Source organism: Lytechinus pictus, chromosome 11 (assembly GCF_037042905.1).
Source record: "Lytechinus pictus isolate F3 Inbred chromosome 11, Lp3.0, whole genome shotgun sequence".
NCBI lineage: Eukaryota > Metazoa > Echinodermata > Echinoidea > Temnopleuroida > Toxopneustidae > Lytechinus > Lytechinus pictus.
In genome coordinates, this window is record NC_087255.1 from 9,983,299 (window position 1) to 10,055,387 (window position 72,089).

Below are 72,089 nucleotides of genomic sequence, written 5' to 3' on the forward strand. Positions count from 1 at the left end.
AAAATGTGCATATCGACTTGAAAATGTTAACTTTTAAACCCTATGTTTTCCTCTTCCTCTTGATCAAACTATTACATGTATCTCACTTAACTGACACTGCAAGCACGGAGCGCAAGCAAAAGTTTCATCTTTAAATGATGACCTAAATATGTTCTACTTGCAATTATTCCCTTCTTCTTATTTCATTCACGTTTCTTCCTCCTCTTATCCTTCTTCTTCTTTCTGTTTTACTCCATTCCTTCCTTCGGGTACATGGGTAGATGTCTGGGGGTATATGTCCGGGGGTGGATGTCCGGGGGTAGATGACCGGGGGTAGATGTCCGGGGGTGGATGTCTGGGGGTGGATGTCCGTGGGGAAGATGTCTGGGGTAGATGTCTGGGGGTAGATGTCCGGGGGTAGATGTCCGGGGGTAGATATGCTAGGGGGTACTTGTCCTATGAGGTACTTATCCTAGGGGGTACTTGTCCTAAGGGGCGTGGATGTCCGGGGGTAGATGTCCAGGGGGGTAGATGTCCTAGAATCTTTATAATACATGGGACTTTGGCCTCCACAAACATTAAGGTCATGTGACACATTATTTTCAGGGTGCACCCTTTAAAAAGAGTCGTTTTGTATAGATAGGCTATTTCAACATACATGACATACATAAACTATTGACTGGTTTATTGTAAAGTAAATCTTTGAGGAAACACTCAATGCACACATCTATACATGTGTGCATATGACAATAACGTTAAATTTAAATGTACTCTGTGTGTATTGTGAATGGAATGAGATTTGAGTCACAGTTGGCAGCCCATTAAAGTTAAGCTTTACAGTGATATTTCATTTGCTAATCACGTATGTGTCTTTCATATTTATTTCGATTACAATCGATGTTTGTGTTTAACTCAATTTGTGGAAATAAACGTGAACTGAATTTAATGGCCTGAACATCCAAGAGGGGAACGACTGATTTTTCTTTCCTATCCACTTTCAATTTATATATACATATAATTTTTCCCCTCAGCTCTTTTGAATAGTTACATTATAGTTTCTTACTCTACTTTCCTCCCATATCTCATACAAGCTCAGCTCCAATTTTTCCTTCCTTATTCAGGCGATATAATAATTATTATATATATATATATATATATTTGCTTTTTCTCCACTCACCTCTTTTAGATTTACCACATTTGCTTATTTACATGTATACTATGGTTTTTTCATAATACACCCCCTCTCTTCTATATTTGCTTTTACCTTTTTAGGCTATTTGCTTCCTCTTTTTCACATATACAGTTTTTTTTTTTTTTTTTTTTTTTTTTTTTTTTTTTCCTATTATAAAGTCTTATGTTTTTTTCCCGTCACACCTAGCGGATTACAATATCAGTTACACCATATGTGTATATATTTTTTCATATACATTTCTTTTTTGGATATATTTATATACATATCACTTATAGATACATATTTACACTTACCATCTTCTCTTAGTTTGTTTAATGCTTTATCATATATACTTATATGTCTTTTGCACATTATCAGTTGTTCCCCATTCTTTTTCTTTTTTTCCCCCACTCTTATGCACCAGTTTATTAAGCCTTTCTTTGTAACCTGTTTGACCCACCTCTCACTAATTCTCTTGTTTTTCTTCCCATTATCACTGTTTTGTTCCAGATCCTGTTTGATGTTGCCTGCCTCATTATTTTAATCCCTCTTGGCTTGAGGTCTTTTACTGGCCTTACTTACACTAACTTCCCTTTGTGTCTGCCTACTCCTTTTTCTTTCATCCCCTTCACTAACCTGATTGGTCTTCTCTACTCACTAATGCCCCTTTTGTCTCCTTGTTTCTAGTGTTGCTGTAGCTTGTTTGTGGTCTATATTATGGTTGTTCCACTTTATATGTTTGTCATTTTGCCTCCGACGAAGATTCTGCTAGGATCGAAAGCTTAGGCCCCTTTTTGACTTTCTAATTTACACCATTGGCTCTCTTTTATTAGATAAGCAGTTTTCAGCAGCTTCTTTTTGCCATTGATCCCCTATTCTGCTGTTGTATCACTCCCATGTGATCCTCCTTATCTAATTTGTCTTGTTTTATCCATATATGTTTGATTTTCTGTATTTGTATTTTAGTGTTTTCTTCTTTACTTTCCTTCCATAGTTAAACTTGCATAACTTTGTTTTTTGTGTTTTTCTGGTATCTTTGTCTGGTCGATTTTACTTTTCAGCTTGATTTAACTAACTTTGTGTATTCTTATCATCATTCTGTTTTAGGTCCAGTTCAAATCTACTCGACTTTTCTCATTCTTTATATTTGATTTGTTTTGAATTTCCATTTTCTTTGTTTTACACCTTTTTAATTTTTTTATTCTAGGTCTCTTTTAGCTTGATTTAATTAACTTTGTGTATTCTTATTATCATTCTGTTTTAGGTCCAGTTCAAATCTACTCGACTTTTCTCCTTCTTTATATTTTGATTTGTTATGAATATCCATTTTCTTCGTTTTACACTTTTTTTTTATTCTAGGTCTCTTTTCTACCATGACTAACCATCTATCTTTATTTCACCAGCTCAGGAAGATCAAGCTGAAGGCCCTCAAGACCTCTTTTCACCAGGACAATTACAGATTTTATTCCCTCAATCGCATTATACCCACAGGCCTCCAACTTCATTGCACTCCCGGTCTCGGTACGCTCACACCTGAACTTCGCAAACGATGGAACCAGACCTTACATGGAGCTTCGGTTCGATTAATTAACATCCTCTCTGAACAGTGTATTGCTTCTCTTGATTCTTTTTCAGCTGACATCAGTAGCCTGGAAGACGAACTACGTTCTTGCTGCACCCAAACCCAATGGCTTCAGTATAATGATGAAATTGAATCTGATCTCTCCAAACACAGGTCTCTCCTCACTGAACGCAGGAACAAGAAAATAGGCAACCTCACAAAGAAGCGACAACGGTCAAACAGATTTAGACGACATACCAACAACAATGATGTATCCCCCCATTTGGTTGTTAATCTCTCATCCTCCCCTCTCTCCCAAGCAGAAACCTCTCTTCTCTCTAAAGGTCTCAAGTTTTGCCCCACGCCACCAGAAGTTGAACAGATAGCTCTCAGCCAAGACCTCTCTACATTCTATCGCAGGATACGTCTCAAAGAGTTCTTTTTAGATGCACCCCCTTCTGATCCCGAGCCCTTCTACAAGAAAAGCACATGGATTCCACCTAAGAATAGAGTTCCTTCCCTTGAAACTTACATCCAAGCTGTCTCATCCCAAGATCGCTCCACAGATACCCTCGACACCAGAGCACATGACAACCTTCCTCGAGAAGAACGCCAGGCTCTCTCATCACTCAAAAACAGGTCCGACATCATCATCAAGCCTGCAGACAAAGGATCAGCCGTCGTTGTTATGGACCGCCAGCAGTACATCGATGAAGCCATGAAACATCTCAATAAACGATCTCACTATGCACTCCTCGATTCTGACCCTACTTGTAATTTCTCCCTACAGATCCAATCGACACTGAATGACATGAAAGAACACGAGCATCTCTCTGAGAAGGCCCACACATTTCTCTCCCCTACTAATGCTAAACCTGCCCGCTTCTATCTCCTCCCGAAGATCCACAAACCTGGCAGCCCCGGTCGACCCATCCTCTCAGGAAATGGTTCCTCAACAGAGAACATCTCCCTTTTTGTTGATTACCACATTAAGCCCCTTGTCTCACGTGCACCCTCTTACATCCACGACACTCCAGACTTTCTCAGGAAACTAAATGACATCAAGGACCAGATACCCGAGACTGCGATCATCGGCACTTTCGATGTTTCTTCACTGTACACCAGCATTCCCCACGACGAAGGTATCCAAGCATCATGTGAAGCCTTGGCCGCCAGTGGCCATTCCAGTCCCCCCATATCCGATATCAAATCTCTGATGTCTCATGTACTAACAAAAAACAACTTCACATTCATGGGCAAGCACTACCTACAGATATTCGGTACAGCAATGGGCACCCGAATGGCTCCTTCATTCGCCTGTCTCTTCATGACGAAGCTGGAACAGCAGATGTTAGATTCAGCCCCCTGTCGCCCATGGATTTGGTGGCGTTACATAGACGACATTTTCTTCATCTGGACCAGGGATGAAGACAGCCTCCATACATTCATTGACCACATCAATTCCTTCCACAGGACCATCAAATTCACTTCTGATTTCTCCCAACAGGAAACCCACTTCCTTGATGTTACAGTCCAGAAAAAGTCTAATGGTATCACCACTACCCTATACTCTAAACCCACAGATACCCACCAGTACCTCCACTCATCCAGCTGCCACCCCCGTCACTGCAAAACCGGCATCGCTTACAGTCAAGCCCTCAGACTTCGCCGTATCTGCTCCGAGGACCCTGATTTTTCTTTCCATGCCAGGAATTTGCAGAAACATCTATGTGCCAGGGGCCACGGGGCCAGGGCAGTCCAACTGGCAATTAACAAAGTTCGTTCTCTCCCCAGATCTGAAGTTCTCAAACCCAAAAGTGACAAGGAGACCACCGACAGAATACCGCTTGTGACCACCTTCCATCCCAATCTACCCCCTCTCCGCAAAATCCTGTTTGATAACCACCACATTTTACACACTTCTGATCGTCTCCAACAGGCCGTTCCCGATACTCCCCTTCTAGCATACCGACGCCCACCGAATCTCAGGGACCTCATTGTTCGTGCTGAAGTGCCCTCCCTCACTAACCATTCTTCTCCCATACAGCATGGCACCTTCAAATGCACCAGCAACAGGTGCATCATATGTGAAATACACCTTCACGAGGGCGATACTTTCACCAGCAACTCTACCAGCCTGTCTCACCAAATCAAGGGCAACATCACATGCACTACCACTAATGTTGTATATCTCATCACTTGCAGAGTTTGTAGGGTACAATACATAGGGGAAACCAAGACCACACTCAAGAAACGATTTTACGGGCACAGATCCACCGTCAACACAGCAAAGCTGGACACTCCAGTTGGCCGCCATTTTAACCTCCCCAACCACTCCATTACTGACATGATGCGACAGGGCATCGAATCTTTAGGTACCCGCCCTGACTCAGTCCGTACTAGCAGGGAGAAGCTCTGGATGAGACGACTTCGCACCACCCAACCTCATGGCCTGAACACCCAAGAGGGGAACGACTGATTTTTCTTTCCTATCCACTTTCAATTTATATATACATATAATTTTTCCCCTCAGCTCTTTTGAATAGTTACATTATAGTTTCTTACTCTACTTTCCTCCCATATCTCATACAAGCTCAGCTCCAATTTTTCCTTCCTTATTCAGGCGATATAATAATTATTATATATATATATATATATATATATATTTGTTTTTTCTCCACTCACCTCTTTTAGATTTACCACATTTGCTTATTTACATGTATACTATGGTTTTTTCATAATACACCCCCTCTCTTCTATATTTGCTTTTACCTTTTTAGGCTATTTGCTTCCTCTTTTTCACATATACAGGTTTTTTTTTTTTTTTTTTTTTTTTTTTTTTTTTTTTCCTATTATAAAGTCTTATGTTTTTTTCCCGTCACACCTAGCGGATTACAATATCAGTTACACCATATGTGTATATATTTTTTCATATACATTTCTTTTTTGGATATATTTATATACATATCACTTATAGATACATATTTACACTTACCTTCTTCTCTTAGTTTGTTTAATGCTTTATCATATATACTTATATGTCTTTTGCACATTATCAGTTGTTCCCCATTCTTTTTCTTTTTTTCCCCCACTCTTATGCACCAGTTTATTAAGCCTTTCTTTGTAACCTGTTTGACCCACCTCTCACTAATTCTCTTGTTTTTCTTCCCATTATCACTGTTTTGTTCCAGATCCTGTTTGATGTTGCCTGCCTCATTATTTTAATCCCTCTTGGCTTGAGGTCTTTTACTGGCCTTACTTACACTAACTTCCCTTTGTATCTGCCTACTCCTTTTTCTTTCATCCCCCTCACTAACCTGATTGGTCTTCTCTACTCACTAATGCCCCTTTTGTCTCCTTGTTTCTAGTGTTGCTGTAGCTTGTTTGTGGTCTATATTATGGTTGTTCCACTTTATATGTTTGTCATTTTGCCTCCGACGAAGATTCTGCTAGGATCGAAAGCTTAGGCCCCTTTTTGACTTTCTAATTTACACCATTGGCTCTCTTTTATTAGATAAGCAGTTTTCAGCAGCTTCTTTTTGCAATTTAATATTTACTCAGTTTACCATTACTTTTGATTCAGGAAATACCCCCCCCCCCCGAACATTTTCGAATACACATTTCCGTACACTCTAACCGTAGCAAACAAACAAATATGTAATAAATAAAATCCCGGTTTCCCGTTTTCTGAGACGTGCTCTATATCTAATACATAACATCAGATAGACGGAAGCACTAGTGAGGTTAAACTTCAAGTGTTTATTTAAAGGTCAAGTCCACCCCAGGAAAATGCTGACTTGAATAAATAAAAAAGAATCAAACTAGCATAGTGCTGACAATTTCGTCAAATCGGATGTAAAATAATAAAGTTATGACATTTTAAAGTTTCACTTATTTTTCACAAAACAGTAGGTGAGTCAGTTGATGATGTCCATCACTCACTATTTCTTAGGTTTTTTTTTTATTGTTTGAATTATACAATATTTCATTTTGTATAGATTTGACAATAAGGACCAGCTTGACTGAAATATATAGTATTAAACAATGCTAATTCCACATATTCAGGGAAATATTAATCGTTGTATCACTTGAAAATGAGGTGAAAATTACATTATTTCATATTTCATATGATAAAATACAAAAGAAATAGTGAGTGGGTGACATCATAGTCTCCTCATCTGCATACCAACCAGGATGTGCATATGACGGTTTTGTGAAATTAAGCGACGCTTCAAAATAATAACTTTCTTATACATGTTATATTCTTTACATCCGATTTTCATGAGATTTTCAGTGTTATGCTTGTTGGATTTTTCTCTTTTTATTCAAATCAACTTTTTGTCGGGGTGGACCTGTCCTTTAAGAGACTTTGATATTTGAATTTCTTCATTCAATGAGTGAGGTTTCGCCAATACACATTGAATATTTTGTGAGCTTTGAAGAAAAGGAAGTTGATGCATTTTTAGTGCGGAGTTTCATCTGTCCTTTAGTTCAACGATTTAGAAAAATGGCAGCCCTTGATACTCTAAAGGTGTTCATATCTTGCGTGTCATTTTTGTTTTGTTTCCCGATATCAATAAAAGGTACGTTGCTTGAGTTTTCATTGACGTAAACGGTCATTAATGTATATTTTATGTATAATGATAATTTTTGTTTCGCCTGAACGAATCACTTTTCCTGTTGGTCTGTTGGTTTGGTAAGCCCTTTCACAATTGGCGGTGCGACTGCTTACAACCGTTGCGATTGTGTGCAACATGTATTGTGACCAAGTGATCGCAAACGATCGCAAGAGCAATTGTGAAAGCCCCTTTGGTCTGTTTGGTATGTTACAAAATGTTCAAGTTTTTGTTCAACTAGCTCTCATTTCTTTATTGCTGCCTCAACTTTGTTCATACTTGGTATATATATGATCTTTGGGTAATAAATACCACATGTGAGCCTATGAGAATGATGGGATCAAAGGTAATCTTTGGGTCAATTGATATGAGGTCATGTTCATTATTTTTTTAAAGATTTTGTTCAGCTTCATTTCTCATTTCTTCATTTCTTTATGCATCATATTGAAAATACGTTTGGTTAAAATGATCATTTGGGCAATGCCACATGTGTGTTGTTGCAAGGATGATGGTTCAAACGAAAGGCCATCTCATCTAAGGGTCAAGAGGTCAAGATTTTCTTTCAATTGCTTCATGGCATTTTTTTCTGCATGAGTTTCGTTCACACTTTGTACAAATGATCCTTGGTAATACAACATGTGTATTCATGAGGATAATGGGCTGATAGATCAATTAGGGGTCAGAAGATCATATTGCAATTTTATTACTCGCGAAATAAGGCAAAACTCGTGGTTCGTAAACCACGTTGTTATTTATGTACATAAGTATTAATTTCAAATTTGGAAAGGTTTATATAAAAATGTCTTTAGTTCTTTGGGATATTTGATGCGTTTATGCCCGCTTCTTGAAGCCAGAATACGCTTTTGAAACTCACATGTCAGGTTTTTTTTTTTTTTTTTTTTTAAAGATATGAGCAGAGTGTAATCAAGGAAAATATTTGTTGTAATCCGCTTTTGTGGTAAATTGACCTGTTTTTTTTCCACTTCTCCCTACCTTTTTTATGTATCTACCTTTCTTCCCTCTTTTGACCTATCTTCTATTTTTTTCTTTTCCCCTTCTCCCCCCTTTTGGCGCCGGCAATGGTAACTACTTCAGATTTATTATGCTTCATAGCTGGACTTCCAACTTTCCCTCTGTAGTATGTCGTGTCATTATAGTGTTCCCTTTCTGATTAAAGGTTCCAATTTTACGACTCGGACCACAGTCAGACTGCAGGTCCCAAGAAAGTGGCTTCTTTCATCCAAGTGATATTCATGACTTGAGATGTTTTGCATATTTAATGAGCTTGATGCGGACCAAAACACCTCTTTTCATTCGGTCATTGCTGCTCTAATTATGCATCGAATTTCATGAATTTGGTACCATTGTAAAGAAGAAGAATCATTCTTTCAGGTCATGTGTTTGGATTTATTCAAAGATTTTGTAATATAGGTTAAAATTTTGATCTAAAATATGCTACAAAATAAATATTTTCACCTGAAAAAAGCTGCTATTTTCACACTTTATTTTTGTTTGAGCCCAAATGATTTGTATATCATGATAAAGCTGAATATGTATGCTTTGAAATGATATAGGTTTCAAAATAAGAATTGGTTTAATCGGGTCAAGATCACACTTTTCATTTGCCAAGTACATAAAGCAGCTTGAAAACAAGTATACTGCACTCTGATTGGTCAAAAAGACCACACAATGTCAAATTCCAACGGTTCCAGTGCCTGGGTTCGTGGGAAGGTCACACTTCCCATGTGGTAATCTCCTCAAATACCCCGCGCCTGTTGTTCTGTGAACCTTATCCAGCCAATCAGAACTCTGGATTTCATGCAAGTAAAAAATTTCAGAAATCTCGTCTTGTACCTTGGTGGGAAAAGTGTGATCTTGACCCGATTAAAAGGTGCCGCATATCAAGAGTGGCATTGTGAGAAAGTACAGAAGTTCAGCTTTATGGTGATATAGATATCATTGAGGCTCAAAATAAAAAGTTTTGCACAATTTGCAAAAGAAAACAGAGGAAGAAAATTCAGCTTTGAGGCACAATTTCAGGCCAGAAATTTACTTATTTAACAAAATATTGTATACAAAATAAATGACCAATAGGAAAGAGTAACTTTTACTCTATCTGATGGTGCAATAATATTTCATTTAACTTGAGGTTAAAACAGGTAAATTCTTAGAGAAAGAAAATCTCACGAATCACGATATTTTGCAAGGAGGAGGATTCAGCCACGAGATGATTTGGATGAATCTGGCCTTTTTGCTCATTAGCACAGGGACCTGCGGTCTGACTGGACCACGACGCATACTACATTTCATGATACATTAAGTAGAAATCTTTTCAAAAAAGGTAGTATTGTATTTTTATCGATGGTAATTTCTAATCCTATCCACAGCGATTTAAGTTTCCTGGCATACCCCCCTGCATTTACCCTATTCTTTTTTCAATTTTGACATTTTAAACTTTTTTTATACAAAACAGTTATATGCACAATTCAGTGACATGCAAATGAGAGAGTCGATGATGTTCCTCATTATTTGTTTATTGTTTGAATTATACATTATTTCAGTTTTTACAGATTTGAAAATAAGGACCGACTTGAGTAAGCCGTAAAATGTTAAACCAATGGTAATTCTACATGATAAGGGATGAAAAAACATGTTTCACAGGACACATATTTCATTTCATAAAATACAAAAGAAATCCTGAATGGGTGACGTCATTAGTCCCTCCCTTCGCATACCAATCAGGATGTGCAGACGTTTTGTAAAATTAAGCGAAACTTAAAAAATGTCATAACTTTCATTTTATACATCCGATTTTTTTTCTATTGTTATACTTGATAGATTTATTCTATTTTATTCAAATCAACTCGTAATGTTGTTTGGTTGGGCTTGTACTTTAAGCTACATTCGATTATTATTTGTCATATTGCAGGTGAGGTGGTTCATATCACAGTTTTGACCGTAGGATATACAGCTATCGAAACATCCAGTAATGTAGAGTACCAATGTTACCGCAGTGAACCAGATGAGGATGCCACATTGTCATTTGGACGATCTGCACCCATAACAACAGATACACCACCACCCTCAGCAACGATTCACCCTAGTGATGGAGATGTATTGTTGGTCAAATTCTCTGATCATGGGGATACTTGGCATACAGCTGGTTTTGGTCCCTTCTACTGTGAGGCTGCTAAGGATGCTCGAGATGTAACAAGGGTCACTACATTTTTTCAGAGAAGTGATGGTAAGAAGATATGGTAAGGGATTTGCAGGCCGAAATAGCAGCTAATTAACGAAACAAGCACTCAAATTCAGGTACCTTGTTCGTGTTCGTTATGTGGAATGATCATGTTAACTCTGTTTGCAAAAAAAGTATTTGCGGGTCTGGCAATGATGAAAAGAATACGTCCTTTAATAGACAATGACACTATAAAATTATTATATAATTGTTTAATCAAATCGCAAATGGGCCATTGCTGCGATATTTGGGGAAACCGTTCTAAAAGGCAGACCAACAAAATCATTAAACTTCAAGAACGGGCTGCGAGACTTATTCTAAATTGAAATATGTTAACTCCTTCTCAAGATATGTTTACGGAGGTAAATGGTGACCATCTAATCAACATGTCAAATATTTCAGATGTCATTGTCTTTATGTATGAATGCATTAACAACTTATCTGCTGACTACTTTGGCAAGTTTTTTTCTCCAACTTGGTGAATTTCACCAAATTAACACCCGATAATCGGCAAGAGGCGACCTAGTACACCCTAAATGTCGCACAGAATACCGTAAAAACGCATTATGCTATGACGGCCCTTCCCTATATAACAACTTACCAACTGAAATAATATCTCAAATTAGCCTTGCATCATTTAAATTTCATTTGAAGAAGCATTTAGCATTAGCTAATCATGACCCATAAGCATTCTTCTTTTTCAAGCTGTACCTCATTCACTTACATAATTGATATTATGCCCTCTATTTTGATGTTTTTGTTTGACTCACAACTTCAGCTTACTTTCTTAATTTTACAGATTTTGGCTAATTGTAATTCTAACAATACACGTATTATAACTTTCACGTCATCTGCATTTTAAATCATTGTACTGTTATTGTTAATTTTATGTTTCCTTATTTCCTTCACATGTACTTACTAATTTATTTATGCCTCTCTTATGATGATGCTATGTAAATGAATTGTTATAATTGTTATGTTAAGCTATACATTGTCACAGGGCCCCATGGGAGACCAACACATTGTTGAATGGGCTTCCTGATTTTAAACAAATAAATGAATAAATGACATGAATAAATTCCATCATTTCAATATACTTTTTTCATATTTTTCATTAACTTAACATTAAAGATGGAACTTTGAAAAAGGCTCTGGGTGTGTACATTCACAAGTTAGGAAAATATGGCTGAATGCCTAATTTATGGGATAAATTATATAAATGATCTCCATACACTCACACTAATGCAATGTAGTATACCCTAATAGGAAACCCCATAGATCATTTAGATCATGTAGATAATGCTGATTTTACAGGGAATCGTAAGAGTGCCCAGAATTCCTGAGCAATATGAATGGAGATGAAAAACATAAATTCAAGAACAAATACGCGCCAGAAATATCTCGTTACATCCCTTTTGAGCTTCTTTTATTAGAGTAGATGAAATATATCCCTTATTTTCTATATTTTCATGTTTGATAAACCCTGAACGCACCATACTCGTATCGCGTCGTTATCAGAAAACTTCCAACGATGTTCCTCTTTCCAGCTCGCATTCCTTACAATAATACATCAGTTACATACACACTTTGATGATCATATGGACATCATATTCATCTCGCAATCAAAAGAAGACCATGAACTGGGCTTGCAAAAAGGGAAGCATTCTATGGCTGCTAGAATATTCAATATCAAAAATGTCATTCTCCATAGAATGAAAAAATATATTCACGTGTGCTGGAGACCACTTCAAGGGGTCACCATATTGAAACACATTGTATCAAATATAGAGAATAATGTGTTATCCATAAAACATAACTCAAGTATAAATAAACTTTAGATAATAATCACAATTTGCCCCAATTTCTTATCGCATTTTTAAATTCGTCTTGATATGTCGTTGTCCATGTTAACAGCTAAATTTATACCAAGTGGTGGAGTGTTTACGAAGGCAGTCAATGTGAATGACACAGGAGTGGTGATCTCAATGACTAATCGAGACCAACCTGATGATAATGGCAATGTGATTACATGGAGGAAAGATGGTGGTGATGTTCTTACACAATTTGAGGGACAGACAAGTATCAACTTCTCAAACCCAATCGACATATCAGACCAAGGGATCTATGAGATCTACTATCATGGCGAGAGATATCAAAACAGAGGAGGAATTTACCGACTCATTGTCAGAGGTACAGTTTAAAACGCATCAATGCTATTTGGCTTTATGATGGAGGGGAAGGGGAGCTATTAAATGTGGAATGTGTCACGACTATGTATATTTGTTAAAGACTTAACCAAGGTGAGAAGTCACTTGGAATAGAAAACTGGTATCAACTTAGGAAAGAAAGATTAACTAGGATGTAAGATTCAAATTTTCCAGATGGTTTTCGATCTTTAGGTCTGGTTGCAACCTTTTTCAGGTATATCTGTTTACCTTTTATATTTAGTCACTGGGTCAAAGTCGCATGTCATTTAAGATCACTGCTTTGATAAGAATTGGTTAATAGGTTAATTTTGTTAATTCTTAATTTCTTATTAATGTTTAATCACAAATGATATCAATTGAAAAATTTATTTCGAGGTCAATACAATTTTGGGTTTATTTTTTTTTGGGGGGGGGTTTAAGGGGGGGAATGGGTTAGAGATACTTGTTTCTTTAATTTTGACAATTAAGTAAATTTGTTTTCACGTTCACTTGTGCTTTCATGAACTTATGTTACATAAGTATCAACTGACAAATGTTATGGTATTAAAATATCAGGTCGTTCGATAAAGGTAAAAGATCATTTCATGTCCAAAACTTGGAACAAAATTGATGTTTGTCAAATAAGTTCCCATACCCACTCATTTCCTTATTCATTGAACATTGTATGAATAGTGTGAAATGAACAGCAAGTTTCAAGATCGATGTCATACATGTAGGTCATTTCAGGCAAACTTACTATGAATTTTGTTATCAAGTTATTTTTTCTCTCCCTTTCTGAAATGTTTTTTTTTTAATTCAGCTCTGCTACTATTTTGAATTGTGTAAAACAAGAGTGTCTGATGTGTTCCACTTGTTTTCAAATAAATGACCTTTTCTCTAATTTTGAAAATGTATTCATCATTTTTTTTTGGTCTTCCATGAAGCCTGTAGATGATATAAGGAGGATCAAGTATGAGCTATTATGTGAGTAAGAAAATCAGGACTCTGGATAAAAGCAGTGGCGTAGGTGCAGGGGCCGCGTGCCCTGGGAGCCGCATATAGGAGGGAGAGGGGATGGAAAAAAGGACAAGAAAATGAGAGGAAAAATTGAAAGGGGAGGAAGACCAATACAGAGTAAATGAAAGAAATGGAGGTATAGAGTTGGAAAAATAATACAAAAATATTACCTAGCTATATAAAAACTTTCGCTCGTGCTTCGCGCTCGCATTTATTAATTTATAATTTATTTCTGTTTTCTTTAGGCTGTGTGGTCTTTTCAGTACATAAAAAATGCCTTTCGAGAGACCCTTGTACATATGAAAATATACATAACAATCATGATACAGTGATGAGCAATTATATAATTAAAAAAAGGAACTACATGCAATGTACTAAAAGAAGTGAAGAAATTCAAAAGCACACACATCAAATTAACAATACATAATATATACATGGAGTGATCTAAATGTGACAATACAATAGCAACAAACAATCAAATAATAATGCAACCTAGTACATATAACATAACAATAAAATAAAAACGAGACAGATCTCTAATTCACAGAACCCCTCCCCCTCCCATTGTGGAAATGTTGGCTGTTTCCGGTTTAAAAATTACTTAAAGGTCTTGAAGTGTGTGGCTAATTTATTTGCAATGTCTTTTGAAAGATTGAGATCTAAGGCAAGTTTGGACATGAATTGGAAGACTGCTGAAAAGCAATGTTCCCTGATAAGAAAATGATAGTTTGATATATTCAGTAGGTTAAGTTGGAATAAAAAGAGGGATAATTGCAGCGTTTCTAGTCGTATAATAAATTGGTCTGTTTGATATTGGCTTTTTTTTTTAATATATATTTGGGGGTAAGGTTGTTGATTATTTTGAATATTTCAATACAGTGATTAAACTTAATCAGTTGGAGAACGGATGCCAATTAAGCTTAATCTGCAGTAAGTAAATTTAGGTAGTATATGTATATCGGTCCGCATTTAAAATAATTCTGGCGTAGCGATTCTAGGCACGTTGTAGTCTCGTAATGTTTGTTTGTTGTTGTGTAACCCAAGATAATGGAACAATAATCTAGATGAGAGACAAACATGACAAAATACGGATCAATTAATTAAGTCTAATCCTCCGAATACAAGCAGTGGCCCGATGAAGTTTGCTCAACGTACTGCTAAACATGTTTGTCCATTTCATAACTGGGTCGACAGTAACTCCCAGATACTTGATGCTGTTTTACGTTTCCCAGTGTTAGATTTGTATGCCTCCGTAGACGAAGTCCGGAAGGGGCATTAAGCGCTGCCCCTGTCCGCCCGTCCGTCCCCCCTCTTGGTTTCCGCGCAATAACAAACAAAATATTTAATGGATTTTATACATTTTTGGTGTGTAGGTAGATGACACCAAATACAGGATAAGTTCGAATTCGGAGTCCGCAGATCAAAGGTCACAGCTCATTAAATATGCGAGTTGGTGTCCGCATGATAATTTATGAAATATTCAACAGATTAAAAAAATAGGTGTGTAGGTAGATGGCACCAAAATACAGGCGAAGTTCGAATTCGGAGTCCGCAGGTATAAGGTCAAAGGTCACATCTCATTAAATATGCGAGTGTCACAGCTCATTACATATGCGAGTTGGTTTCCGCATGATAACTTATGAAATATTCGACAGATTTCAAAGAATTCTGGTGTGTGTAGGTAGATGACAGCATAATACAGGCTAAACTCGATTGCGAAGTACGCAGGTCAAAGGTCACAGCTCGTTATACCTGTTATATATGCAAGTTGGTTTCTAAATAGTAACTTTGGTTTCTGCACGATATTGAGTTCAATCATATTGAAATTTCTGATCGCGTTAAGCGGGGACATTTGTGTCCTTTGTCCTTTACATGATATATAAATTTTACAACTTTTTATTTTCTTTATGGAACCAAATATCATAACTTAGTCTTGTCGACGTTAATATATATTTCGTTTCTGTCAATCGCATCGCGTATTAATTAGATACATACCTTTTCAAAAGGCTTAAAACATCCAGTTTTGAAGTCAATATACAAACATATTTCAGCTCACATATAGAGCTTTTATTATTTTGATTGATGTATAAATCGATTCTTAAGAACTTTTCAAAAAAAGTGTCACTTTTTAAGGTATGAATAACAAAAGTTTTCAGTTTGCGCTCCGAGCTCGCATTATTTGATTTGTAAAGTACCGACTCTCTTCTTTTTTTATCCATTTTCAAGTAGCACTACACGAGTTAATACAAAGAAAACGTGCTCTTATTAGGGATACTTGCTTAATGAGATACATATACTTTCATGAATTCCTACAAATAGTAGTCAATTTTCTTTTTTTTAAAGATCGAAATATGATTTTTTTTAACCCTTTTCAGCATTGCTTGATGAGATGCATATACTATACACGAAGTCTTAAACTAGAAATAAATTGTCCTTTTTTAAGATAGGAATATTATTTTTTTCTGCTCGCTCTTCGAGCTAGCATTATTTATTATGTGCGATCAATATCATCTTTACAATATGTTAACCTTTTTTTTACATTTTAAGGACGTTCCACAGCTCAAATGAAATCCATGTCATTTTCATGAAATCATGCACAGAGTTACTTTAGCAGCTGCATATTACAAATTTGCAAACCATAACATGTGTTCATAAAGCTCACCCAATGAGAAGTTCTCGAGAATTGCGAATTCAAAAGAATTTGGCATTTTTACACGCCACGAGATCACTACGTTGAGGTTAAATATATATTACCAAGTCATAATCCATGTAGAGTTCATCAAATTTTACAGTATAGTTCAGACTGTATACTGAAGATGGAGAATTCATTCATATTGCATTCGTTTGCCCTTTTTTTAAGGCCAGCAGCACCTTCATTTCTTTCAAATTGCGTTAAAGATGACAAAACATAATCTAAAACAGTTGAAATTTCTATGACAAACCTGAGTAGTACAATCAATGATGTACTTTAATCAAAATCCATGTCATTTTCACCAAAATTTACAAGCTTGTAGAAGAAGGCGTACTTGTGCGGTGTAAACATTAAACAAATAGGAATTCAATCGCTTATTTTCAAACTATTAGCACTTTTGTTTGAGCAAGTGTCCTATTTAAAACACCAAGAACGCGCCAGGTTTTGGTTCTATATGAGGAAAAATGCCAAACCACTCTACCATTTATTCGAACTCGAGGTCATATTCGTCATACTTCTGCAGCACTTTCGACTAAAGCATTCAGAAATTGTAGCAGCATTAAAAAAGCAAAAAAAACATTGGTCCATTAATTATTTCCAGCTCAAAGGCTTTACAAAATAAAACATGAGATCTCCAGTTGAAATAATTTGAAAAAATCACCTGATACCTTTTCTGATTAATCCCCTATTAATCCATTGTGACGTCAATGCGCTTAGCATAAAGCATGCGCAAATATTGATTTGCACAAACATGATAGTGGAACGTCCTCAAACAGTGCTTAAAATGGTCCTTCACCCCCACCCCCTTTTTTTTTAAAGGGGTGCGATTTTTACTCTGGCCCCGGGCGCCGTGTTTCTTAGATATACCACTAGACAAAGGTCAAAGACCAGAGGCATTCCACTTGTATACATGATAATATTGTATCATTGTTTTTTTTTTCTCTTATATTAGAATGTCCTGCAGGTAGGTGGGGTCCACCTGAATGCTATGGTATCTGTGATAATTGTTACAATGGTGGAGTCTGTGATGACAAATCTGGTCTTTGCATCTGTCCTAACAACTTCATGGGAGATAATTGTTTGAATAGTGAGTACATTTAGTGGGTCGTTTGTTTTCTTAAGTCCGGTTTATACTAGACCATGTACTATATTTGAAGCTTTAAAGTCTCAAGATTTTGTTTCCATCGTATGTTTACCATGTTGTTTCCTCAGAATATAATGATGAAGGAAGTATTTTACCAATTATTCAGAGAGGCATGAATGCGCGAGTAAAAAATCAGCTACTGAATTGAGGCTGTGATATCAAATATTAGTGTCACATCTAGCCTTATACCAGATATTAAAGAAAAATACACAGAAAAAGAGAAATCCAACTTTAGTCATATAAAATGTTTGAGTGACAGGAAAAAATTGTAAAACAGAATGGTGCAAGTTTGAAAAAAATCGGACGAGATAGAAGAAAGTTATGGCAGTCTCAAACGTGAGATTCCTACGATTGTGTAAATATCAGATTAGTCAGGTCCAGATTTGAGAAAAGTAGACTGTCTTAGGCAAATCGTGTTAATGCTGAATTGAGAAGTGTTTTAGCATAATTTGAGGGCGCTGAGTCCAAATTTGATGTTTGCCAACCTTGATTTTGATGTTAAAATCCTCAAATTGGCAAAAACAATATGGCCGCCATTCTACACCCTTTTTTGCTCTATTCTGAACCCCAAAACTTGTAACAAAAATGTTTGTAAACGGTTTTTGCTACTCTTTGATCTCAAGAGTAACATACTAAAAATCTACAAAAAATCCGGATCCAGGAAAATGATTATTTTTAAGATGGCGTCTAAGATGGCCGCCATTAACTAAAAATTAAAATAACCGACACCTAATCTACCCTTGACATCTTTTTCGGTGCATACATGTTTTCAATGGTGTAGGGGGTAAAAGGAAAGAGTGAACATAAGCACTCCAGGGTAACTGAAAATCCAACATTGCGTAAAAATCGCTGCCATGGCCTAAAAATTCACAATTCATCTATTACCTATTTTAGTGTCTTTTATTTGGGTTTTATTCATTGGTAAATAAGTAAACTGGGACAAGTTACAAGGACAGTCAACGGTCCACTATGTCCAAAAATCCAAGATGGCTTTCAAAATTGTAGTCTAAAATAGCTATTGTTATCTAAGAACTCTAAAACCCAACATACTTTGTTTAATATCTGCCTTGGGCATATGATGTTGGTGTCTAACCCATGGTTTAATGGGTCAAGAAATACGTTGGGACAAGTAACAAAGACAGTCCATGGTCCTCCATGTCCAAATATCCAAGATGGTTTGCAAAAATGGAGTATAAAATGTCTGTCGTTAATTACAAACCGACACAGTTTGTTTAATAACCGCCCGAAGAATATGATTTATTAGTATAACCCATGGTTTAAAGGGTCAAGTATGACATTGGAACAAGTAACAAGGACAGTTAGTGGTTCCAGTATGTTCAAAAATCTATAATGTCTTCCAAAAATGGAGTCTTTATAATGGCCGTTCTTACCGAAAAACTGACATAATTTGTCTAATATCAGCCTGGGGTATTTGATTTTGGTGTTTAACCCATGGTTTAAAGGGTCAAGTAATAAATTAGGACAAGTTACAAGGACAGTCAGAGGTCCAGCATGTCCAAGAATCCAAAAAGGCTTCCAAAATTAGAGTCTAAAATGGCCATTGTTACCTAAAAATTGACATAGTTTGTTTAATATCCGCCTGGGGTATATGATTATATTGTCTAACCATTGGTTTAAATGGTCAAGTAATGCATCAGGATAAGTCTCAAGGGTAATGAATGGTCCTGTATGTCCAAAAACCCAAGATGGCTTCCAACAAAGGAGTCTAAAATGGCTGCTAATACTTAAATATTGACATAATCCATTTAGAATCCATCTGGGAGATATGATTTTGTTGTCTTTACTATGGTTTCGTTTCAAGGGTTAAATAATACTTTTGGATTAGTTATACAATGGTATGAAGCTGTCCATTTTGCCTATTATTCAAACATGGCTTTCAAAATGAGTCTAAAAAAGACTTCCATCACCTAAGCATGGTCATAATTAGGCTAGAAAAATCTACACTATTGTGGTTTGAAAGTTAAAATAATAAATCGGGACAAATAACAAGGATGGTCAGTTTTCCTTTTCGTCACGGTCGTAAAAGTCCGAAGCGACTTCTAAAATTGCGTAAAAATGACTGCTGTCTCATACTCATGAAACCATAGGATAGTCATAAGCACTAAAATGACGTGTCTTGAAATACTTGAAATCGGTGAATACTTGAAATCAGTGAATTATGGAACTTTTTAGGTGAAAGTGTACCTTATTTTTTAAAGTTTGTTTTTCGGATGTTTACTTACATGTATTATTGCACCACCATCTAATTTTGTCACTAACTCCTGTAAATCATATGTTTATGAGTCTTAAAAACAGAGACACCAAAATAGTGGCGTTAGATGGGATATGAAGTAATGTCATTTTAGTATTAATGGTGGCCACTTCGAATGTAATTTTGGAGCGTTCTTTTTTTTTTTGACAAAATGGACAACAGCGTATCCCTGTAATTTGTCTTCACCTATATTATTTGACCCTTGAAATCATGAGAAAGACAAAAAATGTATCTTGGTAGATAGTATATGCACTTAGCAGCCATTTTTTTTTAAGAAATATTTTTTTTTTTAAAGCCGTCATTTTTTTGCCAAACTGTACCACTGATAAACCTTTAAATTTTTCCAATGTAATTTTCCCTTTGGAACTATGATTTTTTTAATGTTTTATTTTTTTATCTCTAGACCCCAAAGTCATTTCTACCAGGTGGATATTATATTAATTTGGACCATTTCAAAGTTACAAAGTCCATTATAGACACCATTTTGGAAGGTCATCTTGGATTCTCTGACACACTCACTGACTATCTTGTAAACATGTCCTGATTCATTATTTGCCTTGAAAGCTTTTTTGATGATTTTGATGATTTACTTTAATTTTTGGAGTTGATGGTTTAACGACTGCCATTTTGGACGCTATGTTGGATTTCCAGGTACCCTTGACGACCTTTTGTAACTGTAACCTGTCTCAATAGACTTTGTTTAATCCTAAGTTTCATGAAATAGACATCTATACCCTAAAAGTTATGACATTTCAAAAACTTAACCTCGGTTAAGATTTAATGTTCACTTCGCCGCCGCCATGGTCATTGCCTCCGTCGGAAAAGCGACGTTCATGTCTTGCTTCTGCTATGCTTGCGAGGAAAGAATGGCGGGCATGTTAAAGATATCACAATGTGATTATGCCAGCATCGCCCCAAAAATAGCAAACATTTGGCCATATTATTAATCAATCAGCAGCTGTGAATCATGGCAGCCATCTTGGAATGAAAGATGGCTGACGAATCAATCGCGCACATTATGTTTGTAACCCTTGGTATAAAAAATAATACATAGACCCCAATTTCTGAAATATAATCACCCATAAAAATCGTTTAATATGGGAAACTGCATTCAAAATGCCGCCATTTTGTTTTTTGCCGGTTTGTCGGAATCAGGTTTGGCAAACATCATTTTTAGATTCAGCACCCCTGAATTACCTTAACACAATTGATAAATCAGCATAAACACAAAATGCCTAAAGCACTTTTTCTGAGCACATTTTATGGTTTATGTACTTAATTATCAGGGATTTGTGCTTTTTATCCTATTCTTCAGTAATAAAACTATAACCAAGGTAGCATATTGTTTGAAGTCGACATGAAAGAAAATGTGTTATGAATTTAAACCCAAATTTGAGGGGAAAAAAATAATAAATAAGCAAAAAAATACGTTTTTATGTATTGCACTGTAAAAAAATATTGGGTTAAACTTTAACCAGCACGAGGGTAGTTATGTGTCCAACCAATTTGGGGCAGTATTTTACCCAATGCGGAAAGCATAATTGTCCAGTAAGGTTAAGAAAATAAGCAGCGAATTCTTTAAAATGGGCAAACAATTTTCATCACACTGGATAAATAAAAAAGCCCAAAAGAAATGCCCGATATTGTTTGGACACATAATTACCCTCATGGAGCATTTTTATCCAATAGTTTTTAAAATGTGGAGTAAAAGGGAGAATGGTCCTTGTGGCGAATTTGGAGACTCTATGGGTAAAGCGATTACCATTTTTTAAACATCTTTATGTTGCCCAACATTGTTCAAATTTTTTTCTATCTACTTGTCTGATTTTAATTTTTCCTTTCAAAACAACTTTTATGTGGATGGGATTCCCCTTTAAATTAAACTAAGGCAAGTTCAGAATTCAGGCCAGTGAGCTTGATTACACAACCCCAACATTGAGCACTTTTAGAAATGTAGGTCCACATAGTGGACTGGTACGAGATGACGTCATTTTTTTGGCGTTCCATATGCCTCATGTCCTCACACACGTCCACTATCAGAATCGAGAACCTCGCCACATCTATTTTTTCGGTTCTCCTAAATCATAGTGGACGTGTACGTGAGTGACTTCATCAAGCCCAGCATGAAGATCACCCTTTCCCTTTTAAAACACAGTTTACAGTGACTTTTCACAATATTAATGTAAGTTGTACGATGCATTATGTTTATCATATTTGGAATTGCTTTCTGACTTCCAAAATTTATATCGATATATTTCCTAACTCGAGTAAAAAGGAATCAAAGCAAGTGAAAGGGCACGTGTGCACAAGTTGCACTTTCGCATCACCAGACCGGGTCGCCAGGCGATGGTACGCCAGATCTTCCGGGACGGGCAGCGTGTCATGACCCGCTGGTTATCGCGCTGTTTCACGTGGACGTACGTACACGTACAAGTCGAGTGAAATCTAAAGTATTCGCAATTGTACTGAACAAGGGCAGACGACGACGTTGACTCAAACGATCAGAGGACTGCTACGTCGTTCACTGCTCCTAAAAGTCTCTATTGTTTTCATTTAGTTTGCAGCAACACACATGGGAATAGATTTGGATTAGAATGTGAGTATAGATGCTCCTATAGAGATGACAATGTACCTTATTGTCGAGGGAACCTCTTTTGCTTACCTAATCCATATGGATGTTCATGTGATGTTGGTTCTCGAGGTCTTGCATGTGACAGCGGTAAGTCATTTGATATAGTGCTTTCCACAATTCTAATCCCAGTTTAATAGACGGGTGTACTGTACTATAGAAATAAATGAAAGGTAATGCTAATAACCTAGATCATTTTAGCTCTGTACGTTTTACTTCCATTACAGCTTGTGTACACTAGTTGCATTTTTATTAAACGTGAAACGAATCATTTGGAACTTTGGAAGTGAGACTGAGAAAGCTCTTAGAGATATTATACCATAATGCATCGATATTGATATTTGTGTGTCTGAACCATGTCTTTGCATTCAATACAAAATTACTTGAAACAGATTGAAGAACAGTAATAATTATTATAATTTTAATATTAATACTACTTCTACTACTACTAATAAGATAATATATAATTGATAATAATATTAATAATGAAGAAGAACAATAGGAAGAAGGATGAGGAGGAACAGGGGGTGGGGGAATATCTGTTTTAAGTAGATATGATCATTTATGCTAAATGTGATTTTTTATAACCTGTATCTTAGATTGTGATGCTGGCACATATGGCCCAGGATGCTCACAAACATGTCACTGTGCTGATGTATCATCATGTAACTCTTTTAGTGGAATATGTACTACAGGTGGATGTCAGTCTGGCTGGTCAGGGAACAATTGTCAAAGTAAGTTCCAAATATATACGGGTCGTGTGGTCCAGTGGTAAGAGCATTGGACTTATAATTGCAATGTTGTGAGTTCGAATTCCCACTCTGCCATTGTCTCCACTTTGATAAAAGGCCCAATAGTAATATTTATAAGGTCAGCCACTATGACTGGTTAACGGAGACGTAAAATGTTTCTTTGGTAATATGCCAGCTTGGCGTTTACCAGCAAACTGTTATCCTGTCGAGTTCCTACGGGAGTTACCATAAGCAGAAACAGGATATATATTTTACCATTCTAATATGTATTGCTTTATTCTGAAAGAAAATGTAGTTAAACATTATTATACATACTCATAATATTTGCTGGGCACACCACACACTTAACCTTAATTGTTAGAAGTAACCGTCTTCATCGACAACATGCCCAGCACCTTCGCAAACAAATATGACACAATACTATATCGAAGTCATTTTACCATGTCCAATTATGTTATGTTTTCCTTGTAATTTTTCAGTACTTGATATTTGCGAGGCTGGTTACTTTGGATCAAATTGCACTGATAAATGTCATTGCATGGGTGATGTATCTTGTGATAAAACAACAGGAGAATGTCCTCAGAAGTGCGCCTTAGGATACAGCATGCACGATGGTCAGGAAAATTGTCAAGGTAAATGGATCTTATTTTATTTACTCCTATTCCATTCCCAAAAGAATACAAACGAAATGGTAACAAGTATTTCACAGTTTTGTATCAGTGGGAGTGGGTTCGTCATACAAGTATACCCTTGTCCCCGCACCCGCCCTCACTCTAGGTGATTGGTGAAAAAAAATGTTCAGAAAATAGTACAAGCATGAACATTGGTACAAATGTATAGTAACTTAATTCAAACATATTTTAGCAGGGGATGGCAACGTGAGTTTTCTAAATATAGCATCGGTTGCTAGGTAACATATTTACTTTAAAAACTGAGCTTTTGGGGGGGGGTTGAGTCACATTTTCACTAGCGATATGTCACATAAATTTTAATCTAAAGCATGTTCCTTCGTATCACAACAGTTTTGATCCATTTATTCATAGCAACATTTGCTAAGGGACCTTTTTGCATAGTAACAGATTAAGTTCAGATCACTATAATTTACTCAGAATAGCTCAGAAATTAAATCTGGAACATGTTTCCATAGGTAGCACCATGGCAACGGTTCTCAGAATACAGCTGCCAGGGTTTAACTGGTACGTCAAAATATCAAAACATTTCACCAATTCTCCAAAAATTACATTGGTTGCCAATCCGGAAGCGTATAGAATTTAAAATACTTCTCACTTGGAAAGTGTTAAGTGGTTTGGCACGAAATTATCTACAAGACCTTGTCATGCCTTAAACACCAGCTCGTAGCCTAAAATCATCACACCTGCAACTTCTTAGGATTCCCAAGACACGTGTAGCATATGGTGCGCGAGCTTTTTCTGCCTCAGCACATTTTGCCGTTGAATTTAAGAATTATACCATCACTGGAGACCTTCAAATCTAAATTGAAGTCTTATCTTTTATAACCGTATTAGTTATTGGCACTTTGACACTAGATAGATGGCACTATATAAATGCTTATTATTCTAAGGCAAAAAAGTCCTCAGTATCAATCAATTCTTAGAGGGTATGTATTTCATGACTATGATTTCTATTAACCACATCTTTTCTATTGAATCAGTAATACATTAAATACAACAAGCCAGGATACATTATACCGTGTATACCCGCCCATGCGAAGTAGCAGTTCCTAAGTAACATGTATTCTGTAGCAATAAATGGTTAAAGGCATTATGGTAACAGTATGGGTGTGTATAAATTATAGAGGTAATAATAGATGCCTAAAACGTAAACCCTTGCACAATCTATATTAAACTGTCTCATGATATGGTTCATATTCCCAAGGACGATGTCTATGGGTTCCATATCAAAGGTTGCTTTGTTAATGTTTGTTATTACTTGATAGTTACATATTTATCATTGAATGATGATAGACCTCATGATTAATTATCTGAGCGATTGAAAAGGGGGTAGAATATGTAGCATATGTTTTATCAAGAATTAAGTCTCGAAACCGTTGACATTCCGAAAATTTGTGGCTATCTATTTTTCAATTGGGGTCCTATATTACCTCCAAATGCCCTTGGCAAGAATTCCACAAAATCAACATTGAACAAGAGGTCACTCTTGTAGAAGGACGGTTACAAGATTACCGCCAAAAATTGATTGAGTCAACTATGTTTATGATTATTTCAAGCACTGTTATATAAGTAGAACTGTTAGAAGTAAGAGCAATTACATTCATTTATATAGTTATTTTCTCTTTAAGGATATTCATAGCATAGAATGATTAAGAATATTCCGAAATGTCTCAGTAAAGATTTGTTAGGCATGCTATTTAATGAGATAGAATAATCTTTGTTATTTCTGGAATGTACTAAGACAGACAATAGGCTGTTAGTGACAGTGAAAAGGACAATAGGACTAGCTATGTTGTTTTAATTGTTAATTTCACTAAGGTCATTCAAGAGTCTTCTAGCAGTAGACTATTCTAGAAAGAAGGATAATGTTATTTTTGTAGACAATACTAGAAGCTTCCAGAACAGAATAGTGAATACTTTGTATATAAGCTAGCAGTTTCTTCAAGGACATCATCGTCATATTAGATCAGATTTCAGAGTTTCACGCCAGACTTTATGTCAGAACATAGTTTATTTCCAACTGGAATATAACATTTATCTTCTGTGGAATTATTTGCACGCCATCAATGAACTGTTTGCAGTTACTTTGAGAGAGGAATTATCAGTTCTCATCGAGATCAGCAACCTGTTTAATGAATGCTTTTCAACCCATGGATTGCTGAAATTGACTGTTAATCATCATCAACGTCGTTTTCACATACATTTCAACTCATTACAGTGACTCTTGTTATTCATCGTGCTTCAACATCAATTTCATCATCGCCATCATTGTGAACGTTAATTTGAGGAATCTTCGCGAACTCACTTGGATTGTATTTGAATCTAATGGGTCATTCAAAAAAAAATGTTACAATTCACAAAAAAACGTGTCTCGACTATTTTATGGCCGCTAGCTTTACAACCCTTAACATTTTCTACAAAAATATTATCAAGAAAATTACAATAATAGACTAGCTCCACACACCATATGCGACCAGTGACTAGTAAAGCTCTAATTCTATTACAAAAGCTTTTTATTTTTGCTTTTTGTTAGAATCGACACTGTCTCTGGTCAGTTTTAGATTTTTCTATCATCCTCTTTTATAAGTACTCTGTATTTCTTACCTACATGAATGTCTGGTGAGGGCAGCTTGGTGTAAACGTCTGACATATTGCGCTTATCCTAGTATTTGATGATCACTTTGTGATTATTTTCGCTTTTAGCTTTGTCCCAAATTCATTTTAACCTCCGTAACGAATACTGCCACAAGTTTTTTTTTCCCTTTCAAACTGACTGATATCATATGATAATGTGTCTGCACATAGAGTGATATTCATTGATAAATAATTGATAGGGAATTATCATAATTATGTGTTTGCTGTATTACATGGAAATAAAGGACTATTCTAAAAAAATGAAATGTATGACTAAACAGCTTTAACATCCGTAACGCACCTTAAGAAAATATGCACTTTGGCAGTTCTGTTAAGGATTCAGTATTATATAGGATAAGAGACACCTTTCATGATAAATACAGTTCTCAAAGGTAGGGCTGCTAAATAAGGACCACGTTGGACCATAGCATAAAGACATTAACTTCCGTAACGCATTAACTTCCGTAACATTTTTTCTTGAATATGCTACAAATTTGTGCTATACTGAATCACTTCGGATCATATAGATATAAATCCTATAAGGTACCCTCCACCTAGTTACCCCAAAAAAATAGCTATTCATCCTTGTCAAATTATTATTACACACCTTATTTTCAACATCACTTTGAAAAGGGGGAAAATTGCCAACGAAAACAATTTCCAGAGAATTATTTACGATATTTAATGCTTTTGGAATTTTAAATAATTCATACTACAAATTTTGAATATTGGCCTCTTCTTTAGAACTAAAAATTTCTAACTTTCTTTGCTATACAGTGCGTCCCAGAAAAAACGAAACCGAGATTAAGCGATGATTTATCATAAGTTAATCACAAATACAATAGACAAATGGCCTACCAATGTAAAGCTTAGAAACTCCTCTTTCATCTGGTATTACTTAGATTATTCCTCATTCACGCATGAGTGAGAAAAAACAATTTGAAGAAAGGATACCAAAAACTCATTTGGCGGGGGGTATCTGAATTTCAAAAAGAAAATCACATGCCTAAAAAGTTCACTATCTGCTCTTTTATTTGATACCTTAATCACAAAAAATGGTCAAGAAGTAAAAAAGTTATGTTCCCTCGAAACAATGCTTGTATTTCCATAATTTCATTAAATAAACGTGTTTTCACTGGTTTCCCACAGAAGCTATCGCATGGTTAACAAAAGACTTAATGCATGGCTGATCGTCAACAAAACGGAGTGTCAAGTGAGTTCAAACGCTAGCCTGTAAACCTCTTCATTTTATGAAATTATTGATATTCAAGCCTTATTTCAAATAACCATAACTTTGTTATTTCTTGACCATTTTCTGTAAATGAGGTATCAAATTAAAGATCAGATATTGAACTTTTTAAAAATGTGTTTTTTTTTTTTTTTAACTCAGATACAGCCCGCCAAATGACTTTTTGGTATCCCCTCTTCAAATTGTGTTTGCTCACTCATGCGTGAATGAGAAATAATCTAAGTAATTTCAGATGAAAGAGTAGATTCTAAGCTTTACAGTGGTAGGTCATTTGTCTATTGTATTTGTGATTAATTTGTGATAAATCATCGATAAATCTAGGTTTCGTGTTTTGTGGGACGCACTGTATAAAGTGTATTAACTTCCGTAACAATTACTGTTACGGAAGTTAATACACTTCTCTGCTGTACTTTGCTGAGATTGATAGTACGATTCTAGTTCTAGAACAGGTGTCATGGCTTTGTCTATTGCTGAAGTCGGCAGAAACGGTGGAAAAAAAGGGAAGAAGGAGAAACAAGTAAGTTTTCATGGACAAGGAAAGAGAAAGAAAAACTATTTGCAATGACTTATGAGGAGGATTAATATATCACCAATCAAAAATGTGAGGGCAAAGCGCGAGCTAAAACTTTTGTATAGTCTTACCTGAAAAATTGACATTCTAAGCATTTTTTTGTAAAAATGATCAGGATGTTATCTGAATAAACTATTAATGCGAGTACAAAGTACTAGCTGATTTTTTCGTATTCTGACTGAAAGCTCGACATTCTAAACATTATTTGTACCAATTACAATGATGGGTATCTTAATTGATGCGGCTGTAATTTTTTTTATATTTCGATCTGAAAAAATAATTTTTGGACGTTTTTGTTTGAGAACAAGATATATATCAAATAAACAATTATTGCAAAGGTAAAACGCGTGTTTTTTTAGGTTTAGACCAAAAACGGGACATTCTATTAACTTTTTGTAATCATGAAAAAGGATGGGTGTCCTGCTATGGAAATGATGCGCAGGGAGTGCGAAGTGCGAGCTGAAAATATGTATCATTCCAATATGAAAACCAGACATTTTAAGCACGCTTTCAAATAAAGAGGATATAAATTGAATAAAAAATAATTTCATGCAATAAAATACAAAAGAACAAGTGGGGACTTCATGTATGTACACCATCAATCAACTCTTTTAATACTAATGAAGATATGCATAGACTCAACTGTTTCACTAAAATAATGCAAATCTTTAAAATAGCATAACTTCGTTATTCCTTGTTCGATTTTGATCATATTTGCAGTATTTTGTTTGTCTGATTATCATCTGTTCAGATCATATTTTTTCAGTCTGGATGACCCCTTTAATGTGCGTGAAAAGCGCTGAAATAATTGATATAGGCCTATTGACATGAAAACAATGAAAGGGATATTTCAAACACTCACGGTTTGTTGGAATTTAGAAATGAAATACGTATTTCGATAATCAAACAATTTGGCTATTCATCATTTTTTTTAATCACGAACAGGTTGCGTTGTTGCGTATCTTGATGAAACAAAATAATGAAAAAAAAATCGCGATTAGATCACATAGATTCCATTAATAATGTGTGTATTTGTGAATTTTTAGCCTCTTGTTTCATTCACCTTCCTTTTTTATTATTCATTTCCCCATGTCCCATTTTAATGTTTTTTTATTTCTCTTTCTTTTTTGGCTATTGGCAGGCGGCGAGATTCTTCGTAAACCGGAGAACTCATCCTGGTTACGGACTGCGATTGTTATATTTTGTTAATTGCCAGAAACTTTTAAGATGAACTGCAATTCTGTGGCCCAGTTATTCGGTTTTCTCATTCCAACTTTGATCAAGAACGACAACAAAACTTACAGTTTCCGTTTCCTGTTCTGTTTTTAACATTTTTTAGGGGGGGGCGGCTGACAAATTAAGCTATGCGTTCCACATTAATCTTTGTTTATTAAAAAATGTTAAACGAATACCTAAATATGGATTTTCCTAAGCTAACAAAACAAATATTGCAATTTGTAACTTGATTTAACTTCCGTAACGAAGATTGTCAAGGGTAAATGCCACTCGAGGATTTGATGGTAAAGTATCTTAGGATTCCCAGAATTGGTCATGCATTGCTTAGGATCTTGCTTAGGATGATTTCGGGCCAGAAACTTTGAAGATGAACTACAATTCTGTGGCCCGGTTATTCGGTTTTCTCATTCCAACTATGAACAACAACGACAACAAAAATGACAGTTGTCCGTTTCCTGTTCTGTTTTTAACATTTTTGGGGATGGGAAAATTAAGCAATGCGTTCCACATTCATCTTTAATGAATTACAAAAAAATGTTATACGAATACCTCAATATGGATGTTCCAAAGCTAACAAAACAAGTATTGCAATTTATAACTTGATTTAACTTCCGTAACGAAGATTGACAGGGGTAAATGCCATCGAGAGGATTTGATGGTAAACTATCTTTGGATTCCCAGAATTGGTCATGCATTGCTTAGGATCTCAGGTTATGGATGAAAATTTATTTTAAGGTTGCCTCATTCAAATTGTGAACATTAAACTGAACGAAAGATGTGCAATGATTTTGATGGTACTTTTTGTTATGTTATTTGGTAAAATCCTGCTTCTGAAAAACAATATTGAATATTTTTTTTCTATCTTGCAAACATTTTGGCTTTAGTAAATAAAATGTTGATTCCACACTTAAACTAAATTGTGTGCATTTCTATTTCAATCATTTCAATGCTAACTATTAACCTCCGTAACATTGATATACAGTGCTTGAGTTAATCCGGTCAGTACTTCAAATTGACGCAACAGTGACTTGCCCCTTTTCTGTTGCCACTTTCTCATACATGGTACTTTCACAATATGCATCTTTCAACCCATTCTGTAGACTTCATTTTTACGATTTTTTCCCCCATCAATTGGTGCATTTTTTCTGAGAATGACCCTAATATCATAACCTTGGATTGCACATCGAGACATGTACGATGTTTTGTTTTTGTTTTGTTGATTGACCTACATGTATTTCCTGTAATAAAAAAAAAGGATATCAAATTTAAAACTTAACTTTCATTGTTATTTGTTGCAGTATCGTAACAACACGAAAATCTCGCAAGAGGGTCATTTTCAAATGAGTGCGTGGATACCACTTTATCCCTTGATAACAGTAGTCGTTCCATTGAAAGCCAACACACTGTGCCTTGGTTTACCACCTTCCTTCTGTAGCCTGCAATGAAGATCATATTAGTTCCACATGCCATTCCTGAACCTAATATGCTACGCGTGCACGAGTTGATTTTGACTTGTCAGTTCCGTCTCAAGGTGATTTGACTTGGATCAATTCTGCGCAGCGCCGGTATCTATCATGCCGTGAAAAAAAAGTTGATTTTAACTATTTAGTTTCGTCTCCAGGCGTGTCGGTCTCTATCCGGCAGCTACATGATCTACCATGACTTCTGCGGAAGTTGAATCGGACCTGTCAGTTCCGATTCCAGGTGTTTTTACCTGCATCAATCCTGCAGCTATGGGATCTATCATGACGTGAAAGATCTTGCTGGAGCTTTGTACCTGTCTGTTCCGTTTCTAGGCATGTTGGTCTGGATCCTGCAGCTATATTGATCAATTACGACTCGATCCTGCAGAAGCTGATTTGGACATGTCTGTTCTGTTTCAGGTGTTTTGACCTTAATTAATCCTGCAGCTCCAGGATTTATCATCACGTGAGATATCTCACACGAGTTGATTTGGACCGGACAGTTCTGTTTCCAGGCGTGTTGACCTGGATTCTGCAGCTCTGGGATCTATCATGACTTGAAATCTCTTGCAGAAATTGATGTCAGTTTCGATTGCAGGTGTTTTTGCTGGGATCCTGCAGCTTCAAGATCTATCATGGCTTGAAAGATCTTGCAGGACTATACTCAGTTGGCTTTTTACCCTATGTATGTGAAGCACTTGTGACATCAGGTTGGCTAGACGCTATCCATACTCGACCAGAAGACAGTATCATGAAGTTCTGATATGCTTCTTTCTTCCATATGCCTCCAATAATTCTTGGCATATCCAACACAGATGGAAATTATTCGGCTGATGGCACTACCACCCTGGTCCGCAATATTTTATCCTTATGGGGAGAAACGTTTCTTTCACTTTGATGGAAGAAAAATTCATTGCCCCACCGAAAAAGATGATGACTGTAACTTTCTTTTTTATTCTTCTTTTGTATTCTTCTGTTGCTTCTAATATTCTTTGTCGGAACCGGGGGTCCCTATTGGCGGACCAAAAAATGAAAAAAGAGGGGGAAAGAAAGAAAAAAGAGGAGAAAAAAAAGAGGAGGAAGACGAGTGAACAAAATATTAAAGATAAGGGGGAAGACTCGGAAAATAATTGTTAAAAAAAATCATGTCACTATATACAATTTTGAAGGAAAATACGCCATGGCTGGGATTCGAACCCACGACCTTCTGTTTCAAACTCAGAAGACTAATTCACTGGGCCACAACGCTCCACAAAAAAAAACATTTCTCGGACATCGAGCTTTCATTATTTTGTTTGATTTTCAGTTTGATTTTTAGAAAAGTGTTCTGTAAATTGCCCGTTTTATGGTGTGAACATCAACATTGCCAACCGTGCGCTAGCATTATGCTTTGTTAAGTATTTATTTTCTTCATGTTTTTTACATTAAAATTTCAAACTCGTCTTGCTCATTTAAGGTATCAAATTAAAAAGGAGTAATCGAATTATATGATTATGTAAATGAAATATCACAGTTCATTTGCTTTTAAACAAAAAAGACCTGGGAATCCCGGTTTCCTTTTTAATCTTGGACGCACTATATATATATATATATATATATATATATATATATATATATATACATGTATATATATATGTATATAAATATATATGTATATTGTGACGGAATCGCTGTGCGGGGTTGTTGGGTGGTCCGCCGGCAGCTCGCTCTTGTCAGGATGCCTGCCGCCGGCGGGTGTCTTTGCCACGTCGATTTCCAAACTTTTAGTCGCGGATCCGTTTGGCAGAGATATACTGCCGCAGTTGACACTTGCACACGCCTCGATCCTGTCAGTACCACCACCAGGCAACCTCCAGACGGCTACACTCTTTGTTGTCAGCTCCAACAGCTCACCCGACCATATGCATCTAGCTTGTGTAGTTAAGCTCTCTCGACCATATGCATCTGATTCCTGTAGTTTAAGCTATCTCGACCATAGGTATGGGTTTCTCCGTAGTCAAGCTCCCACGACCATACCTATGGACTCTGGTAGTTTCCTCGGTCGTCTGCTTACGACCAGTTACTACGTCTGATCAGTACAGCGACCACGTCTGCTCCGTACTGCAACCACGTCTGAATTCCGTACTGCAACCAGGTCTGTTCAGTACAGCAACCATGCACGTCTGATTCCGTACTGCAACACCGTCTGTTCAGCACTGCAACCACGTCTGTTCAGTACCGGAAACTACGTCTGGTTCTTCGACCATATGTATGGGTCATTCTGCAGTCAGGCTCTCACGACCACACCCATTGGCTCTGCTCTACTTGTAGTTTTCCTGTTGTCTGCTCCAGACCTCCGACCGTCCGCTTCAGACCAGCAACCATCCGCTTCAGACCAACCCGTCTGCTCCGGACCACCAGCCGTCTACTCCAGACTCCGAACCGTCCGCCTCCAGACCAACCAGACTACCAAAAGAGCAAGCCCTGGTATAGTCTCTTGCTGGCGTGCAAAAGACCCAACACACAAGGAAATCTAACCACAGTCGTCGTCTAGGACTAGAAATCCATCCTAGGTTTCCCCGTGGAAAGACATGCGAACGATCATATAAATCATTTCGATCGCATCCACCAACTTTATTTATTGGATAGCGAATCCAAATCAATTTGCATACTTTACGTGCAATGCACCCCGTGGGCGCCGTATTTCAACAAATTATCGGCAAAGCCTCATGAGTCCATAAACTTACTGTACTTATGCATTAATTATACAATATCTGTTATAGTTAACCTCTGTTACAATCTTAGAACAGCTATAACTTTGCTCTCCAAAACCGGATATGCATGAATGACATATCAAATTAAAGCATTTATTTAGATCAAGCTAGTGATAACCACAATAATCAGTTAAACATCTCCAGGAAATTGTTATTCCACAAAAACGATTCAAAACATGCATAACTTTCATGTTCTTATCTACGTCATTACTAGTGTAGAAACATGCATGTAATATCACCAGCTACGGCAAAAACATTATAAATCAACCAAAGATAATTTTCTAACACGAAATAAAACCTATTTCGTGACACAACTCCCTTATTTTTCAAAGCTCGGCCCCCGAGCGTCATTTAACAACATCAAAAACTGTAGCACGTTAACAAAACGTATCCATGTGTATCAAACTATCCATAGAGTCCTAAAGAACAATGTTCAGGTTCAACAAAACACAATAGCTTTAGTCCAAAGAAAACTCCTAAGCAATGCGGCATGAAAAATAATGTCCAAGGTACATGGTGACATGCCTTCTTATAGTGTCATTGTATTAACAACATAACTCTAAAGAACACGAGAGATACTGTTCAAGACGACTCTTTCTTCTTGAGTTCATCCGTCACTACTTCTAACAGTTCTCCTTCCTTAGTAATGTAACGCTCCGTGGTACGAACAAAGCTAGGTGACATCTGGTGGAATCTGGAATGTGTCGGTTGACTTGTTCAGGGTCACCTTCTCTTCTGAACCGCCGGTTCTTATTTCTTGTAAGATTGCCTGAATTCTCTGGCGGGGGTTGTCAGTCTGCGTCTCAGCATCCCTACCAGTGCATTCTATCCAGTCACTGGTAGACGGCATCTCCGACACCACTTTCCCAGAAGTATATCTCAAATCAAGGGGTGAAGGCGACCTCTGATCATAGTCCAGCTCCTCCTCTGGTTCAGGGGTAGAATTCCGACCATGTCGTGGAGATACTTCTGATCGGTCAGGTTCAGGAGACTTTGGACAGTCTGGAACAGATGATTTAGGCATGTCCTTTTGTCCATCTAGAGTCGTTCCGACTCTGATTTGTTCATCTTTCTCTTTTATTTCGCTCATCGTTTCCCTTTCGGATACTTGAAAAGCTGCTGTTCCTCCTTTCATTTTCTTTGGATATGGGCAGTTCTTCCTCCAATGCCCCAATCCATTGCAGTTGAAACATCTTTGTTCCTCTTGGTCATCAATCTTTGATTTATTTGGTTCCTCTCTTTTTCTTTGTGGCTCTACGCCATCTTTTCTTGATTCCTGATACCTGGTCCTGATTTGTGTTTCCTTTGTCCTGTCTCTTTCATCCAAGGCGTCTATGACAGCCTTTACTATCTTGTCGATAGTTGGATTCCTTGGTTGATGTTCCCGCACTGCTACAACCTCACACTCTTGCTCTTCCAGAGCTCGGCTGTACCTTGTAGCCCGCTTTACTTCGTTCCTCTGACCCTCCTTTCTCAGAAAGGCCTCTGTGTTTAAAGCAGCTTCCACAGCATCATCCAATGTGCGAGGTTGAGCACGGAATAATCCTTCTCTTATTTCTGGTGTTACTACGGCATCTAGGAAATGCCCTCGGGCAAGCCGATCCTGCCCCTTTTCGTCGAATTCGGGATACGCCAATCCACACAGCTCCCGTATTGTTTGTCCTAACTCCTGGAGACTTTCCTTTGGTTGGCGACGACGTTGCCTCAACTCCGCCAGGTATACCTCAGCTTTGCCTCCTAGGCCAAACCTGTTTCTGAGCCTGTATACCAACTCGTCGTATGTCAACACCACTCCAGGTTGTTGGGTCAACAACTTCACAGCAGGGCCCCTCAGACTTGCAGCAAGAAACTGAACTGCTTCCCTTCTTGTCCATCCGTTTACTCCAGCACAGGCCTCAAAGTGATGCAGATAATCTTCGACAGGTGTGCGTCCATCAAATCTGTCCGGTACCAGATGTGGTCGTCTGCCAATCATAGCATCAAAATTTGCCCTCCCCGCATCCTGTATATGTGGGGAAAACTGTGGGGGTGTAAAATGAACACCGGGTCTCGCGGTAGACGGTCGTCTCATCTGCTCTCTGGGCGTTGAGCTGAATCCAGCCTGCTGTGCCCCTTCCATCTGTGAGTCATACCTTGGTCCTCTGTCCGCTTGTCCACTCACAGTTGGGGGAATATCTTGTCCACTCGATTCTGCACCGGGTGCTTGTCTTATGGACAATCTTAACTGCTCCATCATTTGGTCAATTTCTGTCATGCTCTTTTCCAAGTGCACCATCATTTCTCCTGGCGTCGGTCGATACTGCATATTTCCTTGTTGTGCCATTGTCACTGGATCCCACTTCTGACACCACTTGTGACGGAATCGCTGTGCGGGGTTGTTGGGTGGTCCGCCGGCAGCTCGCTCTTGTCAGGATGCCTGCCGCCGGCGGGTGTCTTTGCCACGTCGATTTCCAAACTTTTAGTCGCGGATCCGTTTGGCAGAGATATACTGCCGCAGTTGACACTTGCACACGCCTCGATCCTGTCAGTACCACCACCAGGCAACCTCCAGACGGCTACACTCTTTGTTGTCAGCTCCAACAGCTCACCCGACCATATGCATCTAGCTTGTGTAGTTAAGCTCTCTCGACCATATGCATCTGATTCCTGTAGTTTAAGCTATCTCGACCATAGGTATGGGTTTCTCCGTAGTCAAGCTCCCACGACCATACCTATGGACTCTGGTAATTTCCTCGGTCGTCTGCTTACGACCAGTTACTACGTCTGATCAGTACAGCGACCACGTCTGCTCCGTACTGCAACCACGTCTGAATTCCGTACTGCAACCAGGTCTGTTCAGTACAGCAACCATGCACGTCTGATTCCGTACTGCAACACCGTCTGTTCAGCACTGCAACCACGTCTGTTCAGTACCGGAAACTACGTCTGGTTCTTCGACCATATGTATGGGTCATTCTGCAGTCAGGCTCTCACGACCACACCCATTGGCTCTGCTCTACTTGTAGTTTTCCTGTTGTCTGCTCCAGACCTCCGACCGTCTGCTTCAGACCAGCAACCATCCGCTTCAGACCAACCCGTCTACTCCAGACTCCGAACCGTCCGCCTCCAGACCAACCAGACTACCAAAAGAGCAAGCCTTGGTATAGTCTCTTGCTGGCGTGCAAAAGACCCAACACACAAGGAAATCTAACCACAGTCGTCGCCTAGGACTAGAAATCCATCCTAGGTTTCCCCGTGGAAAGACATGCGAACGATCATATAAATCATTTCGATCGCATCCACCAACTTTATTTATTGGATAGCGAATCCAAATCAATTTGCATACTTTACGTGCAATGCACCCCGTGGGCGCCGTATTTCAACAAATTGTCGGCAAAGCCTCACGAGTCTATAAATTTACTGTACTTATGCATTAATTATACAATATCTGTTATAGTTAACCTCTGTTACAATCTTAGAACAGCTATAACTTTGCTCTCCAAAACCGGATATGCATGAATGACATATCAAATTAAAGCATTTATTTAGATCAAGCTAGTGATAACCACAATAATCAGTTAAACATCTCCAGGAAATTGTTATTCCACAAAAACGGTTCAAAACATGCATAACTTTCATGTTCTTATCTACGTCATTACTAGTGTAGAAACATGCATTTAATATCACCAGCTACGGCAAAAACATTATAAATCAACCAAAGATAATTTTCTAACACGAAATAAAACCTATTTCGTGACAATATGTATATTGTGACGGAAGCGGCGGGGGTCCGCCGGCAGCTCGTTCTTGTCAGGATGCCTGCTGCCGGCAGGTGTTTGCCACGTCCATTTCCAAACTTTAGTCGCGGATCAGTTTGGCAGAGATATACTGCCGCAGTTGACTCACTCATGCACACTCCTCGATCTTGCCAGTATCACCAACAGGCAACCACCAGACGGCTACTCTCTTTCTTTTCAGCTCAAACAGCTCACCCGATCATATGCATCTAGCTTGTGTAGTTAAGCTCTCTCGACCATATGCATCTGATTTCTGTAGCTTAAGATCTCTCGACCATAGGTATGGGTTCTTCTGTAGTCAAGCACTCACGACTATACCCATGGGCTCTGCTCTACATGTAATTTCCTCCGTCGTCTGCTCCAGACTTCCGTCTGTGTGCTTAAAACCAGTAATTACGTCTGCTCCGTACTACAACCACATCTGAATTCAGTACAGCAACCATGCACGTCTGATTCCGTACTGCAACTTGGTCTATTCAGTATTGCAACCACGCCTGATTCCGTACTGCAACCACGTCTGAACAGTACTGCAACCATGTATGAACTCCGTACTGCAACTACTGATATCTGTTCAGTACCGGAAACTACGTCTGGTTCTTCGACCATAGGTATGGGTCCTTCTGCAGTCAGGCTCTCACGACCATACCCATGGGCTCTGCTCTACTTGTAGTTTCCACCGCTGTCTGCTCCAGACCTCCGAAAGTCCGCTTCGGACCAGTAACCATCCGCTTCAGACCAACCCGTCTGCTCTGGACCACCAGCCTTCTGCTCCAGACTCCGAGCCGTCCGCTCCAGATCAACCAGACTACCAAAAGAGCAGGCCCTGGTATAGTGTCTTGCTTGCGTGCAAAAGACCCAACATGCAAGGAAATCTCGCCTAGGACTAGAAGTCCGTCCTAGGTTTCCCCGTGGAAAGACATGCGAACGATCATATAAATCATTTCGTTTGGGGTTAGTTCACGAACATTAAATTCAGGTCAGGTGACTTGAAGTGTCTTAACTTGAGGTCAATTCTCAGGTGTGCATTTCAATTGCTGCATTATATATACAAAATAAGTAAATCCCCCTTAAACAAACATTCATAATTTCCGAACCAATGGGAGTTTTTAATATATTTTTACATGAGCGTGTAGGTAATTTTAAAGGCTACCCTCTGAATAATTGTAATGGACGTATATTATTACATGCTTCAGTGAGCACCGCTAGAAGGCAAAATTGTCACTTTTCAAAAGTCACAAGCCAAATATCATGACTTTGATTCCACTTCTTTTGAACGAATTCCACATTCTCATCATGAAAAATAGTCAGAAGGCTTGTAAAAAGTACTTTCTACAGTACGATACAACTTTTTGGCTAAATTTTACGGTTGAATAAACACAAGACAAAATTTGCTCTAATTTGATTTTTACACACTTGTATCGCCAAAAATTATCAAATATGATGACAGTTATTTTGGGGAAGAGTATCTTTAACAATACTCATCGTTTCACGGTTCAATGAACATTTAATGAAAACAAATATACAACTTTCAAATATCATAGGCAAGTATTGTTTCATTTTGGTAATTTAAATGATATTTTCTCAATTTTGTTCGTTATGTTCATGACCAATTATTATGCTTGAATGATTCAAAGGCGTTTAATTAAACATTCACACTTGAGTGAGCATGTGGAATGTGATTAGCTCTTTTTTATGTTATTGGAAAAAATGCAATTGCAACTATGGATATCTGTCACAAACCTCCTTGCATAGTTCATTTGATTTGATTTTTATGAAAATCCCGATGTCTAATACTTCAGTGAGCACACAATATTAAAGAATTATGCAAATGAGAAGAAAGTTGAAGGCCTTGGCCCCACTCTGTGCAATATCGAATTATTATTTTGGAGTGCGCACCTTTTGGATACTGTTATTCTGAAGCCATGTGCGAAGTTTAATGAAAAAAAAAACGTTGGCAGAAGTAACAAAAACCGTCCATGAAACAAACCCTCATTTCGTTTTTGTTAAAATTTTGACTTCCTCTCTCATAGACATTGTGTACGCTATGGGTGTATTATGTTTAAGAACAAGTAACCCCTTATATGGCGGAACTTTTTTCAAGGCTGTCTTTAGGAATGTCATTTTGCAGTAATCTTTATCAACCTATGGGCAGAATGTTGTGCAAAAATGAAATCGATTTGTTTATTTATGGATGAGTGAGCACGCATCAAAGTGAGAATAGGGTCATTTTTAATGTCAGAGATTCATTTTGAGGGGTAATATAGTGAATAATGGGGGCAAATTCGGTTTGAAATGTGACTTAATTGCTGTTGTTTTTATCATTCATCATTTTTATCCCCACACACTTCCGAACTTTTTACATTTTCATGGTTGAGTGAGCACAATCGAAATCTTGGGAAAGAATACTCTTTATACTGCATAACAATTTCTCAGGATCAGTTGAATTTATGGACAAATCAGTGGTGGATCCATAATTTTAAAATGGGGAGGGGCCGAGTAATTGGGGGAGCCACAAGTTCTAACATTTTTTAACAAGTTGTAGCGGATACTACCATAAACCCCTATCATGATACGTTACAAAAAATTGTGCTAACTCACCCATAAACATACGTTATCACAATTGTGTGTGGATTGGCTAAATTATGGTTAGTAAAATAGCATTAACACCATGAAATTTACCTAAAAACAACTTTTGTCCAACTTTGTATTTACACAATCTGAAAAATTACTCTTGTGACTTTCAAAAATGGTCATTTTGTATTCAATCTTCGATTACTCATGCATGACTCACCAGAAGTTGCTTTACTGTAGTAAACCACCTACCAAATATCACATTTCAAAATTATTCCGTTCAAAAGTTACAGCAGTATGATCTAGGGGGACTTACATTTTTGTTGTATATATATATATATATATATATATATATATATGCTGGTATTATTTTCTGAACTTGAGGTTCCTATTACTCATTACATGGGTTTTCACGAGTAATTAACATATAACCTTATTCCGATGCGAATTTTAATATTAATGACTTGCATCTTCAAAATAAGAGTACGCATGCGTGTGGACTGTCATTCGCGTTAATATCGGCACCCTGAAATTGCCAGTACCATTAGGCATTAAAGGCATTAGGCTTAGATCTATCTAGATCAAACTCTTAAACACTTTCAATTGTCATTAATGACAAGACAATTTGGTAGGTTAGGCTAGGCTATGGCTTTCCTAGGTTATAAGGAATTAACTTTATGTCAGTATTGGACCTAATGCCCGGACCCCAATATGAATATTCATGACTTGTTTCTTCGGAACAAGAGTACGCATGCGCGTGGACTCAAAATGGCGGTCGTTTTCGGTAGTTCGCGTTGCATGCATGCCAAGAATGAATCAGCACCATCAAATTGCCGATATTACCCCGAACGACCACAATAAAGCCCAAGCCAAGCGCATTCTCAGACATGACTTCAGGTCAAGTGACTTGAGATGTCCTGATTTGAGGTCAGCTCTCAGGTGTGCATTTATATTGCTGCATAATGTATATTCAGTATATATATATGTATACATACATTTAAGGGTGTGGGAGTGGGTGTGAGTGTAATAACAATGCAAACTCGATTGTGCCCCCCCCCCACCTTTGAGGAGAGATTTCCGCCCATGACATCCGCCACAATATCCTGCCTCATTTCCATAACAGGAGAGATCCTATACATGTGTATAATAAATAGTAGGAACATTCAATGATCCAGAGATGATTTTTGTGTAAGTACTTGCTGTGTCTTGTATTAGTAAAAAGTATGCAAAGAAATAACAAAGTTATGTAAATCGAAATAAGGTTTGATACCTAGATACAATTATTATGTATACATTATAATGATTATATGGACTGCCTCTGAACTTTTTAGGCTATATATTTTCATTCGCATATTATGTCTAGATGTTGTATTCATGAATATTATCTATAGTTGATATGGAAAATGTGTTGCTTAGCAACTGTTGCTACATGGCTGGAATGTTCTTGATATGTTTTTTTTTTTTTTCAGGAGTTTCTGCATTTATTGTAAAGTCAAAATAAATTTACAATACATAAACATAATCATAGTATGACATGAAAGTACATTGTAATGTGACCAATTTATAGTAGTGTCATAACAAAATTTAGACATGAATACAATTTAAGGATAAGACAAAGTAGTGAAAAAACAAATGCAGTGGCAAACTATATAAGCAAAATAAATGCTTGAGTAATAGCAGCCAAAGGGGGAAAGGGGCTACATGGAAACCAATTATTTTATAGTTCTAGGTCTGGAAGAAAATCTTACGTCACAAATCATCAGAAAAGGAGAAGGAAGAAAAATGAAGAAATAAAGTGTGCGTGTGTGTGCAAGTGGGTGAACGTGCAGGTGTGATATTTAAGAAATGTGATTGTAAAACGGGCGCTGAGAAGACAAAATATAGTTTTTTTAAATGTAGATAACACCCTAAACTGGTGATTGCTAAGATAAATATGTTACCTAGCAACTAATGCTATACGAGGAGAGAACGGTTTGGTATCCCCTGTTGAAAATGTTCAGCAATATTTACTCTACCAGCATATTTACTCTGTCAGCCAAATTTCATGCTTGTACCATACTCTGAACAATTCTTGCTATTTTTGCACCGATCATCTAGACTATTGCACTAATTCAACATCTACTGGTAATTAAATGAGCATTTTGGGGATGTGTCCCTTGATTAATTAATATGAAGCTATAAAGAGCTATTCTTTTGTTATGCAGGCCAGTTGGTCCGAACATTATTTACTGCATTCTTGCAAGTGTTTTAATGTCCCGGTTGTTTAATTCATATTCCGGAGCTTTTTTCATACCAGGCATTAATTACTTGTAGCACCATGCTGACCAATGTTTTATAAAGAATATCCATCTATTTCATAATGGTGTGATTTGATTCCACTTCACTCTATCAAAAGTTTACTTTTGTTTTAAACATTATTCATTTAACTCTTATCATGTAGAATGTGAAGAAGGTAGGTTTGGCCTGGATTGTCTTCAGCAATGCCACTGTGCTCCAGAAGCCTGTGAGATACAAAGAGGATTGTGCAATGGACAGTGTCTTACAGGCTGGATTGAACCATACTGTCAAAGTGAATATATCGATTAATTTGTGTTTTCTTTTAATCTTAAGTATAATTGTGACAGTCTTTCCACGATACATTCATCACTTTGACGGCAATATTATACTGATCGGTGTTTTCATTGAGAGCCAAAATTATAAAAATATCTATCAAATCGTTTATGAAATCTTAGCAGCCGGTGAATAAATGTAAAATGCCAAGTATTTTATTTGTTTATAGATTGGGTTCATTAGGAATGAGAGTAGGATGGGCAACTGGTCAATCAGTTCTTTGGTCAATCCATCGCAAATCTTGGTGGATCAAACCACATTCTTAGTTTTCATTAAGTGGTCATAAGACTTGAGATAAACTGATTGGTATTGGAGTGAATTGGATAGGCAACACACATATTGGCAATGTTTCGGGTACTGCATTGAAAGTTTTCATAGTACATATAATATTTAATTTTGATTTATGAATTGTTAGAAATGTAACCTTGACTACTTGAATTCTAATTTCACTCTTTTATTTCTATCTTGGTTATTTTAAGGAATATCACGCTATGACGTAGTAAGAGTGAACCCATACCAACCATCAATCATCACATGTTATGCTGAGGGGATTCCACTTCCTGATGCCTCATCAGTTGATCTTCGTCGGCGTATTGATACCAACACTTACAATACCACAGGAATCACCAAGCGATCAAGCTCTGTATTAGGATCGGAACGGGCTGTTCTCTTTGATATTGAAAATGTTTATCCACCAGAAGATGGAGACTATGGTTGTGGTCTCATTATAGAAAACCAGTTCTACTCAACAAGCATCACTAAAGCAACTTATGGTGAGCAATAGCATAATATCACTATTATAGAAAATGGTAACTTTATTTTTTAATAGATATCACTGTATATACCACAAGTGTATTTAACATAGTGCAGAATAATTACTATGATTATCAGTCATCATATTTTCTAACTTATTTTGAAACAGTTAAATCAATTTTGTCATGTGTTTTTTTTCTTCTAATTTCTTGCAATATACGTGTATGAATAATATAAGCTTTAAAGATATATCAGTGACAGAAAATAGATTGTAAATAACACCATCAGTAGTCATCCTATTCTTTAAGAAAAAAAAGATTAGCAGCTATGAAAATGAAGCTATAAAGATTTTAGTGGTAACGAAATAGTACAAATGATAATGTCAGTGAAAATGAGAATATCAGAAGCTTCTTATTTGTGAACAAAAAAGGAGGAAATATCTGGTTAGTAAAGGCCAGAGATGATGCCAGAGATAACAAGTCAGATATCAACAAGAGACCAGAATATTGTCAGAAGTAATTATACCAGTTGTACTATAGCATAACTCGTTCATGATAAGTATACTTACATATTCTCAGGATTAACCTCCATGGAAATGCTTAGATGCTTCAGTCATTGATAATTGAAAAATATAGGCGTATAATCTGATGAATTATGTAATCTCGTGTTCTGCCTCTTTCTCTATCGCTTTCAGTTCTTCCTGTCATAAGTACGGCACCATCTACTGTCAGCACCACGTCAACTACAGTATCTCTACGATGGAATGCCTGGTCTGCAGGAGAAGACATAGGTGATCCTCCCCTTATAGGATATGATGTATTTGTAAGAAAAGATGGTTACTGGGTTAGAGATCAGAGAATAGATGACTCTATCACTTCAGCTACTGTTAGTAACTTGACTCCTGACACAGACTACAGGTTTCGTGTTGCAGCCGTGAGGGAAGGAGAGGGTGGAACAGGTCCATGGTCTCCAAGGATTGATGCAATCACTCTTTGTACAGGTAAGTTAATCGTATTCTGAAATATTTGAATATTCTGTGGTAAGTGCAATTTCAACCCATATAATGTATATAAATGCTTGAGCAGTTGGAGATTTTCAGCAAAAGCAGAATAAATATTTATGATTCATAATGTTTACGGGCATTTAAAATTTTATTTTTCATTTGAATCAATTTTTCAGCACCAAGGTCTCCCCCAGCTGGAATACAGGTGACAGCCAACAATCCTAAAGAACTAGAAGTGACATGGGAGGTAATGAAAGTGATGAAACTGTTATTAGTCTAGTACTAATACCCTCATCTTCTACTACTACTACTACTACTACTACTACTACTACTACTACTACTACTGTTACTACTACTACTACTATTGCTATTACAACTACTATTATTTCTAATAATACTGTTGCTGCTGCTTCTACTACTACTAATACTACTAGAACTGTTAGTACTACTACTATTGCTACAACTAATACCACCACTTGTTCTTCATCTTTCTTAATAGGCTTACCGTATATTAAAATTTCTGCTAGCGCTTCGCGCTCACACTATTCAATTAGGGCTTGTATGAGATGATTATATATTTATGTTTCATAAGAATAAAGCTAAGAAGTGACTAATTTTACTACCCCTCAAAAAACACATAAATCAGTTTTGAGCGGCCAATCGGGGAAAATATAGGTATTTTTCGCCCCCCCCCCCCCCTCTATTGCCGAAAGCTGGATCTGCCCCTGTTCTATTACTGATACTAATCATAATTATATTTGTACTTATACCTTTACTGCTACGGCTGCTATTGCTGCTACTACTACTTCTACTCCTGATGATGCTAATACGAGTTATTAATTTCCACCATTGTCTTGCAGTTCATCTCTTTGGAATCAGCAAATTGCAGGAGTGGTGTGACCCATTATATGATCTACTATGCTCTCTCTGGTTCATCATCCACAAACTCTCGCATAGTTCCTAATGATACAAGCTCCTATACGATTATAGGGTTAGGGACCTATATGGACTATACCATTCAAATAAGTGCTTCAAATAAAGATGAGGAAAGTGACAAGAGCAGTGAGATAATCGGCAGAACACTTGAAGAAGGTTTGGTCGATTTTTAAGTGATTTGTTTTGTGATGGTTGACACGAGTTTCGCTATTCAAGGCAATTTTTCTACATAATTACCGTTCCCAATTCCTTGCATTCTTTGGTATATTTTATCTGATTCTGTTTTTATTTGTTATATACTTATTTTCGGTTACACTTCGTAATTCCGAAGGTTCGTAATTCCAAAGGTTCTTTATTCCGAAGGTTCGCAATTCCGAAACACCTAAATTGCCTATACCTCGATGTTCGTTAATCCGAAAACGTAAAAGGGTTCGTTAATCCGAACATTTGTGGCGTTATTCCGAAGGTTCGTTTTTCCGAAGGTTCGATAATCCGAAAACGAAATAAGGTTCGATGTTCCAAAGGTTCGTTAATCCGAAAACGAAATAAGGTTCGTTGTTCCGAAGGTTCGCTTATCCGAAAAAGAAATAAGGTTCGTTGTTTCGAAGGTTCGTTAGTCCGGAAACGACATAAGGTTCGTTAATCATTTCATTTTCGAACTAACGAACCTTCGGAATTACGAACCTCATTTTGTTTTCGGATTAACGAACCTTCGGAATTACGAACCTTATTTCGTTTTCGGATTAACGAACCTTCGGAATTACGAACCTTCGGAATAACCGAACCTTCGGAATAACGGAGCTTCGAAATACGAATGTACGCGGTTTTTTTCGGGGGGGGGGGTAAACCCGAACATAAACATGATTAATGTCATGTTTTACAATTCCTTTCAAGCTCTAAAATTTGAACTGATTTGACCTACCACTTTTTTATAATTTGATAAACGATTATTTGCCGGCTTTATCTTATTTATATCATTTCTTGTTTTAATTCGATAACCATGTTTTATTTTTCTCTCCGTATTACAATGAATGCAACATTTATTCACAAGTTTGATTATAATTACATATTTACATTTATTTATATTTTACGTCATTCTATGTAAGCACCAGCCAATGCAGAGATCATCACGACAGAATACAATAAATATATAAATTCAAGCGTTTCACCTTAAAGATCTCCAGTCATTCAATTTCCTCTATCAGTTGCACCAGCTCCTATCAACGTGGCCATACCAAGAAGTACTAAAGGTTCTTTCACCGTGTCGTGGTCCACTCCTCTCCCATCGAACGTAAATGGTCATATTCAGATGTACACCATTCGCTACAAGCAAAGCGATCAAGGAGATGATGGCGATTATATCATGGAAAATGCGTTGACAGATGCATTTGAAGCAGAACATACTGTAACGAATCTTCTGTATGCTATTAACTATACAGTTCAGGTAATACAACGATTCTCGGTCTCATTTCTTTTCGCTTTCTTTCATGATATATAATAAAATAACACAAACAAAAGAACAAAATGAGTTCATACGTTCCAAAGAAAATCTTGACAAAGTATGGACTTAGAATTATTGTATGACTGATATACTTCAGTACAGTTGTAAACTATTTGAAATGATTCTTAATTGCCAAATTGTGGATTAAAGTACGAAAGTATTCATATTAAGATATTATAACGTATGAATATAGGCCTACTTCAAAGAAAATTACCATTAAAAATGACAATTTTAAATAAAGAATGTGCCCGGTTACTCATAATTAGATTAAAGTACAAAAATATTCATATTTAGATATTATAGCGTATGAAGATAGGCCTACTTTAAAGAAAATCACCATAAAAATGACAATTTTAAATAAAGACGTGTCAGGTTATTCATAATTTAACATTTCTCGGACCAATAAACAATTAAACAAAATTCAAATAAAGTCATGACATATTGCAGATTTCGAATTATTGTATTTAACTAATATGCTTCAATACGGAAACAAATTATTTGAAATGTTATTGCCGAATTGTGGTTGAAAGTATAACAAAACTTTTGTATTCAAATTAGGACACTATAGCGAATTCACTGATCATCAGATTATGAATATTTTTTTTCGTCATTTTCCAAGGTCCAAACTGTCAATGGAGCTGGTTTTAGTAAGTGGTCGTACCCAGTCAGAGCTAAGACCATCCTTACTGGTCATCACTGTAACGGGGCGCAAGTAGGCACTATAATTGCAGGTGTTTCAGTACCTCTTATCATCATCATCGTCATCCTCATAATTCTCAATGTTGTTACCTATAGGAGGTAGGTTAATTGCAATTACATTATTTTAATTATTTTGTTTTAATTGAAAGATGTTCTCAAGAGGATGTTAGTATGCCATCCAATAAAGCCTTTATTAATACGATTTGGTTAAAAATCCATGAAAGAAAAAAAATATTGTGAATTGATTTTCAGGGCCAGACTAAGACATCCAGTCACCGCATCGTCAAAAAACACTGCACGTGAGCCATCCCCAAGGTATGAGAACCCTGCATTTGATGCATCCATGCGCACCTGCAAAAACGTGGATAAAGACACCTACCAAGATCTCGATATCGACACCAGGGACTACCAGAACCCTACGGACCCCCACACATATCAAGAGCTGAAGAAAACCAGCATCGATACCTCGCATCAGAGTGTCAGCCAACCAGAGCCGGAAATCACTTATGAATACATTTAGAATCGACTCCAATGCACAGTTCCACTACCGAATTACAGAATGAAGCAAGTGCCAGAAGTGATGTGTGTGTATATCTGTGTGTGTTGGTGGGAGGATGCGTCTGTGTGTGTGTGTGTGTGTGTGAAAGAAACCAATGAGAGAATTTCAGTGTCAATAATTAATAAATGGGTGAATATAGGTATGAAAAAAGAGGATGTGTGTGAGTATGGTATGATAAATGAATATAAGGGTGTGAGTATGGTGAGCAGAACTAATATGAGGGTGTGGGTGAGTATGGGTGTGAAGAATGAATATGAGGGCGTGGGTGAGAAAGGGGATGAAGAATAGATATGAGGGTGTGGGTGAGCATGATGATCAGAATGAATATGGGGGAGTGGGTGAGCAAGGGTGTGAAAAATGAATATGAGATTGTGGGTGAGTATGGTGAACAGAATGAATATGAGGGTGTGGGTGGGGATAGTGAGAAGAATGAATATAGGGGTGTGGGTGAGTATAGGTGTGAAGACTGAGGGTGTTTGTGAATATAGTATGGATAATCATGAGGGTGTAAATGATTGTACGGGTGAGTATAGGCGTGACTAATGAATATAAGGATGTGGGTGGGTATCGGTGGGAAGTATAAAATGAGGGAGTGGCAGTGGCGTAACAGGCCGGGGGGCAAGCTGCCCCCCCCCCCCCCCCACGGCGGATTTCACCGGGAAAAGGAGAAATGAGGGGGGGGGAGAAAGGGAAAGGGAAGGAAAGAGAGAAAAAGAGGAAAGGGAAAAGGGAAAAGGAAAGGGAAACAATTGAAAGAAAGTGAGAGAAATAAAGAACCTAAATAGGGAAAATGAAAGGAAAGCGGGAAAAGGTAAATAGAACACGTGAGGAAGTACAAATATCCTGAAATACTAATAAATTAGCATGATTAGCAATAGAGGGATATGAAATCAAAAGATATGACTCAATGGCACGGGCAAGAATGGTGGTAAAATGGGAGAAAGAGGCAGAAAGAAACGGGAAATGAAGGTAGAACCAAAAGCTTAATTGGAAAATCGAAATAAAGAAAAAATAATAAATAATAATGAGACGAGAAAAGAAGCGAAATAAAGGCGAGGGGATCCGGAATAACAGAAGATCCACAAGATATCCTAAGTAGATTAATGATTTGAGTGTTATAGTTATTAGTTAGATTTTTTAAGTGCTCTATTGAAGCTATGAATAGTTGGCTTATTTCGTAAAGTTTGCGAAAGTGAATTCCAAAGTTTGATGCCAGAAGATATGAACAGTTTGTTTGTTAATAATGTCCTCGTTCTAGGTATATGGAAAAGTCCAGCAGATCTTGTAGGGTAGTGATGAACATTTATATTTCTTGTAAACATAGAATAAAATACGTCTGGTAGTTCATCTCTACTAAGGTTGTACATAAAAGATCAAAGATTATAATGGTAAAGATCATGTATCTTAAGAATACCATGAGTTTTAAAAAGAACATTCGTATGTGCCCGATAATGAGAATGGCAAATAACGCGCAAAGCTTTTTTCTGGAGTAGTAAAAGTCTATTCAAATGAAAATCAGCACAAACTCCCCATGCAATAATACAAAAGTTCAAATGCGGGGGTATCAGCGTAGAGTATTAGTTTGATAATATACGAGTCGGGAAGTAGAATTTAACTTTATTCATAATTCCAATATTCCGTGAAATTATTTTACATGTGTTATCTATATGTTCTTTCCATGACAGTCTGTCGTCGATAGTTCTAGAAATTTCGTATTTAATACTCTTTGAACATTAATATTATAAAAAGTAATGTTACCGGGGAGTTCGTCAATGATATTGCTGAAGAGCATGTAATTTGTTTTATTGAGATTAAGCGATAATTTGTTGGCTTTGATCCACTCCGAGACTAGTTTTAATTCTTTATTGAATGTGTCAAGTAATTGTTTGGGGTCCTTATGGGAAAAATATATATTCGAGTCGTCGGCAAAAAGAATGAATGATAAAGCACTTGAAGATTTATAAAAAACATTAATGTAGACCAAAGATTGAGCCTTGAGGGACACCACATGAGATAGATTTGGTAGGGGAATTTACATTTGCTATGGAAACATATTGCTGCCTACTGCTGAGGTAGTTCCTGAACCACTCCAAGGATATCCCTCTGAGTCCATAATAATTAAGCTTGTATAAAAAGGATGTCATGATTGATTGTTTCGAAAGCCTTGGAGAAGTCCAGGAACACCCCAACAGTATGATCATACTTGTCAATTCTATTGGCAATCTTATTGATCATTGCCAACAGGGCATGCGTAGTACTATGTTTTTCGCGAAAACCAAACTGCAGGGGAAAAATCAATTTATGCATATTAAGAAACTTTGTCGTGCGTACAAAAATTAATTTTTCCAAAACCTTCGAAAGGCATGTCAATAATGATATGGGGCGATAATTTCCCAACACGGCAGGGGCGGATCCAGCTTTTTATAAAGGGGGGGTTGGGGTGGTATGCGAGGGAGCGTAGCGACCGAGTCCAAGCGAGCGGAGCGAGCGAGGGGGGAGGGTGTGGGAGGGGGGTGTCCCCCCTCCGACAGTAGGGAATTTTTTTGAAAATCTGTGTGTGAAAATGGCGTTTTCTTGCATCTAAAACACCACTCTTTTTGGTATAGAGGTCGTTGCCAAATTAACCCCCATGAAAATTTGTAAAATTAAGTTGCATTTTCCTGCAATGTAAGGCCAGTTAACAACACAGATACAAAGAATTGGGGACCTTGGAATAAGCACTGTTAGCCTAATACTTCTATTATGAACAGCTTGTCACTGATACTCACTGGCAAATCTCAGTCAAATATGATGGACTGGCAGAAGAGACGCCTTGGATGTTTCTGTACAAATCCCTGAACTATTTTGCTGGAACTTAGCTGCAGGGTTGCCTGGTAGTGGATAGCCATGAGGGTGAGTCCAGCAAGCCTCTCTTCCCCCATAGTAGATCGAAGATATGTCTTTACTCTTCTGAGTGCCGAAAAAGAACGTTCAGCCTCGCTGCTGGTGACTGGAGACGTGCAGCCCAGAATGATCAGCGTCCTGATGTTAGTAAAAAAGTCCTCATCAGCATGTCCCAGGCAGTCAACCAAGTTCTCAGGAAGCTGAGCTTTGTCCATGTTTTGAAAAAAATATTGTCCAGCTCTGGATCTCTGCCTGAAACATAAATATATTGAATATCACAGTGCTGTCTCTTGGTGTCAAACAATTATTAATATTGAGTACATTCAAGTGCCAACATAAGTATACAACTCCCCTCCCCCAAAAAGAAATAATAATAATAATAATAATAATAATAAATGAAATAAATACATAGAAATAGAATAAGATAAAATTACAAGTTTAAAAAAAAGATAAGATTTAAAAAAATGGTCCCCTCTAGATCCGCTTCTGCACGGTGTTGTCGCCTTTTTTAAAAACAGGGATTACTCGGGCTTGCTTTAATGATGAAGGTACAACTCCTGTAGGAAGAGACAAATTAAATATATAAGTCAAAGGTTTAATAATGTGTATCAGATTTCTTTTCAGGAGAATGTTACTTATATCGTCACATCCTGAACTCATTTTATTCTTCAGTCCATAAATTATATCGGCTAGTTCTTTTTACGTCTGTTGGTGTGAAATATATCGAATTTGGATTAGGGTCATTAAGAAAGGATGTCAAGTGTTTAGATGAGGCAGGGATGGTACTGGCAAGATTTTGGCCTACGGATGTAAAATAGTCATTAAAAACATTTGCCAAGGCAAGGGGATCCTCTACCAATTCGCCATCAACATTTATTTTCGCGGGCGTAGACATTTTGGAATTACCTTGTATAACGTTTTTTATAACTTTCCATGTATTTTCAACATCGTTTCTATAGAGGTCAAATTGATTATGAAAATAGTTATTTTTACATCTTCTTAGTATACCTGTCAGAATATTTTTGTAGTCAGTGTACTTTTTTCTATTTCTGTCGCAAGGTTTTGAAATAGTTTTTAAGTAAAGGTTGTTCTTTCTGTTTATTGAGCGCAAAATGCTAGGTGTGATCCATGGGGACCTTGGAACTTTTTTGTAATTAGAGCGTTTGAATCGCACTACAGGAAAAGAGCTACTCATTAATGGATTCATTATATTCATAAAAGCGTCAAATGCATCCTCGGCATTTCGAATACTGTAGATTCCTGACCAGTCAAACATTTCCTAACTCTTCATTGAACAGACTCATATTATTTTCAGAAAAATCACGTCGAGTATTATGATCAACTTTGTGTTCAGTGGCGTTGGTATCTAGTTTGAAATGCGAAAATATGGGAAAATGGTCCGACAAATCAGAAAGAATTATTCCCGTAGAGAGAGTAAGGGTATTTGTAAATATATTGTCGATGAGAGTAGCCGATGTACCTGTAATTTGAGTTGGCTTGGTTATCAAAGGAATGAAACCTGCTGTCATTATTACATCCGAAAAAGTTTGAACAAAAGCATCAGTATCGTATATTAGTCAATATTGAAATCGCCGAGTAAAAAACATGTTTTAGTCACCATGATATATAACATAAAATAATATAATATAAAATAATTTCGCATCCCGGCTAAAAAGCTTGTCTCCTGATTTCGGTGCGCACAGCTTTTGAGAAATCGTTACCTGCCATTACCCTTTACCTTCCCTGGGTTTGATGCAGCAGAATGTGCGTAAATTTCTTGCTGAAAGCAAACATGCTATGGCTTGGAATCGAACCCTCGTCCTTAAGATTTAAAGATAAAAGTCTTAACCACTAGACCACGACGCCCCCACACGTTTCAATTATGGTAACTCATGCTAAAATATCTTTGAAACCTACATCTCTGATATATTTCGTATGATATGGGTATCTAAATGTCACTTTTATTTAATAGAATACCTTCAGTTCTCAGATTACATTTACACATATTGAAGGTTTGGGGAATTTACTTATAGAGCAGGGTGGGAACTGAGAAACAGTAAAAACTCAATCTCTGCATGTTTCTAAAAACTTTTTTAATAAACAACATGTAATTTAAAAACTAAAATCAACTACATACTTTCGTCTTATAATTATTTTGTGCGTTTGTATACATTTATACGGGGATGCAGTTTACCCCCCCCCCCTCCCCATCCCTGAAATATTGATAACTTTCACAAAATTTACCAAAAATGTGCATGAAATCATTCAAGTTCGGTCGCTTTGGATCCCTCGAAAAGGTATAGACCAACGCGTCAAGCCCCCCCCCCCCCCCCCCCCCGCACAAATATTTCTGCGTACGACCATGTTCTGATTGATTATGTAATAGTTTTGCACATGTGCCGGACTCGGACATGCCGGACCCGGTCACGGACTCAGACTGTACTCGGACTCATCACTGGTGAATACATTATAAAGGGGTGTGTGAGAGAATATATATGTGAAGAATGAATACGAGAGTGTGTGTGTGGGTACAGGTGTGATGAAAGCATTATGTTGATGTGGGTTAGTATGGGTGTGAAGATTTAATAGGAAAATCTTATTGAGAAATTAAGATTAATGAATGTCTTTAATGAAAAAGGGAGAAATACATACAAATTAGAGTTAAACTTGTTTGTAATTAATGTACATTGTAACATAATTTCATTAAGTTTGTAATTATATTTGATTTATTTGGGGAAAAAAATCCTTGTGTGATTTATATTAATATGTTCTTTTATTATCTAATAAAGTTCATGTTTAAAGGGGATGAAATAGATATCATTTAAACCCACAATATAAGGGGTGAGAGAAAAACACTTTCTCAGTGTTCAACAGCGGGTGTTGAAAGTGAATATAGGAGAAAGTATGCGAACCACGACTCCTAAAACAAAAACAATACATGAATAAGACGCCAAGGAAGGTTCGTTGAAAATAGCTTAAAGGAGTCATGCATTTTGGTCGGCAAAAAGGACTTAAGAAATGAAAATCACCTTGTCTGAAAAAAAAAATATCCTTCTGACAAATTTTGATGTTTGTAAATTTCAATAAAATATGTTATGTACGCAGTTGTGATTTTTAACACCACCTTTCCCGGCTTCGTGGAAGTTTCACTTATATTGAACAGTGTCCTACGGTTGGGTGAATAGACCCCTTGAAACCCTTTTTTCCTTATCTTAGACGCTCTCACTTTATCTTAAATGAATTTTGAAATATATGGCCATGTGTTTTGAATTGGGTCGGTAAATCGGTGTATTTGTGACATCTGCACGACGATGTATGGTCTATCTTTGTAATTTTCTCCTCTGATATACAAAATATGATAATTGTATGTGGTGTCGAAATAGGAGCAAATTCTCCTAGTAGCACGCTAATTGACTACACGCACCATTCATTGTACTATTGTTGACTTTTATTGAGAATTCGTCATGATGATAGTTCAGATTAATTGTAATTGATTAATAATTCAAAAGTGTAATTAAGCTAAATTATTCATGATTTTTTACTTATTAAGCTTTTTAAATAGCCATATACTTGGCTCCATGATCGCGCAAGCAAATTGTCCTTTTTTAACAAGCAATGTGCATTACATGTAATTACTTCAGTTATGGTAACTTACAGGAAATATACGATGGTTCAGATGAAGTTTTCAGAAAGGATTCGCTAATCACCATTCTTTAGTAAAATGTTGCATAATCAATTAATAAACACTATAAATAATTAAAAATTGTGATTTCTACATTAACGCAATGGTTGGGAGTAAAGGCAAGTTTGAAGAGAGAAAGTACAAAGCAGATCTTAGGCCTTGTCTTGTTGAATTATAAAAAAAGATGTTTATTTACACTGAAATTACATGTAAATTTCATGAAACAATTATGGTGCTACTATTAATTCAATCATCATCTATTAATTCATTCAATTTAATGACGTCTACTCATCTTTCATATAACAGTGAATCATTAATTAAAATAACATTGCCATAATTGATTGATTGCGCTGGATCCTCTTCATTTTCTCAAAGCAGATTAATTAAAAATATCTATCAAATAAAAAGTGGCTCCCGTTCGATTTGTCTCGTGATCCAGAATATTTAAATTGCATTCATATATATATGTATAAACACACATACACACACGCACACACACATATATATATATATATATATATATATATATAATGCTGAAGATAATGCTTTCATTGCCAATAAAGTTTTTTATTGTTTACTCGAATTTTCGACGGTCCTCCGTCTTCTTCAGGAGTTTAACAATGTGTGGTATCAATCAGAAAGCGCATCCTCAGACAGATGTTGCTATGATGACTGGCTGAGGATGTGCGCCCTTCACAGAAACAAATATAATAACGCTATTTTGAAATAATCACATTGTTACGTAACAGTAAAGAACAAATAAAGAAAGAAAATATTGCGCAATAACATTACTAGTTACGTAACAATAAGAAAATTAAGCAATGAGATGATAGAACGAAGATCAAATTGGTGAGGAGAAAATTATTCTCCCCCGAAATGTATTAAATACGAATAGGTATTTTTGAGTAAAAAGAAAAATTCCTGCGTGATACGATACCAAACATCGTGCCACTTGTCAAAGTATTTTTTCAAAACTAACGAAACTAACGAAAGAATGAATATCCGCTTAGTAATCCAAGATCTCTGTTCATACCATCACCCTCAAAGCTCCTACATTTAACAATAATTCGTAGTTCAGCGGTTCTTCTCTCGTCCGCTGATTTGTATCCTCCCCCATATATACACACTTTCACATCCGCTAACGAATGTCCAGGAAGGCAGAAATGTCTGGCAACAGGAAGGTCGGTACGTTTCTTCTGAATGTGGTTATTGAAGCGCATTCGGTATTTCGTGCTGGTTTCACCAATATAGATTGCATGGGGGCAGCGTGCGCAGAGCAAACAGTAAAGCACGTTACTGACATCGCAGTCATGTCTCTGCGGGTGCAGAGTAACATTATTGCAATTTTAATTATGATGTCAGTAATGATGTGTTTACAGATTTGACATCTGGGTTTGTCACAAGGTATGTTGCCTCTTGGATGTTCAGGTGTCGGGAGTCTAGTGCTCACGAGCAATTTCCTCAGATTGGGAGGCTGATGCTGAGCATGAAGAGGGTTTACCCGACTATTTTCCCTAGCTTGGGATCTAGAGCCAATGTTGACCATTCCTGCCTTACCTGTTATACGAATTTTTTGGTATCGGGATGGAAAGTGGTCACTAGAGGGAGTCGTTTCTTCTCATTGACCAAACGGTCCTTATTAAGTAGATCTTTACGACATTTCTTTTTTACTCTCCGAATAGTCTCTGAAATCAATTCGGGAGGATACCCTCTCCTTATGAATTGTCTCCCTAGTATAAGGGCTTCTCTGTCAAACTCATCCTCCTTAGATATGATACGGCGAACGCGTAGCATCTGACTATAGAAAATTAATTGCTTTATGTGTTTTGGATGGAAAGAATCAAATCTCAAATATGAGAAGGAATCAGTTGGCTTACGGTACACAGATGTATTCAAAGTGTTCGTTTTATGGTCGATAGAAACGGATACATCAAGAAAATTGATTTCCTTCTTTGAGTTTTCCATTGTGAATTTAATGCTTTCACTGCATGAATCGAAATCGTTGTGGAATTTGGCCGGTGAGTCGTCAGGATGCTCCCAAATCATGAATATGTCATCTATATACCGAACATAAAGTGTCGGTTTCTGAGAATGATTTGACAGAAATTCCTCTTCTAGTACAGCCATGAAAATGCTAGCATATGCGGGTGCCACTTTTGTGCACATGGCTGTACCCTGCTTTAGGAGATAGTGGTTGTCATCATATTCGAAATGATTGTGCGTTACTGTTACGTAACAATGTGATTATTACAAAATAGCGTTACTATATTTGTTTCTGTGAAGGGCGCGCATCCTCAGCCAGTCATCATAGCAACATCTGTCTGAGGATGCGCTCTCCGATTGATACCACACATTGTTAAACTCCTAAAGAAGACGGAGGACCGTCTTTATTGGCAATGAAAGCATTATCTTCAGCATTATTTTCTTACCTTACAGAAGCCAATACGTGAATCTTTAAGATATATATATATATATATATATATATATATATATATAACCAGTATATATATTGTCACGAAATAGGTTTTATATCGTGTTTAGAATATAACCTTTTGGGTTATGTTATATTGTTTTCATCGTAGCTGACGATATTCCATGCAGACTTAAGATACGTGTCAAGAAAATTGTAAGTTTTACATGTTTTGTACGGTCTTTGTGAAATAATTATTTCCCTGAGAGTTTTAGCTGACTTATTTGTTTACCATTATCCTGAGTAAAATAATCTCTTAAATTTGATTTTTCATTCATGCATATTCGATTCTGGCAAGCAAAGTTAATGCTTATCTAAGATTGTACCAGCGGTACAACCGTAACACACTTTGTATAATAAATGCACAAGTGCGTTAGGTCTGTTAACACGAGAGACTTTGACGATGGCCTGAAATATGGCGTCCATGTGGTGCATTGCACGTAATATTGATTTGTATTCGATAACCAATATATAAATCTAGATGCGACGAAATTATTTACATAATCGTTTGCATGTCTTTCCATGGGGAAACATAGGATGAACTTTTAGTCCTAGGCGACGATCGTGGTGTGATTTCCTCGTATGTTGGATCTTTTGCACTCCAATAAGAGACTATATACCAGGGTTTGCTCTTTTGGTAGTCTGGTTAGTCTGGAGCAGACGGGTCGGAGTCTGAAGCGGATGGTTGCTGGTCTGAAGCAGACGGTCGGAGGTCTGGAGCAGACGACGGTGGGAACTACATGTAGAGCAGAGCCAATGGGTATGCTCGAGAGATCTTAACTACAGGAGCCGGACGCATAGGGTCAAGCAAGTTTTATAAGCCAGGTGCATATGGTTGGGTGAGCTGTTTGAGCTGACAGCCAAGAGTCGTAGCCGTATCTGGTTGTTTGTCTGGTGATGGTACTGGCAGGATCGAGGCTTGTGCAAGAGTCTACAGTCAGACCGCAGGTCCCTATGCTAATGAGCAAAAAGGCCAGATTCATCCAAATCATCTCGTAGCTGAATCCTCCTCCTTGCAAAATCTCGTGATTCGTGAGATTTTCTTTCTCTAAGAATTTACCTGTTTTAACCTCAAGTTAAATGAAATATTATTGCACCATCAGATAGAGTAAAAGTTACTCTTTCATATTGGTCATTTATTTTGTATACAATATTTTGTTAAAGAAGTAAATTTCTAGCCTGAAAATGTGCCTCAAAACTGAATTTTCTTCCTCTGTTTTCTTTTGCAAATTGTGCAAAACCTTTTATTTTGAGCCTCAATGATATCTATATCACCATAAAGCTGAACTTCTGTACTATCTCACAATGCCACTCTTGATATGCGGCACCTTTTAATCGGGTCAAGATCACACTTTTCCCACCAAGGTACAAGACGAGATTTCTGAAATTTTGTACTTGCATGAAATCTAAAGTTCTGATTGGCTGGATAAGGTTCACAGAACAACAGGCGCGGGGTATTTGAGGAGATGACCACATGGGAAGTGTGACCTTCCCACGAATCCAGGCACTGGGACTGTTGGAATTTGCCATTGTGTGGTCTTTTTGACCAATCAGAGTGCAGTATTCTTGTTTTCAAACTGCTTTATGTACTTGGCATGTGAAAAGTGTGATCTTGACCCGATTAAACCAATTCTTATTTTGAAACCTATATCATTTCAAAGCATACATATTCAGCTTTATCATGATATAAAAATCATTTGGGCTCAAATAAAAATAAAGTGCGAAAATAGCAGCTTTTGTCAGGTGAAAATATTTATTTTGTAGCATATTTTAGATCAAAATTTTAACCTATATTACAAAATCTTTGAATAAATCCAAACACATGACTGTGTGTGTGGGTGTGTGTGTGTGGGTGTGTGTGGATGTGTGTGGGTGTGTGTATATTTCAGGAAGATATTAAACAAATTATGATTCTACGTTATATCTTTTCTTCAACTTCCTGCGTCGGTTCAGTGTCACTTTTTTTCCTTCTTTGGCAGCCTTTCCATGATGTCATGACGAAGCGATCTCTGACCATGCATTTCTGGTAGACCGGTACCATTATGCAGAAAAGGCCGCAGAGGGCGTATGTCCCAATGCACATGTATAACGCCAGGTTGTAGGATCCAGTTTGATCCAAACTCTCACCTGAGTGGGGAAAAGATACCAAAAAAAAATAATCTAGTTCTAGACGATGTCAATTGAATTCTATTCTCCGACGTATCGTGCAATCTTGTGCGTACGCCCAAAACTAGTGAGCGCGCAAATCCGAGAACCAGTCTGCCCGAAAAAAATATATGATATTATTATGGTGACAATTAACCTTGATTTTATTCCGTGCTGTGTAACTACTTTCTTTTACCTTTAATGTATTGAGTTTCAGTAGTCTGATACTACTAAAAAGTTGAAATACCTATCTAAAAGGAATACAATTTTTAAAAGAAAGTTTTCTTTATTTGCTCTTAAAGTTACATCCATTTTAGTTTATTGGAAAATGGGGGGAAATTCACTGTAGACCATTTTCCCAAAATAAAGTGTTTATGAAAATATTTGTCCAATTGTGCAGTTTATTTTTGTATTTATCCAAAAAAATACAATTGTACACCTAATAACCAAGAATGTGTATTGCATTTTCATTTAATTGAATGCAGGTTAAAAGAGCATTGCCGATTAAATGCCTTGTTCACGGCCATATATACCGTGGCCGGGAATCGAACCCCGGACTTTCCATGTATAATCAGGCGCCTTAGACCATTCGGCCGAGGCACCTTTATGCATGTTAAGCATATTACAAAGAGCAACCCCCCCCCCCTCCCGCCGGCGAAGCCCTGGTAGGTACCCTCATATTCCATGACTATACTATAATCGGTCTCATTGTGAATAGAAGCATTTCCATTAAAATTTTGATTACGTTGGTTCATACTCTGCACCGCGAGTTTAAAAACTTTTTCCTAAAAACCACTTGCCTGACCGACCTAACATAGATACCAACAACATAGCAACATAAAATACCATGTAAATTAGGCTTGTTCTACCTGGACAAGAATAAGGGTGGACTTACCGAGAACTGAGGCTGTTAGTAGCCCAACCCCATGCATGAAGGCTACGATGGCTGCAGTTTCCCTCCCTTTCGTCACTCCAAAGACAAGATTTGGACTGAAGTAAGGAAGGGCATCTGAAATACTGAAAACGGTTGCCCCAAGTACTACAAGAGATAGAAACGAAAATTTATCCCGTTTTATTAAAATCAATATCATGTATTCTAAAATGACAGGGCGTTTGGGGTCTATAAGCACATTGCTCTTCATTCGCCTATGCTATGGTGTTCTCTTCTACCACTTCTTCTGCTGCTATTTTTTTCTTCTTTTCTGCTCTTTCCTTATTCCTTGTTTTCTTTAACTCACTTTCCTGTTCCTTTTTCCCCCCAACTTCCCGCTAATTTTGTTGTTTTTGTAACATCTTTATTTAAGAATACTGCCACCCCCCCCCCCCCTTGCATGAGTTAACCTGGAAGAGAACAATAATCTGATATTGGTAGCGTGCAGCAGCAGGAGTCAACCAAATTATTAGTTTTTTTATACAGAATTGGGCATTTCCTTGACCCAGTTGCATTGTCCAGGTGGTTGGTGCCTTATTGATTTACATGATTCGACTCACTGTACTGTATCTATGCCCTGGAGCCTGGCATTTTATCTACACCAAAGCTCTTGTTATCTTATTAAAATCATTGAAAATAAATTCAAATGTGTGTAAGTGATATAAAGACTGAAGAAAATATACATATTAAATATAAATAATGCGCCGGTGTCGCTTTACTCTGATGTAAAAAACCAGAGGAATGACGACCAAGGACAAGAATAATGCCAATCATTGTGTATTTAAACTGATTACCCTGCTGAACTTGACCGACCTTGCTGAAATGACCTTCACTGATCTCGAGAGTGGGAACCTATCGTATTTCACGCCATTGTCAAGGAATTCTGCTGTGAAACGCTGGTAAATCAGGCAATTTATTAACAAAGAAAACATTTTCTGGGAAAAGGAGAATATCAGAGACATTATGCCGAACAAAATAGAATAGTCCCCACCCCATATCTTTCCCTGTTGAAAAACTGTGGTGTTAACCGGTGTACATAGAGGACCACACCAGTTATTTTACACCGGTGTTTAATTGGTGGTGTTAGTTTTACACCTATAGGTGTTATTACAACACCTATGGTTGTTACATTTACACTCTTTGGTGTTATGTTCATTCTCTAGGGTGTTATTTTAACACCTCAGGGTGTGGTCCTCTATTAACACCAATTGGTGTCAGTTTTAACACCACAGTTTTTACAGTGTAAAACTTGTCAAAGAGGACTTACTGACAATCATGCACATGACAGCGGCGAAGCCTGGCGCCTGGAGGAGACATATCATTACGGAGATTCCCAGAACACTGGCGACGGTAGAGAGGTAAAGCTGATGGAACGGGATGTAGTCCGATATGAGGGCCAAAGTAACCTTACCAACCAACATAGAGACCCCGAGAGCAACGACTGTATGCGCACCGTCCTCTTCAGAGAAGCCGAGAGACATCATGTACCTTACCTGAGGAGTATTGACGACAATTTCATTCTTTGAAAGCAAATGTGTTATATTATTCAACCTAAAACAACATCAGCTAAAGGACAAATAGGCTTGCTAGTTGCTACTTAAACAGTGCATTGTTCTTGTCCCCGAATGCAATACTTTGATTGTGCATACTTGATTGCTAGTATTTAATGTACGGCAATATATTTGCTAAAATGAAACATGGTTCCGGTACGCTTTTATCCAAGCATTTCATTTTCTTCTCTTCTTTTTACCAATATGGTTTGAATAATGTTAATTTTTTTCAAGTTATGTTGTAAAAATGTGTATGAATCAAGACTATCAAAAAACACATGTGCATAGAATGCAGACGAATTTCTCTCTGCGGATGAACTACTTTGAGGACACTTCCATTTAGAAGAAGTTTGAAACGGTTTTCCATTACGTTGCAATTATTCAAACAAGGCAAATTGACTTCAGCAGCATTTTTCCCCCTTTCTTCAGTGATAAAGTGGGAAAGTTATCATAATTCTAAGTCTTCTGAAAAGGAACCGAAGCGGCCAGGTTGAAAAAGAATTCATAGATAAAATGCTTACCGGGAAGATCATCGTATAGCCTAAACCATAGAGAGTCGAATACCTATTATACATGTAACTGAAAGAATTTCTCACCAGTTGCACAAGGAAGAAGGAATTTGTTAAACCATAGCCGAAGACTGCCAAGGACATGAACCAGACGTCAGGAAAAGTTAAGACAGTCAACATGCGCTTCGTCATACCAGGTGTAGCGTGCTCGACAACGTTCCCTTTAAGAGTATTACAGCTCCTGGACGGTTTCCACACCGTTTCTACGTAACATGTATTTCTGATGGCTTTGTCGCATTGATTAGGCCCCTTTTCAGTCAGCCTATGATAGTTTTCCTTACCTAGAAAAGTCTGACCACTTTGGTCATCCTGGTCCGCATTGTGCCCGTCTGTTTGTGAGTTGCTTTGATTTGTGTAAAATCTAATCTCCGACGTGTAATCAGCATTGCAATGTTCCCTGGTTTCCTTCCATTCGTCAGTCTCATGTTTATCTTGTCCGATGTCAATTTTGGCGTCATCGATATCCTTCATTAAATCTTCAAATGCCATTGCGTCATTTGTCTTTTGGGCTTTCAGGTTCACCGTGCACCCTTCATCCATGTATTTTGTATCCTCTGGCGTTGATGGTCTCCCTGGTTCGCGATGGGCCCATGCCACAGCAGGGAGAGCAATCCCCATAATCATCCCAGCACCGATCCTCAGTGTGTTCCTCCAACCGAACTTATTCTCAAGATAGAACGTGAGTGGCCCTAGCGAAAGCATTCCTAAAATTTCAAAAGATAGGGGACAAATTAATCAGTGACTCGGAAGATTTCATTTCCTAGGCGCGGTTTGGCAAAGGAGTAGAATCAAGGCTTCTAGACTCCTACAATAGCATATAATGAACTCAATTAATCTGAAAACAAAATAATTTTCAAGAGAGAGGAATGCTTATGTTAGTATTACTTGCTCTTTTTATAGATATTAATTATTTGGTACGTGGCGGTCCTCGGACATTCAGAAAACACTACTGACCAATAAAAATCATCTGCACTTATGGCGTTGGAGAGCTCTGATCAGACAAAGCTTACGACAAGTTTTTGTTATGAGGCTCGGATCCTAACTCTTTGTATGAGTCGATTTTTCCGGCGTCAGTGAGACTTATCACAACCTATTGAGTGTCCTCTAACCTGCACCGTTAGTACCAGCTATTATCATATTGGATGTTCCTCACCTAGATTGGAAGAGGCCATGGGGAGAACGACCCCACCAGTTGCATTTTCCCTGGGGAAGTACTTGAGGATCAGATTCAGAGACCCCATCAGGATGCATCCGGTCCCCACGCCAAAGAGGGCGCTGTAGGTGAAGTACATCGGAGCAAGGCTTTGCATGAAGGAAGTCAAGATTAGTCCGAGCGAGATCATTGATATTCCGATGACGACCACCGCCCGGTAACCGATCCGTTCGATAAGCAAGTAGACCAACGGGGCAACGATAGCGGATAGTCCAAATGGGAGGGATCCCACCCACGCTGTCATGGAAATAATAATGTTAAATATGTTATATTGAGTTGGACTACTTCTCGGATAGTCTAATACCACATGGACTAAATCTATTTGGTCTAATCGCCATTTGATCTACACTACACTTGGTATAAGACACACTTCGTCTAATTCAAACTTAGCCTAATTCGTAGGTGGTATAATTTCGATACCTTGTACTCATTTGTTTAATACTATTTAAATGAGGAAAAGGAAAATGTGGATGAAAATGTATTTTTTCACCGCCCCCCCCCCCCCCCCCCCATTGGTGAAAGCAGGACCCACACCTGCTTTTGTTAGTGATGTTGTTGTTTTTGTTGCTTGTATTGTTTAACCCTATTAAAAAGGACTGGACTATTTGAGATGTATTGAAGAATAGGGGGCATGATCACCCCTTCCCTTCCACCTTCTGATCTCGGCCGCCATTCCCGTGATTGCGTCATAATTTGGCACGCACATTCTTTACCACATGAACTACAAGCCAGAATAAAAAAATCCGAAAAAATACTTTTTATTCATTATGACAAAAATAAGCAAATTTCTTCCTAAAAACATAAATCGCATATTCAACACCTAATTTCACTTCAAATATCTTTTTTCCCCAGATGTCATCTTTCTAATCTTATTTAAAAGGTTTCCACAAAGAAAAATTGCGAAAGCAAAAGCAAAATTTGTATATATGTATTTCTTTGCTTTTAGAGTTAATTATATATTTCATTTTTTAAAGTTTGTTTTTCAATGTTTTTTTTTCAATGGAAATTACTACAGACCATTTAAGAACTAAGTTAATCCCTGCATTAATCAAGCAGATTAATTGGAATGAAAAATAATCATCCTTTTATGAATTTCATTCCCCGCAGGCTTTGTACACAAAGTATAAAATTGAGCCATTTTTCGGCATGACATTGCCTAATAAAAAGTCTCGTGGCGTTGCAACACTATACATGTACGTCGCGTATTGGTTTCAAAAGTTGTGCGAGACTTCGAAGAAGAAAGTCATAGAATTTTTCGGCTCTATCTTTTAGCGTTTCAGAAATATCGCGCAAAGTGTTGAGGGTGGCCATCATGCCCCTATTCCTTTTAGAATTAAATGCATAGGCTAATAATGATTTGGCTTTTAAAAAAAAAATCTGAGCCACAAGTTTTTACTTGTCACCTCTGTCTGTGATATGTGATAAAAATGAAGCCCATAAAATTCACACCCGGAGAAACGTGACTTTCATCCACATGAATAACATTTAATACAGCCTAATCAAAGTTCAGTACTCTTTACTAAATAATACCTTTATGCTGGACCTTCAGGACAAAGTTTGCCGATGTTAGAAAACATACGGCCTCATAATGTTGAACATAAAGTCGACATCAAAGCATTCTGGTATTATATTTATCGGGTTGGAGTGTCATTATCGCCTTGATATTAGACATATTAGTAAAGCGCACCGTTTGAAGTGAGATTGTTACCCTCTGTTCTGTAAATAGAGAGAATGCCGGTACCAAGTGCGTGTTTCATGAAGCTGATCGAAGTTACGCGCAACTTTAAGCACGACTGGAACATGATCTTAGATCCTAATTATATTATAGGGGTATATCACTTGGCATGAGAAAGGGTTACCAGTCGTGCGTAAAGTCATTCGTATCTTACGAACAGCTTTATGAAACACCCACCAGGGTACTTTACTTCGGGGAAGACCTTAAAAACGTGACTTCGTCATTCTTTGCAGTGTAAAAAAAATGGTTTTATATTGTTGTTATATATTTATAAGTTATATGACGAGATATATCATTATCAACTAGCTGGATACAAATCTAGTCATTTTGATTAGTTGATTTTGCAGGGATGACTTATTTGAAACATAAATAGTCATATCTGACAATTGTTTGTAATTGCATTGATTTGTAAGACTGAAATGCTGCATTTGTAATAACTTTCTTTCCCTGTATGAAGACTTTGAAAGTTGAATCGTATTTATTCAAAATCATGTTCGATGTGGGTATTAGAGAATATTGATAGGAATATGGGCGTTCCCGTATGCTCTAATCAGTGGCGTATCGTGGGTCACGGCATTGGGGGGGCACCAACAAAAATTCCGGGTCACTTAGGGAGTGCGCGAAGCGCGCTTAGTTGTCAGATATACTGTCCTATTAGAGATATTTTAAGGACATGCAGTGCCATTAAACGGATATGTATCTCACTGATTAAATAATGCGAGCGCGAAGCACGAGCTAAAAATTTATGATATTCACAGGTAAAAATGGACATTATAAGCAAATATTTTGTAATCATGATACTTAATTGTCTCGCTAAACAAAAAAATGCGAGCGCAAAGCGCGAGCTAAATTATTATATAAATTGACCCTACAGATTATATTTTAGAATCCATTTAGAGTATAAATATCTCACCATAGTCATCTAATGCTAGTGCTATCCTTGCTGATTTTGTTAGAATTACATCTAAACACATGAAGCACTTTTTGAAGTCATTGTAATCATGATTATCATACGCATCTCACTAATCAAATACTGCGAGCGCGAAGCGCGAGCTGAAAATCTAGGAAATTCAGACATGAAGAGAGGTATTCTAAGGCTTGTTTGTAGGAATTTACTAAGACCCTACGTATTTCAATAAACAAATGATGCAAGCGCGAAGCGCGAGCTAAAAAATTTTGATAATCAGATCAGAAAAAATTGAAATTTTAAGGACTGATTTTAGGAGTTCATGAAGAGCAGAAATCTCACCAATCCACTAATGCGAACGTTAGCACGAACAAGAAATGTTTTATATTAAGACCTTAAAATAGGGTAATCACTTTCAGTAGTCATAAAAAAGAAGAATATGTTACTACTTAAAACAATAATTCTAATTGCGAGGAAATATATCATTTTGTTGTATATTGATTTGAAAAAGGGAGGCTTTAGTACAACAGATTTCGTTAAACAGTCTATGCTAGCACCAGGAACAATGAAGACACAATTAAGCAAATAATGTTTCATAAAGTTATGAAAAAATGCTTCTTGTCTTATATAACATAATATAATATAACACTATAATGAACAACAATTTCTTCTTTCCCCACTACGTTTCTCTTCCTTTTCCCCTCTTTTTCTCCTTTTCCCCGTTTTTTTTTTTTTTTTTTTTTTGCCAGCCGATTGGTGGGGGGGCACGTGCCCCCCATGACCCCCCCCCCCCGTAGTTACGCCACTGGCTCTAATCTTATATACATTCCCTTATACTTCTCAAACATTTTAGGAACTACCCCTCCCCCACACCTTTTTGTTAAATAGGTTGACATACTTAACAAAATAATAATATTTTGAGAACCCCATTATTGAAAAAATGTAGATATCATTTTTTATCACCCCTCTCCCCAGCTCTTCCTCAATCCACATAATGACTCACATGGCTACATTTCTGGCAAAGAAAGGTGTAATCATGATAAAGTTCTTAAATAGGAAGATATAATTTGCACTTTGCAATTTAGGACTTTGCAATTTGCACACTAGCTGTAGAGCAAGATTTGATCTATCTTATTTTGCACGAAAGGCAAGGTCATGAAAATACAATCAGATCTTTTGACATTCGAATTTACAGGTGAATAATGAACACGTTGGATGGAAGCAAACTACATGTCTCACATGTATGACACGTAGGAAGCAAACAAGGTGGGTTGGATAGAGAAAACAGTCAAATAATCTATATTCGATGGCTCTGAATGGAATGCAAGGGTCCCTCTCTTAAAATGTATGGCAACCATCACTATCATAAGTTTTGCATGTACTACAGATAATATGCAAGATGTCTTCTTGTAAACAGAAAAGGAGCATATTGGATTTTAAAAAAAAATGGCAAATGAATAGTCATATCTAGAATATATTCCAAACAACCATGAATTTTACATGCTGAAGTTTCTGGGTCTCCATAGTCCTTGATCGGATCTATCCCAACTCTCTGTAAGACGCAAAACAGGGCCCTGTAACACGAAGGTTTGCAATCAATTGGTAAATAACAATGACCAATCAAGATCGTCATTGCGGGCGCACTCTGTTTAAAATACTGACTGGGAACCAATCAGTGCGGTTTTTTCGTACTTGCAATTCATCGCAAACAATTGTGTTACGGAGCCCACAACTTATTGTACTGCACGAGTTAGGTAACACTGCCCGAATCGAAGCTGTAATATTGGTCCTAACAAAAGGAATATTTCTGGTACCACATGAAAAAAAAAATGTAGCCGGTTTGGACAGCTTCTGGTATTCCTAACATGATGCTAGACATAAAATTGTTCTTCAGTTGGAACTTAATAATTTCTTTATTACAGCAATAGCTGCAAGAGAATACAATTTTAGATTCTGAATGATTTTTTTTATAATGACTTAATAAAAGAGTTTATGATAATACTACCATAATGTAAATAGGCATGTGCTATGATGTTAGGATGCCCTGTTTATCCTGAGTTCAGTGCTCCTGTAATCGCTTTATGCACCTAAGCTTTGAGGGGAACGGAGGTTTAATATGAAACACGTGTTTATTTTTTATTGTCCGTATGTTTGTTTTGAGCGATCGATCCCATATTAAAATCACATGGAGTGATTTTTTTTTACTGAAATAACTGCAAACCAATCGCGACAATTCAAGGAAATTCCGATCGGAAGTTAATAGCTACTGAGAAATTCGCAGGGTCGCATAACAATTTCCCCGATATGACAGGTTTGAACTTGGGGATTGATCTGTATTGTTAATTGTTATAATCTTTAGTCTGTTCTCCCAAATAGAGTATTATCGACCAATCAAGTTTGTCTCCTAAAACTCCTCTTCCTCTGAATTAGATAAAAATGCAATTAAACGAAACATTTGGTACATACGTGATGTCCGGAGCCCTTCCCCGGGGGGGGGGGGGGCACTCGACCAAAAAAGTGGTAGGGGTGTGCCGCGGGCGAGACAAAAAACGGGGGCCTTGGAGCGGGTTGGGCAGTCATGATTGTAAAAAGGAGGGTCCTCGGAACGGGCTTCGGAACTACAAATGTTTGTGAAAACGGGGGTCCTTGGAACGGATCGCTAGCGTACGTGTGAGTGCGTATGCATCCCTATGGAACGGGCATGCGTGCATGATGCAGCTATCGCGGCCTCCGCCGGGTGCGCTCGGGCAGAGGCGTTGGTCGGACAGCGCTCTGCGGCCGCTTTTCACCAAAATTGCAGCAGATCAATGCGACCGGAACGGCGTAACAAAAAATATGCGAAGCTTCGGAGCGGATTTCTTTCTTCTTTTTTTCTCGATAAGAAGAAAGTGCTATGCCTTGGAGCGGCTTTCTTTAATCTTTTTCTCAATAAGACAAAAATGCTATGCCTTGGAATGGAAATTTGAGTGTGAAAATGGGGGTCCCCTCCGCGGCAAATACCCACTATGCATTATATACTGAGTGCCCCCCCCCCCCGGGAGCCCTTCATGTTGACAATGTGTTTTGTGGTGTATTAATATTAAAGATAAATGTTGTTTTAGTATACACTCTTACTCCGACGGTGTGTGGTCGAAATATCACTGTTACTAATTTGTACTCGTCTGTATTCATAAATCAGATACATTCGTTACATAACAGGAAACATATCCCAAATTAATACAAAAGGTATGCTTGCATATTAGTGAATACATAATAACGACATACATGAATATTTGTTTTTTAATTCACAGTTTCATTATTGATATTTTTTTACATCTTTTATTTTTATCGTTAGAACCATGGAAACCAAATTCCTTTGTACTGTATGCATGCATTGACCAATAAAGGGTGGTTCCATACGTGTCGTACGGGACATTTAGAGAAACATTTGACATTTTTTTTTACAAGAAAAACAAAAAATATTCCAGTAACTAAAGGTGATCATCAAGTACTACCAGATTGTTAGAAAAACCAAGACTTAACATGACTTGAATTCACATCCTGTGTAATACAGATTTCAAATAGTAATGTGTCGTACGGACGCAGAAAAAGTGGCTTTTTTCGAAACCTCCAGTTTGTACTCTAAAGTCTGTGAGTTGGACAGATAATTTTCATAGAAACTGAACTCAAATTGATATTCAATTACCCAAGAACAAACATATCTACATGTATGAAAGAAAGCAAAATAAACATTCATGAATAAATAAAGCAAATTACAATTTTCGAGAACATTGTGGCGTACGGGACACTCAAAATGTGTCGTACGAGAAATCTCTAAATTGAAGCCAAACTTTCTTACTTTATGTCTCTTTGAATTCTTCAATCACTTTATTTGGCTGATGATAATGATAGTCCTATCAAACTAAAGACATTCATTATGTTAGAAACCGCAATTTGCTGAATAGTTCTGTCAATATATCATAAACAAAATAATGTGTCGTACGGGACACTTGTGTGTCGTACAGGACACTTCTGTGTCGTACAGGACACTTGTGTGTCGTACGGGACACTTGTGTGTTGTACAGGCACTTGCGTGTTGTACTGGGCAGTCTGAATATAACAATGAACTTTTATCAATCAAAAGGGGAGCATTGACCCTAAATTCTTCCTTTTTAATGAAAAGTCTTTTAATAAGTAATCATTAAGGACAATATAATTAAGTAACCTCAATATATACAATCGGGAGCAATATGTCATCATTTTTTTTAAGATGGGAAATGTACAAGGGTTCGCAGCATTTTTACGAGCTGAAAAACTTGAGATTGTGTGTGAAGTTATATTTTATTTAATTAATTGATGATTTCCAATACATTATTTAATCAATGAATGAATGAAACTGTAAATTATGGAGCTAAAATGTTATAATTTTTCATATAAAATGTATATATACATGATATATGTCACAGCTGTCACTTGTAATTCCACAAAATATTTTTTTCTAAAGAAATGCGGTTCTACTTTTTCAAACCTTTCTGCATTTCATGAAACCATATGGTTTGTCTTTTTTTCCAGATTTTTTTTTACAACATGGTTTGTCTTATTTTCCAGATTTTTTTTACAACTTGAAAAAAGTAAGGAGTTTCAATACTGTATATAAAAAAAATTAGTGATCATCAAGGGAAGTCCAAATAGTTGATTGATATGTATTTTTTACGTCTATTCCACATTAGCATGCAAGAGGAAGTCATCTTCCAGGCTAGGGTGAATCAATTATAAAGGTTTTCTTTTTATGCTCAGTGACAAAGAAATTAACCTGCTCTGACCAGTGAAAATCACCAGTTTAGCTCAAGGGATTCACAAAAGAATACACCTACATGAAATAAATTAAAATGGTTAGAATCACCCATTTCATGTTCTATGGAGATAAAAAGTATTTTTTTAGTTCACTTTATGTCAAATCAATTACTTGAATTAGAATAAGCCTACTATTTATAGTTTCTGAATCCAAATCCTGCAATTAAATGCATTATATATTGTGTGTCGTCCGGGACAACTTTTACTTTTTAAATTATTGAAAAATGACGGGCAGTGATTAGAACCTTATGGGATAAATCGATCACCCATGGGTCAAAGAAAGAGAAACTGATATTGTGACATTGCATCATCAAAAATAAAATTGTAGGATAAACTTTTGCATCTTTATGTGTCGTCCGGGACATTGCCAAAAATAGGTTCGGAAAAATCAAGGCTGCCCCTATTATGGATCATGAAAATGTTGTAGGTATTATTTGGAACCATCAATGACACATTATTCCATTGACCTGCAATATTTTCAATCTTCTCGTGCTTTGTCAATAATTGTTTCAGGCAGTCATTTGTACTTTATTCTTTAACTAGCAAAATTATTGAAAATTGAAAATTCCATTGTTCCCTCCTAAATTTTTTTTTCTGATTTCACTTTTGATTAAAACTCATAATTTTCATAAAATTTAGGTATCATAGTAAAATATTACACCACTTATGACTTATTGAAAGCATGTTGAAATTTATGATATTTTTGAAGTTCTAGTGTGGAATCGCCCTAAAAAGGATTTTGAGTTATCTGGCTCTATGGTATCGATATAAATGAAATTATTACGCTGTTCTCGCAGGAACTTCGATTTTGTTTAATTTATCATTTAAATGGTTTAGGCATATTTTTGTCATACAAAATATGCTTGGATAATCGCATAAGCTTGCACCTGACGAAACTAGGCCTATTT

At 37.2% G+C, this 72,089-nt stretch overlaps 3 protein-coding genes across 4 annotated transcripts; 2 read left to right on the plus strand and 1 right to left on the minus strand.

Annotated features, from left to right (window-relative positions):
• Positions 1 to 7,218: 7,218 nt before the first annotated feature.
• Positions 7,219 to 33,618, plus strand: LOC135155973 (uncharacterized). The gene is made up of 9 exons (XM_064106618.1): positions 7,219 to 7,294; positions 10,257 to 10,571; positions 12,480 to 12,755; positions 17,413 to 17,547; positions 22,434 to 22,595; positions 23,105 to 23,239; positions 23,737 to 23,889; positions 24,405 to 24,453; positions 33,237 to 33,618. Exons 1-9 carry the CDS (start codon positions 7,219 to 7,221, stop codon positions 33,616 to 33,618), a joined length of 1,683 nt encoding a protein of 560 aa, XP_063962688.1.
• Positions 33,619 to 36,796: 3,178 nt separating this feature from the next.
• LOC129271744 (angiopoietin-1 receptor-like) lies at positions 36,797 to 48,303 on the plus strand. Its single transcript, XM_064106620.1, has 10 exons — positions 36,797 to 36,995; positions 38,302 to 38,457; positions 42,643 to 42,654; positions 43,292 to 43,585; positions 44,260 to 44,565; positions 44,745 to 44,815; positions 45,429 to 45,660; positions 46,710 to 46,948; positions 47,625 to 47,803; positions 47,957 to 48,303. The coding sequence occupies exons 1-10, from the start codon at positions 36,797 to 36,799 to the stop codon at positions 48,222 to 48,224; spliced, it is 1,956 nt and encodes a 651-aa protein (XP_063962690.1). The 3' UTR covers positions 48,225 to 48,303.
• A 9,095-nt stretch (positions 48,304 to 57,398) lies between these two features.
• On the minus strand, positions 57,399 to 63,938 carry LOC129271745 (uncharacterized). Of its 2 annotated transcripts, XM_054909013.2 has the most exons (6): positions 63,647 to 63,938; positions 62,521 to 63,197; positions 61,642 to 61,867; positions 60,339 to 60,482; positions 59,121 to 59,425; positions 57,399 to 58,297 (listed from the first exon to the last, which is right to left on the minus strand). In XM_054909013.2, exons 1-5 carry the CDS (start codon positions 63,834 to 63,836, stop codon positions 59,217 to 59,219), a joined length of 1,446 nt encoding a protein of 481 aa, XP_054764988.2. In that variant the 5' UTR covers positions 63,837 to 63,938; the 3' UTR covers positions 57,399 to 58,297; positions 59,121 to 59,216. The 2 variants fall into 2 exon arrangements, with proteins under 2 accessions (XP_054764988.2, XP_063962744.1); XM_064106674.1 differs by lacking the exon at positions 59,121 to 59,425 and having other exon boundaries at positions 57,399 to 58,346; positions 60,319 to 60,482.
• Between the last annotated feature and the right edge of the window lie 8,151 nt (positions 63,939 to 72,089).

Excerpts from the sequence above, each read along its gene's own strand:
- LOC135155973 (XM_064106618.1), top strand. The coding sequence starts at position 7,219 with ATGGCAGCCCTTGATACTCTAAAGGTGTTCATATCTTGCGTGTCATTT. Across the intron at positions 17,548-22,433 it reads GGGAGATAATTGTTTGAATA|TTTGCAGCAACACACATGGG; the intron begins GTGAGTACATTT and ends GTTTTCATTTAG. Across the intron at positions 22,596-23,104 it reads AGGTCTTGCATGTGACAGCG|ATTGTGATGCTGGCACATAT; the intron begins GTAAGTCATTTG and ends CCTGTATCTTAG.
- LOC129271745 (XM_054909013.2), bottom strand. The coding sequence starts at position 63,836 with ATGATCTCGCTCGGACTAATCTTGACTTCCTTCATGCAAAGCCTTGCT. Across the intron at positions 63,198-63,646 it reads CATGGCCTCTTCCAATCTAG|GAATGCTTTCGCTAGGGCCA; the intron begins GTGAGGAACATC and ends TTGAAATTTTAG. Across the intron at positions 61,868-62,520 it reads CCTTCTTCCTTGTGCAACTG|GTAAGGTACATGATGTCTCT; the intron begins GTGAGAAATTCT and ends AATACTCCTCAG.
- LOC129271744 (XM_064106620.1), top strand. The coding sequence starts at position 36,797 with ATGTATGGGTCATTCTGCAGTCAGGCTCTCACGACCACACCCATTGGC. Across the intron at positions 43,586-44,259 it reads CATCACTAAAGCAACTTATG|TTCTTCCTGTCATAAGTACG; the intron begins GTGAGCAATAGC and ends TATCGCTTTCAG. Across the intron at positions 46,949-47,624 it reads CTATTAACTATACAGTTCAG|GTCCAAACTGTCAATGGAGC; the intron begins GTAATACAACGA and ends TCATTTTCCAAG.